The sequence below is a fragment of the Enhydra lutris genome, unplaced genomic scaffold (genome assembly GCF_002288905.1).
Source record: "Enhydra lutris kenyoni isolate GAN:26980312 unplaced genomic scaffold, ASM228890v2 scaffoldscaffold9, whole genome shotgun sequence".
NCBI classification, from domain to species: domain Eukaryota; kingdom Metazoa; phylum Chordata; class Mammalia; order Carnivora; family Mustelidae; genus Enhydra; species Enhydra lutris.
Window position 1 is genome coordinate 14790687 of NW_019154093.1, and position 57400 is coordinate 14848086.

At 46.6% G+C, this 57400-nt stretch overlaps 1 protein-coding gene and 1 pseudogene across 1 annotated transcript; one reads left to right on the forward strand and one right to left on the reverse strand.

The window, feature by feature from the left end:
* The first annotated feature begins 5810 nt into the window (after positions 1 to 5810).
* Positions 5811 to 45194, forward strand: LOC111143574 (chromosome unknown C1orf228 homolog). The gene is made up of 11 exons (XM_022497398.1): positions 5811 to 5872; positions 7342 to 7569; positions 13573 to 13641; positions 14366 to 14532; positions 15552 to 15748; positions 17873 to 17957; positions 43772 to 43894; positions 43983 to 44055; positions 44193 to 44322; positions 44401 to 44478; positions 44917 to 45194. The coding sequence occupies exons 2-11, from the start codon at positions 7364 to 7366 to the stop codon at positions 45163 to 45165; spliced, it is 1377 nt and encodes a 458-aa protein (XP_022353106.1). The 5' UTR covers positions 5811 to 5872; positions 7342 to 7363; the 3' UTR covers positions 45166 to 45194.
* Positions 45195 to 54005: 8811 nt separating this feature from the next.
* Positions 54006 to 54245, reverse strand: LOC111143673 (annotated as a pseudogene).
* Between the last annotated feature and the right edge of the window lie 3155 nt (positions 54246 to 57400).

The following is a 57400-nucleotide window of genomic DNA, read 5'->3' on the forward strand; positions in this document are numbered from 1 at the left end:
GGAGCCTGAAGAGAATACAGTGAGGGACAGAACCAAGAGAGAGTGAGGTCGGGAGAGAAATGTTCAGAGAGTCATCCACAATCCATCAGAGGCCAAGCAAGATGGTACTGCAAGTTAGCCACAGAATCTGACAACAAGAGGTTATGGGTGACATTTTGGAATACAAGGGAGAGCAGAATCACTGCTTTGGGTTTAATGGAGAAAACCTGCACTCTGGAGTTTTACACAGTCTGAGTGCAATTTCTGTTTTCACCCCTGTTTAGCTGTGAGACCTTCAATAAATGAGCAAACCTCCGTAAACCTTGGTTTTTACATCTGAAAACTGGGGATAATTATAACTACCTCCTCGGGAACTTAAGAAGATTAAAACAAATAATGTCCTTAAAATATATTCTATGTGACTAGCTCTTAGAAACACTAAAAAACATTAGTTTCTCCTGCCATCATTCCATCTCTCCTCCCTGCACCGTGAAAGACACATAATGTGTCCCCTTATATTTGGTAGTCAAAAAGAAGCTCAGATACAAAATTTACCCCAGCAACTCCCTCCTGAAATTGGGACATTTCTTTCCTTTTCCCACTGTTTTCTTCTTCTTAATTCTTTTTAAAATTATACTTACTGGTTGTTTGGGTTTTGGGGGGCATAGGTTTGTAATCTTCATCAAGTCTTATTTTGTGGATGAAAGACCTAAATGTGAGACAGGAATCCATCAAAATCCTAGAGGAGAACACAAACAGCAACCTCTTTGACTTCAGCCATAGCAACTTCCTGCTAGGCACGTCTCCAAAAGTATGGGAAACAAAGGCAAAATTGAATTATTGGGACTCCATCAAGATTAAAAAGCTTTTGCACAGCAAAGGAAACAGTTGACAAAACCAAAAGACAACTGACAGAATGGGAGAAGGTATTTGCAAATGTCTTATCAGATAAAGGGCTAGTATCCAAAATCTATAAAGCACTTATCAAGCTCAACACCCAAAGAACAAATAATCTGGTCAGGAAATGGGCAGAAGACATAAACAGACATTTCTTTTAAGAAGACATACAAATGGCCAACAGACACATGAAAAAGTGCTCAACATGACGTATCAGGGAAATATAAATCAAAACCACAGTGAGATACCCCTCACACTGGTCAGTCAGGAACAGCTAAAATTAACAAGTCAGGAAACAACAGATGTTGGTAAGGATGCGAAGAAAGGGGAACCTTCCTACACTGTTGGTGGGAATGCAAGCTGGTGCAGCCGCTCTGGAAAACAGTATGGAGGGTCCTCAAGAAGTTAAAAATAGGCCACCTTACAACCCAGCAATTGCATTACTAGGTATTTACCCCAAAGATATAAATGTAGTGATCCAAAGGGGCACCTGTACCCCAATGTCCATAGCAGCAATGTCCACAATACCTAAACTATGGAAAGAGCTCAGCTGTCCATTGACAGATGAATGGATGAAGAAGATGTGGTATATATATATACAGTGGAATACTATGCAGCCATCAAGAAATGAAATCTTGCCATTTGCAATGACGCGGATAGAACCTAGAAGGTATTATGCTAAGTGAAATAAGTCAATCAGAAAAAGACAATTATATGATTTCACTTATATAGAGAATTTAAAAAACAAAACAGAGGCACATAGGGGAAGAGAAGGAAAAATAAGACAAAACCAGAGAGGGAGACAAACCAGAAGAAACTTTCAACTGGTTTCAACAAACTGAGGGTTGCTGGAGGGGAGGGCAGTGGGGGGATGGGGCGGGCAATTGGGTACAGGCATTAAGGGCATGTGATAAATTGAGCACTGGATTTTTACGTATAACTGATAAATCACTGAACTCTGACTCTGAAACTAATAATAAAATATATGTTAATTAATTGAATTTAAATAAAATTTTTAAAAGTCTTATTTTGAAGAAAAGTTGAAATAAAAATAAAGAAGTGGCTGGAGACTCTTGACTAAACATAACTGTGGTCCTTATCTCCCCTCCCTCTCCAAACCTCCCTGACCTAACACTAAAGAAGTATAAAAAGGCAGGGCGCCTGGTGGCTCAGTTAGTTAAGCCTCTGACTTGGTTTCTGCTCAGGTCATGATCTCAGGGTCGTGAGATTGAGGCCCCCTTCAGGCTTAAGTTTGTCTCTCCATCTCTGCCCTCCCCCACCTCTAAAAAAATAAATAAAACCTTAAAAAAATAAACAAACATAGGGGCATGTGGGTAGCTCTGTCGGTTAATTGTCAGCCTTTGGCTGGGGTCATGATCCCAGGGTCCTGCTTCTCCCTCTCCTGTCTCCCTACTTATGTTCTCTCTCTCTCTCTCTCTAAAATAAATAAATCTCTTTTTTTTAAGATTTTATTTTTATTCATTTGACACAGAGAGAGAGAGATCACAAGTAGGCAGAGAGGCAGGTGGCGGGGGGAGAAGGCTTCCTGCTGAGCAGAGAGCCCGATGCGGGGCTCGATCCCAGGACCCTGAGATCATGACCTGAGCTGAAGGCAGAGGCTTAACCCACTGAGCCACCCAGGCACCCCTAAATAAATCTTTTTTTTTAAGATTTTATTTATTTATTTCACAGACAGAGATAAGCAGAGAGGCAGGCAGAGAGAGAGAGAAACAGGCTCCCTGCTGAGCAGAGAGCCCGATGTGGGGCTCGATCCCAGGACTCTGGGATCATGACCCGAGCCGAAGGCAGAGGATTTAACCCACTGAGCCACCCTGGCGCCCCTAAATAAATCTTTTTTAAAAAGAAATACAGAAAGGTATTAAGTCACAAAGTTCAGAGAAGGAGGCAACACCAGATAAAAGCTGGGCAAATATTTGAAAGGTAGAAGGCAAGTGGGAAGGCAAGTGGCTTGCCTTGAAACATGCTAAGAAATTACAAACTAAGTGCCCACAAGGGGAGATTACCAACGAGAAGCAAGTCAGTTCACCCATTTTAATCTCTATAAAGCTTAGTGCCTTGGAGACCCGAGTTAGCCCAGGTTAGACATGAGGTAAGGGGCTAAACACAGGGGGACTTGCTGAAGTCAGTATGCAGAGCCCTTTGTCCCCACCTCAAAAGCCACATGCCCACTCTAAACTCTCATGCTGCATAAGGAGGAAGGAAATTGAATTCTGGAGGCCTTCATACCCAGAGACCTCAGGCATAGTTTGAAAGGCAGGGATGAGAAATAGGAGAGAAAACTGAGTGATGGCAGGAAACCCTACGCCCTGTGTGGTGGCAGCCCTGCTCCTCCCCCACCTCCACTCCCAGGATGCCACATGCCAGGCATCTAGCACCCCCAACCCTCTCACCGCACCACACCCCTGGAAAGTAAAGAAGTCCTGAAAGACCCCCAGGAGGCAGGAAAAGCCCTCCACTGAGTGACATTTATGTATTCGTCAATGAAAAGACTAGTCATTGCCTGATAAAGAAATTTCCAAAACCCAAAGGACACAGCACCTGCTCGAAAGAGCCCACCAAGGGCCCAGAACACTAACTGAAAAAGACCTGCGGGCGCCTGGGTGGCTCAGTGGGTTAAGCCACTGCCTTCGACTAGGGTCATGGTCTCGGGGTCCTGGGATCGAGTCCCGCATCGGGCTCTCTGCTCAGTGGGGAGCCTGCTTCCCTCTCTCTCTCTCTCTCTCTCTCTCTCTCTCTCTGCCTGCCTCTCCGTCTCTTTGTGATCTCTCTCTGTCAAATAAATAAATTAAATCTTAAAAAAAAAAAAAAAAAAGACCTGCAACCAAACCTACCATCCCATCATTTCAGAAAAGTGTTCAAAAGCATCGAGAATGAAAAAACAAGCCACGGTCCATAGCACACGAATCAGAATGACGTCAGACTTCTCAACCAGCAACGCTGGGGAAGCTCAATCCAAGGGAAGTTTATTCCTCACATGGAATTATATACCCAATCAATATAACACAAGGTCAATATACTTCGAGACTTTCAAGGATACACACGAAAAGGTAATTTTCATTTCTTAGGAAACTACTGAGGAATGTGCTTCGACAAAACAAAGAGAGCGAACCAAAAAGGAGGAAGAGCTAGGTCCAGGAGTTGGGACAGTCAGCAGAGAAAACTGGCAAAAGGAAATCCCAGAACAACATTTGTGTGCCAGGTTTAGGAAAGCAACTGGTCCCGAACGGGGCAGAAAGACTGAGGTCTGTGGGAAAGACATCGCCAGGGAAAAGATGGAACTGATCAGTTAGGGGCTGAATGTTTGGAAAAACAGCTATGTGTTTGGAACATTTGGAAGAAAATCGCTCTAGGTACTCAGAAATCTACACAATTGAAAAAAGGTAAACCTCATCCAGGTAAAGCATTTACCTCATCCAGGTAAAGCGCAACTTGTAAGAGAAAGAAAATGTAATTGTAGTTTACAGCTTGAGTGAGCAGTGTTTGTCTACCCGGTCAATAATGTAAACACTAACTATTGATTTAACTATAAATTGTGGAAAACTATATTGTGAGGATAAGGGGAGAAAAAATGGAAGTGATCCTGGGATGAGAAACTAATTGCTTGGGGCGCCTGAGTGGCTCAGTGGGTTAAAGCCTCTGCCTTCGGCTCGGGTCATGATCCCAAGGACCTGGGATCGAGCCCCACGTCGGGCTCTCTGCTCGGCAGGGAGCCTGCTTCCTCCTCTCTCTCTCTGCCTGCCTCTCTGCCTGCTTGTGATCTCTCTCTCTCTCTGTCAAATAAATAAATAAAATCTTTAAAAAAAAAGAAAAAAGAAACTAATTGCTCAAGGGCTAGGGTAAGACATAAATACAGCCTAAAGCAGGTTAAGTAAAGTAAGGATAATCTGGAGCTGTCATAACAAAGCACGACAGACTTGGGGGTGGGGTGGCCTTAAACAACGGAAGCTGGTTATCTCAGGGTCTGGAGGTTCTGATCAAGGTGTCTGAGATCAAGGGATTGCAGGACTGGTTTCTTCTGAGGCGCCTCTCCTTAGCTTCCAGTCTGACTCCAGATCTCATGTTCATCCCTTGTACCACAAGATCCGAGTCTCCTCCAGGGCCCCAGCAGTGCCCCATCTCCCCATCTCCCACTGTACCTCACACAGTGCCACGTGACGGGCCTGTGCTGCATGTTCAGGGGCCTCACTGTGGCTTCTCAAGCTGCCATTTTGGTTTCCTTTCCCCATTAAGAAAAGGGTAGGGACGCCTGGGTGGCTCAGTGGTTAGGCTGCTGCCTTCAGCTCGGGTCGTGATCCCAGGATCCTGGGATCGAGTCCCACATCGGGCTCTTAGCTCAGCAGGGAGCCTGCTTCTCTCTCCACCTCTGCCTGCCACTCTGCCTGCTTGTGCCTTCTTTTTCTCTCTCTCTCTGACAAATAAATAAATAAAATATTAAAAAAAAAAAAAAAGAAAGAAAAGGATAAGATAGGGAAGATCCAAGGAAATGTCAGGGGCCATCATGGGGAGCGCCCAGCTGGACGTTTCCCACCCTCCATGTCCTAGAATTGCTGGGTGTGTCTCTGATAGCCTTCAAATTTTGATCCTAGAAAGAGCCCACCCATGGCAGCAGGGGGTGGAGGGTAGGGGACAGCTGGGTGGGCACAGGGTGCTTTCCTGCCTTATAAAGCTAATGGTGGTGTTTCAACTCCTCTTCCCTTGGGTCCAGAACAACCACTCATCCCTATTTTCTTGAGGATGGTTTGGCTGTTGAAGGTGGCCATGGCCTCTGAAAGTTATTCTCAGACTTAGGCAGTCATTCGCAGTGATTGATGTTTGATCCTAGGAGGGATTTTGGTCATTTTTGTGTTTAGGTTGATCCACAGTCTTTCACCTGGCTATTAAGGCTGACAGGATTTCGTGGCTGTCTCCATCCCCAAGGCTACGTGGACGCCCTTCCCAGGAGCACATACCCAGTGTCCTCTGGGGACTAGTGGAGGTTGGTGTGTATGTATGTCTGTCTCCGTGGGCCTCAGATTATTGCTTCCTAATAAAATTCTGATAGCTGGGCCCCATCAATATCTCAAATACATGTGAGGAAACGTTAATTTAGAATCAATTTTAGGATGTTTCAGACTGTAAAGTCCTTTTAACTAGATCTCTGGCAAAGATGTAGAAGCACTTTATGGGACTGTAAATTTCATGTTGAACAGTCTTCGTGAAATACACATCTCCCCTACACACAAGCTGTTCTCTCCATATCAATCATGGCCCCTGCAAGTAATGTTTCACAAATATTCTGTAAATCACAGAAAACCCCATGATAATGTGAAATATGACTTTCACTTGTCTGTTAGACAAAAGAATCACACATGCCTCTCTCCCATCAGCACTAACATTTGTTATGGATAATAACACTTTCAATCACAACTATTTTTGGAAAACGGGTTTATTTTAAACCTTCCCTCCCCCACTGAAAACACTCTCCCAAGGACACAGACTCCTACAAACCACAGCCCATTAATCCAACTATGGAATGGAAACTTTTTCTTCTTACTAACTTTTTTTTTAAAGTTGTTTTTAAGAGAGTTTGTATAAAAGCCCAAGGTACAAGGTTAAGGAGCATTTTCCTTAGCTGATTGGTATGAGAAGGGCCAGGTCTCTAAAGACCCCCAAATCTCTGGCCCTGGGTGAAGCAAGGGGTGAAAGGGACCCAGGTTTTTAGCAAACACCTTCATTTCAGCTGGTTCTTTAGTTGCTGGCATCCTCAGAGGATCCAAGGAGCTAAAACATTAGCTCTTAAAGGTGAAGTAGACATTTACCACCTTGATTTTTTTTTTAAAGATTTTATTTATTTGACAGAGAGAGAAATCACAAGTAGGCAGAGCAGAAGGCAGAGAGAGAGGGGGAAGCAGGCTTCCCGCTGAGCAGAGAGCCCAACGTGGGGCTCGATCCCAAGACCCTGAGATCATGACCTGAGCTGAAGGTAGAGGCTTAACCCGCTGAGCCACCCAGGCGCCCCTACCACCTTGATATTCTTTTTTTTTTTTTTAAAGATTTTGTTTATTTATTTGACAGAGAGAGATCACAAGTAGACAGAGAGGCAGGCAGAGAGAGAGAGAGAGAAGGAAGCAGGCTCCCTGCTGAGCAGAGAGCCCGATGCGGGACTCGATCCCAGGACCCCGAGATCACGACCTGAGCCGAAGGCAGCGGCTTAACCCACTGAGCCACCCAGGCGCCCCCACCTTGATATTCTTAACGCCATTACAACACAGCTAAATCCTCTCTGTTCAAGTAGGAAATGATCAGTTCTAGAGGTGTATTTTGAATGTCACAACATCTACGTTGGTGACAGAGGCTCACCCCACCTCCAGCCGATTGTTGGAAAAGCAAAACCCAGAGAGTAACCTGTGGGACTTGCACAGTTCTGAATATTAGGAGACCTGTCTGTTTTCCGTCCCTCTGTAGCCATCTTGAGGACTGACTGGCCATGACCTCTATAAAGGAGCAGGCAGCAATTAGCCGCCTCTTGAGTTTTCTACAGGACTGGGACAACGCTGGCAAAGTCGCAAGGAGTCACATCCTTGACAATTTCATCAAGACCAACCAAGGCAAGACCTCTCCTGAACTGGAGCAGGAGTTTTCCCAGGGAGCCAGCTTGTTCCTGGTTCGCCTGACGACCTGGCTGAGACTCATGTATCCTTTGCTGAACAGAAATAAGTTGGGCAATCGTCAAAGGAGACAAGGAATGAAGATTATTGGGACAGCTTTTCTCTTGATTCTCCCTAAAACTATAGATCAGGACATCTGGTGACCAAAGTAGCATCCACAAAGTCAAGCACTCCCTCCCTTCCTGTCTTCCTTCCCTATAGGTGTATCCTCATTTTCACCCCGCTCCCGTCAGATTTGATGCTGGTATTCCTTCTCTCTGGGGTTAATCCTCTCCCTGTCCTCAGGGTCTTTATTCTTTCTCTCTGATGGCCTTCCTTTTGCCTCCCTACCAGCTTTTTCACCGGCATTTACATACGCTCAAATCTCTTCCACCTTAAAAAAATTATATTAAATCCCCATCTCAACCACTATTCCACCTAGTTCCTGCCCTTCATGGTAAAGCTTCTTGAAAAGGTTATTGACTTTTCCTGTCTACGCTGCTTCACCTCCCTTTTCTCCTCCGCCCCCTGCAATCTGACTTCTGTCCCCTTCACTGATGCAGGTCTTGCCAAGGTTACTGCTGTTGTTCTAATTGCAAAACCCAGTGACTGCATCCTCAGTCATTCCACATGACCTCCCAGCAGCATTTGTCAACAATTACCACTTGTCAAAAAACTCTTTCCTGAAACTAACATAATGTTATATGTCAATTAAACTTCAATAAGAAGAAAAAAAAGAGAGAGAGAGAGAGAGAAAGAAAGAAAGAAAAGAAGGGGGGGAAAGCACATACAGATCATCACAAAAACAAAAAACTACCTACTCTTCCCTTGGTTTCTGTGAGACCAATTCCCTTGGTTTTCTCCTTTCTTTCGGTCCGTTCCTCTTTTGCTTCAGCCATCCCTGAAACGTGGATCTCCCTTGGGACTCCCCATCCACATCCCTCTCCCTCAGTGACCTAATCTATCGTGATGATGTCAGCACCACTCCAGGTTGAGGGCTCTCAGTTGTGTACCCCTACCCACATTTCTCTCTGGAATCTGAGTTCTATACCTATTCATCCAACAACCGTCTCCACTTCCACCCCACACAATGACTCTTATTTTCTGGCTTGGAAAACTGGGTGAATGGGGTGCCATTATGTGGGAAGAGAAAAGGAGTTGGGGTAGATAAGTCTGGCTTGGGACATGTTGTGTTGGAGGTGTCCATGCTCAGGGGTCCCAGAGAGAGATTGGGGTTGAAGACAGATTTGAAAATTTAGGTTATGCATACATTTCGGGATATTCCTGCTCTGTGTGCCTACAGCATTCCATGGATCATCTCAGATCCTTTTTTTCCCCCTAAGACTTTACTTTTTAATAATCTCTACACCCAGTGTGGGGCTTGAACTCACAACCCTGAGATCAAGAGTCACACGCTCCACTGACTAAGCCAGCCAGGTGCCCCTCAGATCCTTTTATTATATATTGTTCTCCTTGTCTGAACTTTCTCCTTTCCTCTAAGCCTACTCCTTATTTGACTAATTCTTACTCCATCATTCAGACCTCAGTCTAAACATCCCTTCCTCAGGAAGCCTTTTCTGAGACCTAAACTAACCTTGGTTCCCCTGTTACATATCCTTATGGAAGCCCCTCTGTCTTAATCACTATAACATTGTGTTTATACCTGCTTAATATTGGGGCACATGGGCAGCTCAGTCGATTAAGCGTCCGACTCTTAATTTCAGCTCAGATCATGATCTCAGGGTTCTAAAATTGAGCCCTGTGTCAGGTTCCATGCACTCAGCAGGAATCTGCTTGGGATTTTCTCTCTCCTTCTCCCTCTGCCCCTCCCCCCACCCCTGTGAGCTCTTGTGCATGCACGTGCTCTCTCTCAAATAAATAGCTCTTTTTTTTTCTTTTTTAAAGATTTTATTTATTTATTTGACAGACAGAGATCACAAGTAGGCAGAGAGGCAGGCAGAGACAGAGAGAGGAGGAAGCAGGCTCCCTGCAGAGCAGAGATCCCGATGTGGGGCTCGATCCCAGGACACCGGGATCATGACCCGAGCCGAAGGCAGAGGCTTTAACCCACTGAGCCACCCAGGCGCCCCAATAAATAGCTCTTTTAAAAAATATCTTGGGCACCTGGGTGGCACAGTTGGTTAAGTGCCTGAGTCTTGGTTTAGTCTCAGGTCATGATCTCAGGTTTGGGAGATGGAGTCCCACGTCTGGCTCCACACTCAGCACAGTCTGCTTAAAATTTCTCTCTCCCTCTTCCTCTCCCTCTGCCTCTCCCCTCACCTATCTCTCTCTTTCTCTCTCTATCTCTCTCTCTCTCACAAATAATAAATAAGTCTTTTTTAAAAATCTCTCTTCCCCACTGGATTAGGGGCTCTGTGAGGGCAGGAATCACTTCTGTTCTCTTCATCTCTACATTCCTAATTCCCAGGATCATGCCTAACACATAAGGGGTACGTACTACATGTTTGTTCAGTAAAGGAAGGAGTGAACCAGAACCTGCAGCTGGGCAGAACTAAAGGCTTCAGTAACCACAGCTCTGTTTTTCTCACAAAGTCATCAATAAAATTTCTAATCAGACTCAGGCCCAGAACAGGCCAAGGGGAATACCACTGATAATGTCTCTAGGTTGACCCAATGTCCTCAGACGTTAGTGTGCATAAAAGAGGTTTAAAGTTGCAGATCACCAGTCTGCCTCCCCACCCTCAGCCCACTGTTCTGATGTAGTAAATTGAGGGAGGCTCCCTGGCCTCTGTTTCTTTTTTTTTAAAAATATTTTATTTATTTATTTGACAGAGATCACAAGTAGGCAGAGAGGCAGGCAGAGAGAGAGAGAGAAGGAAGCAGGCTCCCTGCTGAGCAGAGAGCCCGATGCAGGGCTCGATCCCGGGACCCTGAGATCATGACCTGAGCGGAAAGCAGAGGCTTTAACCCACTGAGCCACCCAGGCGCCCCCTGGCCTCTGTTTCTAATACGCACTTTGACGGGGGACCCTGATCCTTACTTATGTCCATCTACTTCCTGAGGAGACAATCTCAGACAGGTGAATGACCTGTCCAGGTCTCAGATGAGTGAATGACCTGTCCAGGTCTCTCATGGTCCAAAGATGACACCTTGAGAAACATTAGCACCCATAATTTGGCTTCCACCTCACAACCTGTGACACTAACCTCCCCAAGGTTATCAGCAACCTCTTGGTCACCAGATCTAGACCACCCTCTGCCCTCCTCATCTTACTTGGCAGCATTCTCCATGTGACCTCAGGAGGAGGCAAGTGAGACAGGGTTGTACAAGTACAGGGTCAAATCCCATCTTCAGTCAGAACTTTAATATTTTATTCATCATGGATTTTTTTTTGTATTAATTTTGATTTTTTTTTAGTATTTTGATTTTTTTTTATATTGTGCTATGGATCATTATTTGATCACTGAATGGTTTGAGGCCCCTCCCCTCAAAATGTCACAACTGAAACACATGCCTCACTCACCTCCCCCTAGCCCCAGTCCTGCTTGACCACTGTCCTATGCTGTCCAGTCCCCAACCTTCTCCCATGGCCAGTTCTCAGTCTCTGTGGCAGGATCTTTCCTCCCCGCCCCTGAAGTGGTAGTGTCCTCTTCTTACTCAGTCGTTGCCCTCACCACCCTCGGCACTGTATCATCCTCCCCCATCTCCCAAGTGCCAGTAAGAACGCCCAGCGTTTACAAGACACTACGACATGCCTATTGAATGAATGAAAGAACCGTGCTTTCAGACAACTGTTTGTTCACGCCCTACACCTGACACCATGCATAATTCCCTAACTTTTTGTGACCTTGTCATAAACAGAGAAAAGAGACCAGCTGAAGTGATGTCGTGTGTTACGTGAGTGACCCCCACGCCTCCTCCTCAGCCTTCTAGTTATGGTGGATCTGGAAGGAAAACAAATCAACATAACATCATTATGTCTTGTAAAATTGACTACCACCTAATCTCACATTAGCCTCAAACCCCTTTTTTAACCTCAGTAAAAAAAAAACCTTAGTAAAACTAAGGATTTATTTATTATAATGACAAAAGTATTAGTTACCATTTATTGAGTCTTTTTATGCTCTAGGCACTGAGCTATGTGATGTACAAATCTCATCTCATTTGATCCTAACGCCAAGCCTAATAGGTGCTTGGCATTATCCCATTTTAGAAATAAGAGAGATGAGCTTTGGGGCTCCTGGGTGGCTCAGTCATTAGGCGTCTGCCTTCAGCTCAGGTCATGATCCCAGGGTTCTGGGATCGAGCCCCACATCCGGCGGGCAGGAAGCCTGCTTATCTGTCTCCCACTCCTCCTGCTTGTGTTCCCTCTCTCTATCTCTCTCTCTGCCAAAGAAATAAAGTCTTTTTAAAAAAAGAGAGAAAGAGAGACAAGCTTTGAAAGGTTGAGTAATTTCCTAGTGAATGGCAAAGATAAGGTCTGAAATGGGTCTGTCTGGCCCAAAGTCCATACACCATCCACTCTCCTTCACCACCTCCCTCCCCAGGGACAGGGCAGAGCCATAGTTCCACCTCCAACACCATCCTGGGAGATAATCTGCATAAATAGCCCCATACCCTCCATCTGTCTATATGCGGGAAGACCTGACAGGAAGAACTCAGACTCTGACCTAGATTGCTAGGTTCAAATCCCAGTTCCGTCAGTTAGCTTTGATACCTGGACAGGTCATTCGCCTGTCTGAAATTGTTTCCTCAGGAAGTAGACGGACATAGGACTAGCAGCTACCCCAGGGTGTGGTGAGGATTAAATGAGACAAGGCAAACAGAGTGTCCCTGTGCCAGGCACGCGCTAAATGCTTAGTACTAGTTAGCGTCTGCTGATACTGTGGCAAACTTCTGGAACTAATTGCTGGAAACAATGGACCAGAAACATGTGTAATGAGTGATTGTGAAAGCCAGACTAGCGTGGGACAGAGGAAGAAGAGGTGACAAAGTTGGTGAGCCTGGCTGGTGACTGAGGAAAAGAGGGAGAAGGCAGGGAGGCAGGAACGGGGGCTCGTGGGGAGCTGGGTAGAGGACAAGGTAGGAATACAGTGACTGCCCTGTGGTCTGATAACCTGGCCTCCAGCTGTCACGGCAACAGGCAGGGGAGCCTGGCTCCAGAGCAAACACTGTTTTTGCAGTAAAGAGCCTTTCCTAATGAGCCAATCTGTCTCCACTTCTATTGGCATCCTGGGAACCAGGGTGCAGCAGAGATAATTTGCCTCACGCGCCCTCCCCTCCAACAAAGCACCATTACCTCCAACCCATTACATTAGCCTTTATCAGTCTTGGAAGCTCTCAGTCATCCTCCATGAGCTGCAATAATTTCAGCTAATTTCTTAAGTGTTCTAAGAGCCTGTGATGTGTTATGAGCCTAGTAATTGTTGACTGGTTCCTTTTCTGTTGTGGGTTGATTTCATACCTTGTATCCGAGCTGATGCATGCTCTGGGTGCTTTATTACAATGAAGCTTTTTGCAAGGCTCACATTAAAAAATAACACTAAATACGGAAGTTGTTTTAAATCAGAGTTTAATTTTTCCACCATCTCCCGTTGTTCTTATTAGGAAGGCACGCAATCCTTCATAAAGATAGTGACCTCCAGTGTAAAGCTTTGAGCAAGTACAAAATTGAGAATTAATGATGAAGCCGATTATTTTTAGAGAAGTCTAAAAATGAGGCATAAAGTAATGAACTGTGCTGAGACCCAAGGGTGCAATGGTCATGGCATAGAGAGGCTTGGAAAATTGACTAGGCTTTCTCCACACACCTTTTATTCATCAGAGCCTCCTTGTTCTGGAGGGGGCCTGTCAGACCCCAGAAAAGCTTCCTGGGGAACCGGGAACAAGCCTGCTAGCACCACCCACCCCTGTGGCCCCCACTGCGTGTTTGTTGCCACTTCCCCTTCAACCTAGTGGCCCCTCTCGGATAAAGGGCACAATTCAACTGTTGGTCATCCTGGGCCATCGATGGTACCAGGAATCGACGCAGAATCTGGTTACGGTGTGGAAAACCACCCTGAGATTCACTCTTTAACTTGTCATACAGCTATATGACTGGCTCCTGTTTAGATAAGCTTCTGCAGTCTATTGGCATCTTCTTGTCAGCTGTGAGCAGGTGAGTTCTTCTTCTAGGGAGACTCTGGGGTCTCAGTTGCATATGGGGTTCATGGTGCCCTTGGCATTCACACTACATGGGACCACCACCTTCTACCAACATGAGTAGAAATCCATATTTTTAAGCTTGGCTAGACCCAGGGCCTCAAAAAATGTCATCAGTACTTGGTCTCTCCCTCTCTCTTTGTCTCCATTTCTCAGCTCTGTTCCCCTCTGTGTTCATAGGCCTCCATGTGCTATGGCCCTCAGAAGCTCCAGACATGCGTCCTTCCTGCTCAGCCACACTCAAAAGAGAGCATATCTTTGCCAGGGGTTCCCAAAAAAGTCCCAGGTGTTGAGCTTCATTGGACTGAGATCACATGGCTGGTCCCAGCCAATGACTGCCGCCAGAATGATGGCATAGCCTGTAACCCGCTCACCCAGCCAAAACCTCACAGCCCGTGTGAGTGGCAGAGGGGTGATTCCCCAAGAGATAGTTGAGATGCTATTTCAAGAAGAAGAGGAACAGATTCTGGAAAACCAAACACAAGAAACATCCAACGTGTTTAACTTTTGCACTTGCCACTGGAAGGAAGAACTTCCAATTATTGTGTCACTTTGCCCATGAACACTTCCTGGATAGGAGGGCAAAGTCTGTGAAGGAAGGACCTTGAGATCCCTTAGAAAGGTGAGTGCCAAGGAACATGACAAGTGTCTGATTTCTCCTCTTGTATTCCCCTGAACAGTAATCGGTACCTTATAGAATTTCTTGAAGTTGGAGGCGTCCTAACACTCTTGGAAATACTTGGGCTGGAGAAGATCAAAGAGGAGGACAAGAAGGAATCCATCAAGCTACTTCAGGTTATTGCAAACTATGGCAGGAAGTACAAGGAGCTCATCTGTGAAAGCTATGGTGGGTACTGTGTTATGATGGGGGTGGTGATGCCATGTCTTCCTGGGGACCTGGGTGAAATGGTGGTGGCACCCAGCACCACTCTCGGAAAAGGTTGCACGGAAGTACTTTGTACAGTGGAGTCAGTTAGCTCCTGTCCATGTCACCACCACGAGAGTCAGATTTATGATTTTCTTGATTCATCATTTGCTCCAATCTTTCCATGGTAGTTTTGGAAATACTTCTCCATTTTAAATATATCTTCTTTCATGTATCCATTCAATAAAGATTTATTAAGCCATTGCCTAAAATCCTTTGTGAAATTAAGTGAGTTATGAATAACTCTAGAAATGGAAATAAAATCATTGAATATGGGCACACACGTGCGCACACACACGTGTATGTATATAGTGCTGGGAATACAAAGATGAATAAAATACAATCCTTGTCCTCAAAGAGCTTACAGTGTGGTGAGAAGGGCAAATAACCCTGTAAATTTCCTATGTTCCATCAAGTGCTCTGATCAAGGGGGATGGAGAAGATGCCATCCCCCCACATACCCCTTTTTCAAAAGAACCTTTCATCGTGGTTCTCCTCTGTTTCCCCATGGCCTCTCTGGGCCTCAGTGTATATATCCATAAAATGGGACTAACATCTCCCTCTTAGTATAGGTTAACCTGGGATTAAACAAGGCAGCATTTGTCAGAACATTTTGTAAATCCCGCTGAATGTTGCACATGTGTTAGGATCACAAGCAATCCCAAAACCCATGTTTAATTGTGCCTTTTGCAGAGCCATTTTAAACTTTAGAACAGATTTTGACACGCTGACATGCCTGTGTCAAACCACAACCTCCGGTCACGGAACCACGAAGCAAACAAGACAGTGAGGCAACACGAGAACTGAGCCTTGATTCTGCTTCGCTTGAACGGGCCTGGTTCACCCATCTCCATCGTCCCCCGCCCATATTAGGTCACCTTGAGTGAGGATTGTATTCCTTATCCCCTTCTAACTGAGCCATTCCTCTCTTCTGTGCTCAGGCGTGAGATCCATAGCAGAATTCTTGGCAACGTCGAAATCCGAAGAGACCCAGGAAGAAGTGCAGGTTCTGTTGGATTCTTTGGTCCACGGAAATCCCAAGTACCAGAATCAAGTATACAAAGGTCTGATAGCTTTGCTGCCCTGTGCGTCACCTAAAGCTCAGCAGCTGTCCCTGCAGACTCTCAGAACTGCGCAGGTGGGTCCGGGCTGCACGCGCCCGTGGTTCTGATGCAACACACTAGCCTTAAAATTACCTGCCACCGTTGCCCTTCACGCAGGCATGAGAAACAGAGCTCAGCCTCCCACGGCGTGTCTGCTACTCAATCAGCGTCACTTCCAGAAGGCCAGGGCGGGGCAAAGAGTTCATGTCTCCCAGCAGAGTGATTTGTCCTGTTTACTTAAGGATCAGAAAGATATTGGCAGGCTTAAAAGTGGTGGAGACAAGCAACAAGGATGATGAAAAGACTGTAGAAAAGCTTACAGGAGTCCGTTTGGTAGGGAAGGAATCACAGTGCTTTTGCAGACCGCACGGGAGGGAGAGGCCAGATAGCCAGGGCTTGGGAAAGCTCCTTCTCTCTCTCCCTGGCTTCCTCTCAGTGCCATGGAATGTGAGTGGGATCTGATTTGGGACATGGTGGCCACAGGAAAACACCGTGCTAGTCAGGAGGGACAAGAGGCTCCAAGAGGGGTCTTAGGATCCATTAGCAAAAGCTCTCAAAACAGCTCCACGCTGGGTGGTGGTAGGGAGACAGGAGGGTAGAGGGATGGTGAGGCTTCCCCTGTGGCAGTGGGAACAGAGGCAACTGGGTCAGACAGACATTTTTGAGGCAGAGCGCCTGGGACAAAGGGCAACAAAAGAAAAGCTGTCAGACATGACAGCCCTCGAGAGAGAGCAGGAAGAACCCATCAGACTTGGGAGGAGTTAGGTTTCGACTCCATGAGCCTTGGTGGCTCCCCAGCGCCATCCAAGGAGCAGGCCCAGCCGGCTGCAGAAGATGTTAGTGGATCATTTGTGTAAGAAACAAAACAAAACAAAACAAAAATCCTGGGCTTCCCTCCCATAGATTCTGACCTTTGGTAATGACCTTTGGTAATTCAGGAGGCCTTTGGTGATGCTTTTTCTTTTAAAGCTCCCCAAGTAATTCTGAGTGCTAGCTCAGTTAAGGATTACTGTTAAGGACATCTGGTAGACACCCCACCCACCACACAGTAGAAAATAAAAGTCTGAAAAGAGACCCGAGAGAAGGATGGCATTTGGGTTTCCTGAGCGGAGATGGGATCACTGAAATGACAGAAGTGAGTAAGGTCAGCCAGGTAAAATGAACCAAGTGAGAGGAGAATCGCCAGCATTTACGAGACAGCTGAGCAAGATGGGCCAACAAAACAGCTGATTGTCACTGTTATTTCTGGTTTCCATTTATTAAGTGCCTCCTACCTGCCAGGCATTGTGCCAGGGGCTTACTTCCACGATCTCTTTTAGTCTTGACAATAGCTGATGGAGGCAGACACTTTAAAGATGGGGTAACTGAACCTTGAGGGGCATTCGGTGACTTACTCAAGGCCACACACGGAGGAAGAGGTATGTACTAAGCAGGCATTTAAATCCAACTCTTCCTAACTGCAGAGTTCTTAGTCTTTCCATAGGCCACTCTGCCTCTTTGGTAAAGAGCAATGTAAGCTGTTAAAAGGAAACAGAAAAAACCCAGGGCTGTGAAAGTGAAGGGAAAAGAGTTTCAACAAGGACAACATGACCAGCTGGGTCAAATACCATAGAAAGGCTAAGTGTAGGTAGAACAGAAAGATGGTCCCCACGTGAAAAGTCTGGGTGAATGTTGGTCCCATGGCAGGAGAAGTTAAGTTGCAGCAGCCTGTCAAAGGAGGCACGGAGGCTGAAGTGGCTTCCCCTGGGCTCCTGGGAGGCTTAGGAGTGGAGAGAGGAAAAGGGCAATAACAAGAGAAGATCAAGCCGAAGGACAATTGTGTGCAAAGTAGGTGGGCTTGAGGATGTTTCACGCCAATGGACAGGAACCGATGCACACATAGAGCCTGAAGAGGTAGAAAAGATGGGTTCCCCAATCAGGCGAGGTCCTGAGAGAGAGAAGATTTAGGATCCTGGAGGAGTTCAATTCTCCCTAGCCGGTATCCACCCTCCCCGCCCAGCAAGGGTGCCAGTTTGTGCCTCCTCCTCTAGCAGGTCGCCACCTTGGCCCAACTGACTCACCATTACCCTCCTTCTCCCCATTCGGCCAGCCTGCTCTTTATTTCTTCCAGGTGTACTAGATCTTAAGTAACCCCCTTGTGCTGTTGTCTGTCTCATCAGTCAATCATTGGAACCACCCACCCCAGCATCGTGGAGTGCGTCCTGAAGGTGCTGCGCACAATGCACCTGGAAGTCCAGTATGAAGGTAGGGGGGCCGCTGGGTCTGTTCCTACTCACATGGTACAGAAGCTGATCATGAGAACTAGACAGACTAGCTCTGAGCAGTTTTCTCTTAGTCACAAAGGACTTTGCTGGGTATCCTGGAGAGCCTTGGCAAATGGTAGATGCTGGTTCCATCTGATCGGCAAGTTATTTAGAAAACAACAGTCACTTTCTGTACTTCACATCAGCCACGTGGTAATTTAACATTTCCTGTGATCCACCGGGGTCCGGCGCTGGCTGGTTCCCAGTCTTTTTTTTTTTTTTTTTTAAGATTTTATTTATTAAAAAAAAAGATTTTATTTATTTTCATTTTTGCGAGAGAGAGAGAGACAGACAGCACAGGAGCAAGGGGGGGTGGGTGCAGAGAGAAAAGCAGACTCTCTGCTGAGCTGGGAGCCTGACTTGGGACCTGGTCCCACGCCCCTGGCTGGGATCATGACCTGAGCCAAAGGCAGATGCTTAACCGACTGAGCCACCCAGGCGCCCTCTGGTTCCGTGTCTTATGTGGTAATTCCCCACTAACCAGAAATCACCCAGAAGACTATTCTTCTGAGAAACTACACTGGAGGGATGCCAGGGTGGCTCATTCGGTTGAGGGTCTCACTTTGGCTCAGGTTACGATCCCAGAGTCCTGGGACTGAGCACCATATTGGGCTCTCCACTCAGCAGGGAGCCTGCTTCTCCCTCTCCCTCTGCCTGCTGTTCCCCCTGCTTGTGTACTCTCTCTCTGACAAATAAATAAAATCTTTAAAAAAAGAAACTAAACTGGACAGCGGTAGTATTAATACATTTGTGTGTATTCAGTCCTCCTCTGTGCCAGCTACTTTCTGTGCATCATTTCATTTAATTCCCAAAAGAACAACAAGAGTACAGAGCCTGGCATGTATTAGGTATTCAAATGCTCACAGGAATGAACAGTGAGCATCAAAGAACATCAAAGAACATAGATATTAAGTATGCTTCCCAAGGTTATGCAGCTAACCAGAGTCAAACCAGATCTGACTCCAAAGCATAGGTTTTTATTTTTTTTAATTAAAAAAATATATTTGTTTATTTATTTATTTATTTATTTATTGTGAGCAACAAAGCAAAGTTTATTGAGCAATAGTACAAAGCTCCCGAAAAGGGAGGGGACCCAAGAGGGTTGCCCTAATGTGAGCCTTTAAAAAAAAAAAAAAAGATTTATTTATGTATTTGAGAGAGAAGGAATGCATGCATGCCCATGGTGTGGGGGAGGGGCAGAGGGAGAGGGATAAAGAGTCTTTTTTTTTTTTTTTTTTTTTAAGATTTTATTTATTTATTTGACAGAGAGATCACAAGCAGGCAGAGAGAGAGGAGGAAGCAGGCAGAGAGAGAGGAGGAAGCAGGCTCCCCTAGAGAGCAGAGAGCCCGATGCGGGGCTCGATCCCAGGACTCTGAGATCACGACCTGAGCCGAAGGCAGCGGCTTAACCCACTGAGCCACCCAGGCGCCCCTTTTTTTTTTTTTTTAAGATTTTATTTATTTGTCAGGGACAGAGGGAGAGAGAGCGAGCGAGCACAGGCAGAGAGGCAGGCAGAGGCAGAGGGAGAAGCAGGCTCCCTGCCGAGCAAGGAGCCCGATGTGGGACTCGATCCCAGGACCCTGGGATCATGACCTGAGCCAAAGGCAGCCGCTCAACCAACTGAGCCACCCAGGCGTCCCGGGATAAAGAGTCTTAAGTGGACTCAATGCTGAGCATGGAGCCCAACATGGGGCTCAATCTCATGATCCTGAGATCAGGATCTCAGCCAAAACCAACTAGATGCTTAACCGACTGTGCCATCCAGGTGTCCCCAAAGTGTATGCTTTTTTTTTTTTAAAGATTATATTTATTTATTTGACAGAGAGAGATCACAAGTAGGCGGAGAAGCAGGCAGAGAGAGACGGCGGGGTGGGGGAAGCAGACTCCCTGCTGAGTGGGGAGCCTGATGCGGGGCTTGATCCCAGGACCCTGAGATCATGACCTGAGCTGAAGGCAGAGGCTTAACCCACTGAGCCACCCAGGTGCCCCTAAGCGTATGCTTTTAACATGAGCCCATGGCAGGCGTTCACAGGATGTTGTTTCCTTCCCTGTTCCTATAGTGGTTCAGAGAAGGAAGATTCTGTTTTCAACAGGAGGGAGCAAAGAAGGGTTTGCTGAGAAGGTAGTGTCTGAGCTGACCTTAGAGTACGGGAAGGATTTGGGAAAGTGGAAAGGAGCAGAAGAGGGCATTCTGGAAAGAGGAATGGTATAAACTAAAGGCCCAGACATACAGAAGTACAAGATATATCAGAGGAATGACAGGTAGATCATTTAGTGGAAGTTTGGTAGATGTCTTAGCCCAGGAAGACCTAGAAGAGTAGGCCAGGACCAGACTGAGGAGCACCTTGAATGCCAGATGGAGTTGTGGGCACCCTGTCCAGGAGGTTACCTGGGTGGCGGTATCCACACCAGATCAGAACCACAGGGAGACCCAAGCCTGGGAGCCAGTTGGAAGGCCTTGCGTGTTGTTCAGACAACAAAGTAAGAATGTCCCCATCTAGCCAAATACAGAGGCCCTGGGAAGAAGGAATGGACAGGATTGGGAAGTGCCTCGATGTGGAGAATGAGGCGGCCTATGGACAGGGGAATGGGCAGGGCTGAGGAGGCCGAGACACAGAGGTCCATGAAGCAGGAAGGTGTGGATATTAGTAAATATCAGGATTTCCATGTCCAAAATGGCAGGCGGGTACAGCCCCAGATCCGGGAAGCCTGGGAGGGGCAAGAGGAGCAGGCAGGTACCAGGGTTCAGGTGTGCATGTGAGATCCTGGGGAAGACCAGCCAAGGTCCAGAGGGGGACTTCAAATATCAATTGTTTTTCAGAGGCAGTGTTGAAATTGATGTCGGTCTGTTTTTCCTGCAGCAGCATTGCCATTTGTATAGTTTTTGGACCCCTGCAGGTGTGTTTGGGAAAGTGGACCTTGTGTGGTGAGAAGTAATGCTGTGTTAAAATATTACAAGCTGGGGTGCCTGGGTGGCTCAGTGGGTTAAAGCCTCTACCTTCAGCTCAGGTCATGATCCCGGAATCCCGGAATCCCGGAATCCCCCTGCATTGGGCTCTCTGCTCAGGAGGAAGCCTGCTTCTCCCTCTCTCTCTCTGCCTGCCTCTCTGCCTACTTGTGATCTCTGTCTGTCAAATAAATAAATAAATAATCTTAAAAAATAAATAAATAAATAAAAATTTTTAAAAATATATTACAAGCTGGAGGAGTGTCTCCTAGCCGGGGAGGGGTCAGCAGTGAAGGGTAGGGTAGTAGAGGGACCTGAGTAAAGGTTAGACCCAGCAGCAGAGAGCTGTCACTGCATTGGAGCTGGGGATGGAGTGCAGGTGGCGCAGTAGTGATCTGGCAGTGGACTCATGTTAGGAAACATAGTCAAACGGCCCAAGAAGACTGCTTGGTGGCACTGAGTCTCCCTCTCTGCCACCACCTCCATGGGGCTTACATGACCACTCCTACTCATCATCACTTCTTAGCTTATGCCTTTCTTCTCCAAGGCCATCCCTCACCTGCCTTCCAGCCCTGCCCAGATGCCAGCCCTCCTTCCTTTGTACCACCCTGCACCTCCTCTCTGGTGTCCCCCAGCCATGGAGCAGTGTTCTCCAGAATGCACAGCACAGTTTCAGGCAATTCTCTTTTTTCCTTTTTTTTTTTTTTTAAGATTTTATTTATTTATTTGAGAGACAGAGATCACAAGTAGGCAGAGAAGCAGGCAGAGAGAGAGGAGGAAGCAGGCTCCCCGACGAGCAGAGAGCCCGATGTGGGGCTCGATCCCAGGACCCTGGGATCATGACCTGAGCCGAAGGCAGAGGCTTTAACCCACTGAGCCACCCAGGCGCCCTTTCCTTTTTTTTTTTTTTTTAAGATTTTATTTATTTATTTAACAGAGAGAGACACAGCGAGAGAGGGAACACAAGCAGGGGGAGTGGGAGAGGGAGAAGCAGGCTTCCCACAGAGAGCCCAATGTGGGGCTCCATCCCAGGACCCTATGATCATGACCTGAGCCGAAGGCCGATGCTTAACGACTGAGCCACCCAGGCACCCCTCAGTACACTTCTTACTACTTCTGTCCTTATGTTTTCAGACCAGTCTCCGGCATAGGGTAGGTCCTTGTTGCATATTTGTTGAGGGAGAGAGGGAGGGAGTTCTGCCTATACACCCTGAACCCTGAAAGAGGCAGAGAAGCGTGACGCTTTCTCACTGCCTTTTTGGTTTGATGTCTCCTCCTGTGGTAACAGTGAAACTGTGAGCTCCAAGAGCATTTCGGATAGACCAGACTCATAACAGGTGCTCAAGAGCTGTCTGGTGAATGAAGGAATTTCGTTCGCTCTTTCACCAGGGACTTCAAAGTGTCTTGGTGCAACTGGGAAATAGAGCGTGTATATGTGCAGTTGTCCACTAGGGGGAGCTATTCCACAGGCTGGGCAGAGCGGAAGGACGCTCAGGGAGAGAACACCGGGTGGGCTCCCTCTGAAAATCCTCCCAAAGCAGGGGAGGGAAGATCTGACAGGTCTCAAATGTGGTTCTAACAGTGTCGACCAGACAGAGAGGATCAGAGAGGAATTTCTCTGAGTTGGAGGACACCAAATTGCAAAAACAAGCTAAAGTTCCCCCAGGGTGATGGCAACAATCATGGAAGAGAAGCCAGGGGTGGGTGGTAGAGCGTAACAGGTCAGGGTTGGTTTGTTTTTAAAAAAATATATTGATTGAACATCTGCAGTGTGCCAAGTACTATGCCAAGCACTGGGGCTGGGGGCGGGAGGGTTGCTTGTGTGTGTTTGTATTGAGAAGAAAAAGGAATAGTTCAGAAGGAGGAGGAGAAGGAGGCTGGGGGTAGTTGACATCACTCCCCAAAGAAGGCTGCAGAGAAGGTAGAATTCTCAGGGAGAGTCCAGTGACAAGGGGGTGGAGAGGCTTAGGAGGCAAAGTGACTCCTTCCCTTGCAGTGGGGGTCAGCGGTGCTGGAGCCAGGTGATGGCTTCACCTCTTTTTTCATTGAGAACTCCACCTCCCCACCTCCGAATCTGCCGACCTGCCTGGCCTATGGCCCATGTTCTCTGCCCGCTTTCCCATTTCAACTGAGTGTCCCTGCTCCTACCGCAGGCCCGCTTTCCTGCTTCTTATTCTCTGAAACACATTCATAAAACCCTCTCATAAACAGAGCCTCTCTTTCTCTCTAGAGGATCATCTCCAGTGACATGCAAATATGTTCTGTGTCTCCCATCTTAAAAAAAAAAAAAAAAAAAAGAGCCCCTCCTTGGGGGCTTTCATCTATGGATTAAAAGAGATTTAAGAGACCTGCCCCCCCAAATTAAATGATAGCATTTAAGGGTGCAAACTCCTCCTTGACCCCAAGTTCCCCTCCAGCTACTCATTTTTCCATTTTCTCCCTACCTGATCTCTCAGCTGCTTTTGACCCAACTGGCCCAAGGCAACTGGTTTTCTTCTCTGGGGCTCTGTGATACAACTTCCAGTTTTCCTCCCTCAAGCTGGGTCTGCCATGTTTGCTAGGCTCGCTTTGCTACTTTCTCCTGTTTCTCTACCTGACTGTTGGGTCAGCCTACTTCTCATCTCTTTACCCACACCTTCTGTCCACATGATTTTTGTCTAGTTCCCAGCTTTACACACCACATCTATGTTAAATATTCAGGTACCAGACTGTGTCTCTGGCCTAATCTTTCCCCCAAAATCTCCCCAGACATCTGAAATTTATAGGCAAAACAGAACTCTTAATTTTCTTCCCAAATCCTACCCTATCTCCTATTTTCAGTAAACGGGGCCACCGCCAACCCAACTGCTCCAGTAAAAAGTGTTGAACTAGTACCAAATGATCTACTTTCCCTCACCTGCCACCCTGTCCCACCCTTACTGAGTCCTCTCCGCGCTGTCCCTACTTACATCTCTCTGTCCCCACTGCCACCATGATCGCCCACGGCTAACCTCCCATCCTTTCTGCTAACTTCCGCTTCCATCCTGGCCTCCTATAAGCCACTCTTCCATTGCAGCCAGAACAATCTTTTCCAAAAAATAGCTTGCCCTTGTGCCTGCACAAAACTCTACACACCTGCCGTGACCAGCAAAGCTTCTGGAAGGCTTTTCCCCCAGACCTTGGATTGATGGACAATTTCTCAAACTTTAGCTCAGACATCACCTCACAGAGAGGCCTCTGACCACTCTCTCTAAAGTGTCCCCAGTCCCCTCCACTGCCCCCCCTCGGGCTCTCTCCAACACGCTCCATCACTGCACTTACCTCTTTCAGAAATTACCTTGTTCATTCATTTGCTAGTCTATTGTCTGTGCTCTACAGTAAGAAAGTCAGCCCCCTGAGACCTGAGACTTCATCATCTTTGTCTACTACTGGACCCCTGGTGCCCACACAGTACCGGCAAAAGCAGCCTCTTAGCTATTTGTCGAATGAATGAATGGAGATGAGTGAATCTTGTATATATCCAAGCTTATACGACAGTCATCATATTGGAATCAGAATTTGAAATACCTGGTTTGTTCGGCCCAGATGGCTAAGTGGAAGCTGTGTGTATCAAACGACCTTTTATTTCTTGAGAGTTCTTGAGGCCAAGGAAGAGAGTTTGGAAAGGGAGAAAAAAGGAAAGTTTCCTGGAGGAAGGTAAGAGACGGGAAGGCCACACGCACAGAGTGTGGATGCTCTGGTCACCTATCGCTTCTAACAAACTGCTCCAAATTTAGTGTCATAAAATGATCACTATTTTACTTTCACGTAGTATGTAGGTCAAGTGTTACAACAGGACACAGTAGAGATGGGTTATCTCAGCTCCCTATTATCGGGGACCCATCAGAAAGACAGCTGGGGACCACAGCTGGAACGAGAGGTTAGTCCTGATTTTTCCTTTCCCCTCAGGCTCTAGTATGGTCCCACGTGGCACCTTTTCTCTTCTGAAAGATTGGAAGAGAACTCTGTGCGCCACTTTTCCTGTTTTCCAGTCCTCAGTGCAGGGGATTCTGGCTGTCCATTCTTTGCCTGTTCACTTTGAAGTAGAAATAACCAGGCAAAGGGTACTGATGTCCACTAATTTCTCAGGGTTTTATCTTTTCCCCTAGAATTAAGACTTTAGAATTTCTTTTAATGATCATCCCATTTAACATTAGAGAGCCAAAATTAAAATTAAGAGAGGCCTTCTTCAAAGTGGTCCTGCCTGGAATTTATCTCCATTTATGATTTCTGTGAAGTGAAAAATGGCAGTTTCCTCCCAGGGAGGATTGCTATTCCAGGAACTGGTGGCAGGCAGGGACTTAATCATGACGAGCAGTCGAAAGCCACAGAAGGGATCGCTCACTGGTCTCCCTTCCTAGACAAGAGAAAGGTCAAAGTCATAGCGAGTTTTGCAGAAGAAATTAATGAGTTCTGTTGGGAATTTGAAATACATATGTGTGTGTAAATATATTGGTATCTTTTATAAATCAATTACCTTAGGATCATAAAAATTACTATGTATGACTTAATTAGAAACAGATCAATCATTGCAAATTAATTTGCCAAAGATATGCCTGCCAAAAATCAATTAGCCAAATGACCAATTTGCTGAGTGCCCAATTCACCAAATTACCAATTTACTGACCACACATTTCTTTTAAATATTTGTAAAGTATAGAGTATTGGTTGTATTAGTAGGACCTAAGAGAGCTGGGAGAAGCCAGGACTTCAGAGTTCCCTGGGCCTTCTCCCCTATCTGCCCTTTGTCGGCCCCTCCTTCTCTAGCCCTTGGTCTCCCTTTCTCTGTCCCACCTGTCCCCATCCCCTCTTCTCAAGAATGGGCTGGCTAGGCCATGCAGTAGGGTGATGTCCAGCAGCATCCCCCCACCGTGTCCCCCTTCCCTGACACAGCAGCTACAGAGCTTGGGCAGAGAAAGATGACAATTCCTCAAAATGCTGCTTTGAAGACAAAATGAAAGTCGTTATATTCCAACTTTGCAGTAATCTACAAAAGCTGTTAAACCAATCCATCTGTATTCATTATCCATTGCTATATAACAAATTACCTCAAAACTTAGTGGCTAAAAAAATAAACATTTTTTTAAAGATTTTTATTTATTTATTTGAGAGAGACTACAGAGGAAGAGGGAGAAGCAGGGAGCCTGCTGAGGGACTCGATGCCAGGACCCTGAGATAATGACCTGAGCTGAAGGTAGATGCTTAACCAACTGAGCCACCCAGGCACCCTCCAAAAGAAACATTTATTATCTCACACAGTTTTTGTGGGTCAGAAATCTGGGAACCTTAACTGAGTGGTTTTAGCTCCAGATATCTCACGGGGCTGAGGTCATCTGAAGGCGTGATGGGGCCTGGAGGACCCGCTTCCGAAGTAGCTCACTCACACACCTGGTGAGTTAGAGCTGGTTGTAGACAGGAAGCCTTGAGTCTTCACCATGTGGGCCCCTCCATGGGCTGCTTGACTGTCCTCACAACAGAGCAGCTGGCTTCTCCCAGAGTGAGTGATCTGAGAGAGGGCAAAAAGGAGGCCCCACTACTTCTTATTATCTAATCTCAGAAGTTGCACACTGTCACTTCTGTCTACCCTGTTCATTAGGGATGGGGGAGAAAATGGGCTCACCCCTTGAAAGAAAACAGATAAAATTTTTGTGGACATATCTTAAAACCACTGTACCATCTCAAAAAAAAATCACTGCACCATCTCATAAAAATTGCTAAGAAACGAACACGTAAGGATAAGAAACAAATTTATGATAAAATGGAAATGTTTGTGAATTTGCAAAAGTGGTCACTTGGGGAATAACATTTTTGTCTAATTGACCTAGAACCTAGGATTAATTTGATTGTGTTTTTGTGTAGTGTTTTGTGTAGTGAAATTTCAAGTGTGGTTTATCAGCCACAAAGTAGAACAGCAGCATTAATGACTGAGCAAACTGTACCACACTAACCTAGCGGAATCCTCTAGAAATGTTACTTCAGGGAAACAGTGCTCCCAAGTGACAGGACAGACATGGGCAAGTCTCTGAATGTGTGATATCTCTTCCCCTGCCCCTCAAAGACCTGGAGAGAGACTGACAATGGACAAGAATGTCATTGTTAATTTTTCTTAGGGTTCTGGGTTTTGTGAGGTTACATGGATTCCTAATACTAAGGAGTATGACCTACTTAGAAATTAGTCATGGACTTGGGGCACCTGGATGGCTCAGTCAGTGGAGCATCTGACTCTTGATTTGGGCTCGGGTTGTGATCTCAGGGTTGTGAAATGGAGCCCCACATCCGGCTCGACACTCAGTGGAGAGTCTGCTTGGGACTCTCTCTCTCCCTCTACCCTCTCCCCGCTTGTATGCTCTCTCTCTTTCTCAAATAAATAAATATTGTCTTTAAAAAAGAAATTAATCAGATTTGGTTTAGTTCCTTTTTTCCACATAAAGGCATTTTTCAAATTGTGGTGAGATTCACATAACAAAATTAACCAATTTAAAATGAACAATTCAGTGGTGTTGAGTATACCCACAGTGTTGGGTGAACCACCACCCCATCCAGCTCTGGAACATTTTCATCATCCCGTATACCATGTATTTGCTCCCTAGCCCTTCCCCTCAGACCCTAGAAACCACCAATCCTTATTCTGTCTCCATGGATTTACCTATTCTAAATAGGTAAATAGGAAAAATCCTATTCTGGATATTTCATACAAATGGAATCATGCAATATGGTACTGTTTGCATCTGGCTGCTTTCACTCCGCATCATGATTTCAAGCTTCATCCACATGGAAGTGTGTACCAGTACCTGCTTTCCTATGGCTGAATAATATTCCATCATGTGTATATCCCACAGATTGTCTATCCGGTCACCCACTGGTGGACATCTGGGCTGTCTCTCTCTCTGGCTATTGTGAATAGTGCTGCTATGAACATGCACGTATCTGTATTTGTTTGAGTGCGTGATTTCAATTCTTTGAGGTGTACACCTGGGAGTGGAATTGCCAGATCATAGAGTAATTCTGTCCAGCCTTTCAAGAAATTGTCAAACTGTTTTCCACAGCAGCTGCACCAGTTTCCATTCCCACCGGCAATATATGAGGTTCTAATTTCTCCACATCCTTGCCAACACTTGTCATTGTCCTTTTTTTTTATTTTAACAGCCATCCTAGCGCACAATGGAGTGGCAGTACCTCACTATGGCTTTGGTGCGCATTTTCCTAATGACTAAAGATATTGAACATCTTGTCAAGTGCCTCTTGGCCATTTATATTTCTTCCTTGGAGAAATACCTTCTCAAGTCTTAGACCCATTTTTAGAAATTGGCTTGTCTTTTCACTGTTGAGTTGTAAGAGTTCTTTGTATATTCTGGATACCAGAATGGTTTCTGTAGGTTGTCTTTTCACTTTGTTTTTTAGAGATTTTATTTATTTATTTATTTATTTATTTATTTATTTGACAGAGAGAGAGAGAAAGCACATACGCAGGGGGAGGGGCAGAGGGAGTAGCCGACTCCCCTGCTGAGTAGGGAGCCTGACACGGGTCTCCATTCCAGGACCCCAGGATCATGACTTGGGCCAAAGGCAGACGTTTAACCAACTGAGCCACCCAGGCATCCTTGTGTTTCACCTTTTTGATAATCTCCTGTGTTGGTTTATTTTTAAATGGTTTACATTTTTGTTCATTCATTTACTTATTCAAAAGAGCAGGCACTGAGCTGGGCACTGAATGTATAGTGACAAATGAAACGAAGTCCCTGTCCAGCTAGAGCTTTGACTCAGCAGTCATAATACCAGGAATGACAACTAGTCATCGCTACCAGTGACTGGTGAGGACTGTGTGCCGGGCACTGTTTTAAGCTCTGCAATCGTGTCACACAGTCCTCAGAACAATCCTGAGAGGTAGGTACTATTATCATCCCCAGTTTTCAGGTGAGGAAACTGAGGTACAGAGCAACTGAATAGCCCACCCAAAGTCTCAGAGACAGTAGGTGGGAAAGTTGTGGGCCACACCCAGGCAGGCTGACCCCTCCACCCAAGTCCTCACCACCACACTGTCTTGTCTCTCCAGTATTACAGAAACAAGACTTTTAACATTTTTACCACTTTTGAGAAACAGTCAAAAACCTGAGGATGGACAATATTATTATTACCATAAAACATAATTATGTTTTCTTAGCCACAAAGCCAAAAAATTCATGCCCTTCTCAGGGTCATGCAAATACCATAAGATCTCATTTAAAAAAAAATTTTTTTTATTTGACAGAGATAACAAGTAGGCAGAGAGGCAGGCACGGAGAGGGGAAGGGAAGCAGGTTCCCTGCTGAGCAGAGAGCCCCCCAGGGTCCTGAGCCAAAGGCAGAGGCTTTAACCCACTGAGCCACCCAGGCGCCCCAAAATCTCATTTTTAAAACTACACCTTTTGCGCCATAGAACCTTGTGCCTTTACTTTCCTCTTCTGAGCTAACCCATATCAGGAGGTATGTGGCTGTGTAAGAGGCCACCTCTCCCTGTGACTTCATGTGATTTCTGGCTGTGTAAGAGGCCACTTCTCCATGTGACTTCATTGAACAACAGTCACAAGACTCTGATGTCAAAGGAGAGTTTCAAATAAAAGTCTGCTGAATATTCTTAAAATATATGTTATTTCCCCAAAATCATATACTTCAACTACCACACTTTATTCACTGTTCCTAAGTTTTATTTACAGTCTGCCGTAGTTGTTTGTTTTTAAATAGGAAGTCATTGGAGAGCACTCCTTTCTTTTTTTTAAAGATTTTATTTATTTGACAGAGAGAGATCACAAGTAGGCAGAGAGACAGACAGGGGGCGGGGGGAGCAGGCTCCCTGATGAGCAGAGAGCCCGATGCAGGGCTTGATCCCAGGACCCCGAAATCATGACCTCAGCGGAAGGCACAGGCCTTAACCCACTGAGCCACCCAGGCGCCCAGGGAGCACTCCTTTCTAATGGCCCAGTTTGCCCGGCCCTCAGAACCTCCGTGTCCGCCCTAGCCTGGCCTGGCACCCTCTCCCCTCAGGAGCCCGGGGTGGTGGTCGGTGCTTCCCTCAGAGGCCCGCACACAGCGGGGTTGGACTCAGGGAGCCTGGCGTGGAAGAGAAGATTCCCATGGAAGATGCTACATTCTTTTTTTTTTTTTTTTTTAAGATTTTATTTATTTACTTGACAGACAGAGATCACAAATAGGCAGAGAGGCAGGTGAGGTTGGGGTGGGGGCGGGAGCAAGCCAGGACCCCGAGATCATGACTTGAGCTGAAAGCAGAGGCTCAACCCGCTGAGCCACCCAGGCGCCCTACACTACAGTCATTCTTAATTGAGCAGTACATACACTACTAGAGCACATAACATTCATTCCTTTATCAACTGGCTTTTTTCAAAGAAATAGTGTATAAAATATGCTTTTTTTGTGTTTCAACAGTGGGCTTTGAACAGGCTGTGATGAAAGAGGTAAGGAGATGTACACGATTCAGAGATAGAATGCAGTTGGTCAGGAAGCTCCTTGACACTGGTCTCTTCTTTTTTTTTTTTTTTTTTTATTTATTTGACACAGAGAGAGAGACATCACAAGTAGGCAGAGAGGCAGGCAGAGGTGGAGGGGGAAGCAGGCTCCCCGCAGAGCGGAGAGCCCAATGTGGGGCTAGATCCCAGGACCCTGAGATCAGGACCTGAGCCGAAGGCAGAGGCTTAACCCACTGAGCCACCCAGGCGCCCCGACACTGGTCTCTTCTTGTAATAGCAACTCGCCAAATGTATTCTCACTCCTGCCCGCCCGGAAAGGAGGCAAACCTGTGCATGGACGCTCCCTGAAGCACACTTCTCACATGTGGCCAGCAGGTGGCAGTCGCGTGGAAGTGAAGACCGAGAACTGGGACTCGGGTTTCCCAAGGCTCTAGGAACAAAAAATTATAAAACAAACTTCCTCCGTGCTGAGTGCCTTAGAAATAGTCGCATGCTGGGGTGCCTGGATGGCACAGTTAGTTAAGCGAACGATTTTTGGTCTTGGCGCAGGTGATGAGATCAGGGTGGTGAGATCAAGCCCAGTCCCCAGCCCCAAGTGGGCTTAAGACTCTACCTCAACCCCTGCCCACCCCCCCCCCCGACCAAAATAAATCTCAGAAAGGAAAGGAGGGTGGAAGGAGAGAAGGAGAGAAGGAAGGGAGGAAGGGAGGGAGGAAGGGGGGAGGAGGGAGGGAGGGAAATAGTCGCATGCCATCACCACAGTTCCCAGGTGCAACGCGATTTCTAAGTTTCCGTCTGTCCAAAGAATACTGAGCTGCGACCCTATCTCCTATTCACTGTGATTCCCAGGGCAAGTCATTTGTTCAGGGTTTCTTCAGCTCTCAGACAGTGTTAGGGTACGGAACCGACCACCCCTCAATTAGACAGAGAACACTCTCGATAATGCAAGTCACACAGCGAGGTTTATTTCCAGGTAGCTGGGGTCCAAGTATCCGCCCGGCGCAGCGGGTTTCAACAAGGACCCTGAGCACTCAAAGCCAAGGGTTTATATAGCATTTTCAAGGCACTTCTTCATAGCTACATACATATCTTGCGCCCCACTTTGACAGTTTAACTTTGTTTAAACTTTTGCCACCCCGGTTTCACCCTGGAGCCATCCTGGCGGTTAAATGAGATTTAGGTTTAGAAGAAATTTAACTTTATTTACATTTCCTTCTGCCTCAGCCTCCTTCAGTTTTATGGTGCGACCTTAGACCTTGAGGAACTGACCCATTTGTCTCTGGAAATTGGGCCATTGAAGAGATGGCCTTTTTGTTGTAAATCACCAGGACATTTGCAAACCAAGGGAGATTCCGGTCTAGCAGGATTGTGATCTCTGCAAGTTAACTATTTGTTTTTCTTTAACATTTGGTCCCTGTGGCACCACCACCTAACCGCCCTGGTGGTATATGATTAAGTTGTTTTTTCAGGTTTTAGCTACTTTCTCTTGTCTCAAGTCACGTACGCCCTGCGGGCTGCTTAGGGAAACTCAGTAAAAATGGCTTCCCGGCCTTCAGGATGGCCATTCTTATGCTAACCCACTCTTACAGTGCAAGGTGCCAGCTTTTGCTTTGCCAAGATGGCTGTACTTATGTCAGGGCTAGACTCGAGGTGGGTACAGCCTTGTTTTTCTTGGCCTCCACACCTGGAGCTGGTGTCCAGGACTTGTTTTTAAGTCCCCTGGGGGAAGGGAAGCAGGGACAGTTTAAGGGTTAAACAACAAAGTTATTGTTTAACTTCAATGGAAGCCTCTGGCTAAAATAGAAATATAAAATAGGTCCTTACAACAGGTGATCAAGGAACTTTCTTCCCAGGCTGACAGGCTGTGGGTTCTGTGGTTCCTCTTTGGATTGGAGGATTCCCTTCTTCTGCACTGAAGTTTCCATGAGTGTCAGTGGGCCACCCTTTGCCTCTGTTTTGTCTACTGCTGTTCCAGTCAGCACAAAGCACTGTAGCTGACACGGACGACCAGTTCGTCAAATGAAAGCGTGGGCCGGTGGAGCTGCTTCTCAGCCTCCCCTCAGGGCATGACCTCTCCGTGGCTCTCACCCTCCTGATCACACTCTGCCCTGAATACTCGGGTCTCTTCCTTCCCCAACCCAGAACTCTCCTAGTTTCCCCCTCTCTCTCTGGAAACTGCTGCTCAGTCCTTTGTACATTCCCGTCCCTCCACCAGCCCCTTACGTGCAGGTTCTTTTTCTCTCAGGATTCAATCCCAGGTCCCCTGCTCTTCTCTTTCCGTTCTGTGGTACCTCATCTACTCCCACGGTTTTAGGGACCACCGACAGTGACAGAAACACGAGTGGCTGGCCTTTATAAGGTGTCCACTCCACATTAGGTACGCCTCCAGCTCTCTACTCGGTAATCCTCACAACAAGCTGACAAAGTAGGCACAATTGTTATTCCCATTTTGTGGCCTATGGGCAGAGCAGTTGAGTGACCTCTGTCCAGCTCACACTGCTCTCCTGAGCTCCATCTCGTTGTTTCCATTTGCCTTCTGATCATCTCGCCTCGGATGTGACAGACCATGTTCAGAACTGGACGCCTGAGATTCCAGCTCCAAGGTCCCAATCCCAGTGAAAAGCACCCAGTGCTTGGAAATGTAGGTCATTGTCATCTCTTCCTGCTTCCCGCCTCCAACCAACTTCTACCAAGACCAGTCAACTCTAACTCCTTAATATCGTCCAGATCTCCCTATAGTTCATTCTGTCTCCACTGCTGTAACTTATGTCTCTATATTTCTCACCTCTAAACCAATCTCCATCTCTCTAGCATGGTGCCCACGCTGTCTATCCTCCTCGTCCTCCAACGGAGCTGAGGCAGCGGAGCTTAGAAGTGAAGAGTACAAGCTTTGGAATCCAACAAGTTGTTCTACTTTTTAGCTGATTGGCCTTGGGCAAAATACTCAACGTTTTTGAGTCAGTTTCCTCTGAAATGAAAGACAGAGGGGCGCCTGGGTGGCTCAGTCAGTTGAGCATCTGACTGTTCATTTCAGCTGAGGTCATGATCTCAGGGTCGTGGGATCAAGCCCCGCATCAGGCTCCATGCTCAGTGCAGAGTCTGCTTGGGATTCTCTCTCTCCCTCTGCCCCTCCCCCTGCTCACCTGTGTGCATGTGCGTGCTCTCTCTAAATAATTTTTTTAAATGTTTGAAATAAAAGACAAGAAAAAACACCTGCCCTATAGGGTGGTTGGCACGTGCCAAGTCCTCAGAAGCCAGTCTGTCTCCTCAGGCTTAGCTCTCACTCTGTGACCCAACCCCCCATGTCCCAGCCAGACCTCCCTGCTTGCCTGGCCATAAGGTGGGATGCACTTGCCACATTCTTCATTCCTGTCCCTCCCTTCTCGTCCATGGCTTTGTCAGCTCATGTGTCACCATCTCCAAGAGAGCCTTCTCCAGAGTCTCTATCCCCCAGTTCCTCAACTTACCCTCACACCAACCTGACTTCCTTTCTGTTCTCATGGCTCTTACAATACAACAGCATACATACCAGTTTCCTTACTCGTATCTGCCATTAAACTGTGTCATCCCTGAGGACAGGGTTTGTGTCTTCGTCATCCTCATAGCCCTAGCACAGGGGTCTGGCACATGGAAGATGGTGAGTGAGTATTTTGCTAGATAAATGAATGAATCGGGGCACCTGGGTGGCTCAGTGGGTTAATCCTCTGCCTTCAGCTCAGGTCATGATCTCAGGGTCCTAGGATCGAGCCCCACATGGGGTTTCCTGATCCTCAGGGAGCCTGCTTCTCCCTCTGCCTGCCACTCTCCCTGCTTGTGTTCTCTCCCTCTCTCTCTCTTTCAAAACAAATAAATAAAATCTTTTAAAAAAATAAGATAAATAAACCAATGAATTAATCAGTGACTGATCCAATTTAGGACAGTTGGGTGTTGTCAGCAACACAGGCTTTTGGCAAAGCTGCCAAAGACAGTAATCCCCTTTGCTTTCTGAATGGCTCTGCTATGCTTCCGACCTAGACCAGTGGGTAAAGAGTTGTAATTGGCGGGCAGAGACTAGCCCTTTCACTTTGGGGGTAAACATAGACAGCTGTGAATTTTAAAACTCAACCAAAAATGATTCAGTGGGGGCGCCTGGGTAGCTCAGTGGGTTAAAGCCTCTGCCTTCGGCTCAGGTCATGATCGCAGGGTCCTGGGATCGAGCCCCACATCAGGCTCTCTGCTCAGCAGAGCACCTGCTTCCTCCTCTCTCTTCTGCCTGCCTCTCTGCCTACTTGTGATCTCAGTCTGTCAAATAAATAAAATATTTTTTTAAAAAATAGAAACTTTTTCACCATTAAAAAAAAAATGATTCAGTGAATAAATCTTCATTTTTCTGAGAAGTTTCAATGTTGCAGATATACCAGCAATGAAGGCTTAAGCATTTAGGATAAAGTGAGTAAGCAAAAGCAGATATTTGCCTCCTGGAGAACTTGGTCTTACGTGGGCAGAGAATACCATGTGTGGTCAGAGAAATTTCATAAAAATATTTTCACTCATTCTTTCCACCCTGAGTATTTTGAGTCATTTCTTGCTGCAGGAGAACTCTCTTAAGCATAGGCAAGTGTTTTTCCCGGGTGTCCCGGCAGTCAGGTACTGCCAGCTTGTGGCCTGGAAGGGCCCAACTCCTAAGGTGAGGCAAGGTGTGCTGCGGCAGCCTGGGCCCAGCAGAGTTGGGCATGAGGGTGTGCTGACCACGCAGATCCGAAACCCCACTAATTCAAAAAGAAGGAAGAAAGTTTCACAACCAAACAGTAAGAGAACAGGGTGAGAAAGACTTGGGGGTTTCATGCACCAGGCTAGCATCCCAGGCTACAGTTTGTTCCAAGTGGGAGAATGTTTGGGGAAAGCCAGGGAGGGTCATGAGCTGGTCCCTCTCCCTCTGTGATTCCAAGTTAGAACCCCATCTGTTCAAGCGGAGGCTGAAGTTGGGGGGTGCCACTGGGATTGGGAGGGCTCTCCTGGAAGACCTGGAAGGAAAAGAAAGCCCAGCAGCAAGCAGTAGCTGAACATCCTAGGAAGTGTTTCTTCATGAAGCAGCGGTTTCTGAATCAGGTTGCTCCAGAGAGAAAAGGGGCTGCCGTACAAGGCTCGTCCCTGGAATACTAAACACCAGGAGGGGTTGCGGGGATGTCCTTAAGAGCCCTTCTGCCAGAGAGTAAATCTTTGATTCTGTGATTGGGAAAAACAGGCAGAGAAAAGACTGGCTTCGTGCGGGGCTTCAGGACAGGGCCTCTGTGTGCTCTGTGGCTCTGCAGTGTGGCTGGATGGGACGCTCCCCCCACCCCCACCCCGACCCAGAACTTGAGACAAGGGCAGTCTGAGGGAGGCCTGACTCACCAGCCCAAATTGGTTCTCCTTCCTGCCAAAGAGCACTCTGAGTCCTGGAGAGAAGTCAGCCCCCCTCCTTCTGGGAGTGTTGGCCGCTGGCCACGCTCAGCACCAGGCAGGAGAAGAGTGTATGGAGTCTGAGACCCAGGATGGGGCTGCTGGCTGCCTCTCCAGCCTCTGCCTCCAGGTGAACAGGCCACTCACTGAGCTGCTGGGGACTGTCGGTGACAGTCTTCCGACAAGACCAGAAGTCACCAGCACATGTCTGTGGTTAGGCACCATAGGCATGTTTGTAGTTAAGTTAGTAAAGCTTGCAAGGGCTGCACACAGCCTGTAGACACCCGTTCCATGCGCTCTGCAGATCTGTGCGCTCCTGTCACTGGCCCCTGGTCCCCTGCGCCTCGTCCCCCACTGCGCAGGAGGGGCTGCAGTCCCTTCACCTTTCCGTGCGCCTGCCTTCTCTGCCGCGAGTACTCAGGCGTGTGGCTCAGTTCTAGGCTGACGAGGAAGCATAAGGTCCTGGCTTCCAAGTGTTCTCTCAGAGTTGGCCATGGCGGGGCTGGAAGGATGGCCTTGCGCCATCTCCAGCCTGTGAAGGGGCAGGGCCAGGCACAGTTCCCAGGCTCAGGGCAGACGAGGGCCGCAGCGGGCCGTGCAGAGCCTCTCCTGAGGTCATCTCCCACCAGGCTGGCAGTTTCCACGGTCTTGGGCTGCCATCACCTCAATAGTCTCTAGCGCGCGGGAATGCGGAATCCAGCCAATTCTCTTCAACTTTTATGGACTGGACTGGTTTGAGGCTCGGGGGAGGCAGAGGCGCCTCAGATATGTTTACTGGTGTTCACAGTAGTGGAGAGGCTATTACTGGATGACAGCAGGACTCCATGGTGAGCAAATGGCCAGAGATACAGGACACCTACTCCTCAGTGGTCCAGAGTGGAGGCAGAGGGAGAACAGGCCAGACAAAGCTACTTGAAATCTAGTTGCTGAGGTGAGTCTAGAAGAATAGGTAACAATAGGCAGGTGAAGAAGACTCTTTTTTCTGATAATGGTAGGCTAGGAAATTTGGATATTGAGTCGCTTTTAGTCACAACACTTCTGATACCAAATGCGGGGAGGGGATTTCCACACCAAGCAATTGTCCAATTCTCCACAGACATCAGTCAGGTACCCTACAATTCAATTCAATTCTGACACTAACTACCCAGAGTTAGCCTCAGACTCCACAGGTTTGGAGACAGTTTGAGACTCCACGGCACCTCAAGACTGCCCTTACTTCAAATGCCAGTCACAAGTATTAGGTCCCCATGTTATTCATCCTTCTGTCCAACTTGGCTACAAAGCCAGGGGATTCATGCAAGCCTTCCTCCCTTTCAAGTTCAGTCATTTGCTGGAACAACTCACAGAACTCAGGAAAGCATTTTGCTTAATATTAACAGTTTAGTAGTAGAAGGGATACAGCTCAGGAGCAGGAAAACGGAAGATATGTATAGGGCAAGGTGTGGGTTGGGGGACTGCTCTAGGCACACCACCCTCCCACACTGCAGTGCATTCACCCATCCAGAATTCTCTAGACCTATCATTTCAGGGTTTTTATGGAGGTTTCACTAGGTAGGCATGGTTATTGGTGATTGATGAGCAAATCATTGGGTATTGGTGATTAATTCACTCTCCAGGCCCTCTCCCCTCCCTAGAGGTCAGGAGATTGAGCTAAATGTTCCAATCTTGTAATCATGCCTTGGTCTTTCTACTGATCAGCCCCCAGGCTCCCAGTCAGTTATTTCATTTAACATATAAAGAGTCCTAGTTATTTCATTTAACATATAAAGGACACTTCACATTCTGGAGATTCCAAGGGTTTTTCCGAATGTGTACTAAGAGCCAGGGGCAAAAATCAAGTATCTATTCACCATCATACCATAAATATCTAAAAGGAAATTTGTAATCTTCTTAATAATAAAGAGCAGGGGTGCCTGGCTGGCTCAGTCAGCAAAGCATGTGACTCGATCTCAGGGTTGAGAGTTCAAGCCCCACATTGGGCATGGAGCCTACAAAAAAACCATACAGTAAGCAATTACCAGACCAAAACCTAGGGGAAGGTGAGAACCCAGAATCATAAGTCCAGCACTCAAACCTGAGGCCACTTTCTGATCCTGAAGAAACTAAGCAGTATCAAATGGCAGGAAAGAAGGTACCCAGGGCCTGCCCCAGGTGGGAGGTGTGATTCCTCAAGCATAAATACATTAATCTGGGACCCGGGAAGACAAAGCCCTCAAGATAAGGATGAGCCAGAAGTAAGCTGGTTCTCAAATGACCTTGCATGGACTGAACAACCAACTGTGTGGTCCAGGAAACCTCAAGTTTTGAACTTGGACAAAAATGGTTCAGAATAGTTAGTGCCCAGGTAGCCAATAGAAAGGGAAATGCTCTTTGGAAGAAATATCTTCATCCTAGCTCTGAAGTTTTTTCCGGCAATTAATTTTGCAAATATAAGGCCAACCCAGGGACTCCTGGATGGTTCAGTCAAGCATCTGCATTTGGCTCAGGTCATGATTCCAGGGTCTTGGGATTGAGTCCCACATTGGGCTCCTTGCTCAGCTGGGAGCCTGCTTCTCCTTCTACCCCTCCCCCTGCTCATGCTTGCTTTCTCTCTCTCTCTTTCTCTCTCTCTCAGATAAATAAAATCTTTTAAAAAATACAACAGCTAAAAGTTATTACTCAATGTACACATTTAACAGTAGAGTAGACACAGATGAAGAGAAAATTAGTAACCTGGGAGAGAGGAAGAAAAGTAAGGATAAGAGTGAGAATATCTAATAGAGGCAAAGAGAAAAAAAAAAAAAAAAAGAATAGGCAGCACCATTAAGAAGACAATGATGGACAATTGTCAAGAACTGATGAAAGACACCAACCCACAAAAAAGTCTAAAAAAGTTAAATCAAAATAAATCTACACAAAATGACTCAAGTATGTACTATCTCCAAGAAATTCACTTCAAATAAAAGAATATAGGCAGACTGAAAGTAAAAAGATAGAAAAAGATATTTCATGAAAGTACTAATGAAAGGAAAATAGGAGTATCTCTGTTAATATCAGACAAAATAGGGATGCCTGGGTGGCTCAGTCAGTTAAGCGTCTGACTTTGGCTCAGGTCATGATCCTAGTGTTCTGGGATCCAGCCCCACCTCAGGCTCCCTGCTCAGTGGGGAGCCTACTTCTCCCTCTCCCTCTGTAGCTCCCCTTGCTTGTGCTGTCTCTCTCTCACTCTCTCTCAAATAAAATCTTTAAACAATAATAAAAGAAAAAGAAATAAAAGGAAAATGAGTAAGTATATTAGAACTCAACATCATCAACCAGTAGGATATAATAGACATTTATAGAACACAACTCTAGGGGTGCCTGGGTGGCTCAGTTGGTTAACCATCTGCCTTCAGCTCAGGTCATGGTCCCGGGGTCCTAGAATCGAGCCCTGTGTTGGGCTCTCTGCTCAGCGGGGCGCCTGCTTCTCCCCCTGCGTGATACTCTGCCTGCTTGTGCTCTTTCTCTGTCAAATAAATAAATAAAATCTTAAAAAAAAAAAAAAAAAAAAGCACTCGGGGCACCTGGGTGGCTCAGTGGGTTAAGCCTCTGCCTTCGGCTCAGGTCATGATTCCAGGGTCCTGGGATCGAGCCCCACATCGGGCTCTCTGCTCCTCAGGGAACCTGCTTCCTCCTCTCTCTCTGCCTACTTGTGATCTCTGTCAAACAAATAAATAAAATCTAAAAAAAAAGCACAGATCAATATCCATCATCAATATAGATGCAAAAATCCTCAACAAAAGATTAGCAAGTAGGGGGCGCCTGGGTGGCTCAGTTGTTAAGCATCTGCCTTCGGCTCAGGTCATAATCCCAGGGTCCTGGGATCCAGCCCTGCATCTAGCCCCCTGCTCGGCGGGAAGCCTGCTTCTCCCTCTCCCACTCCCCCTACTTGTGTTCCCTCTCTTGCTGTGTCTCTCTGTCAAATAAATAAATCTTTTAAAAAAAGATTAGCAATTAGGATTCAGCAATATGTAAAAAGAATCACACACCATGACCAATTGGAGTTTTTTCCAGGAATGCAAGGTTGGTTCAATATTCAAAAAAAATCAATCAATTTAATCTACCAAATTAACAGGCTAAAAAAGAAAACTTACATTATTACATAATCAGTGCAGAAAATGCATTTGACAAAGTCAGCACCTGTTGATGATAAAAACCCTCAGGAAAATAGAACTAGAAAACTTCCCCAACGTGATTAAAAAAAAAAAAAAATCTACCAAAAATCTACACCTAACTTTATACTTAATAATGAAACATTGAACACTTTGCCCCTAAGTTCAGGAACAAACCAAGAATGTCTACTGAAGGATTACTACTAGCAAAAGAAAAACGATCCTAGTAGACAATTCTCTACAGGTTTGTCATATTTCTGTGTGTCTTTTAAGTAAAATACCGACTGCTCTTTGTCCCAGACTATCTTTTCAAGGATATTGATGAGCAAACAGTTTTGGAAAATAAATATATTTCCCCCTTTAGAGCAAAAGGCAGGCATGCTTACTGACTGTAACATTTAGGTTCTCTGAGATAAGTGTTTCTCATTGTAGTGCACACCACTATACAAGCAGGCATCCATGTGTGTTACCCCCAGAGGACTTGAGGGCAAAAGAATTTGATCCAGAAGAGAAAAGTCACATAATCAATATGAAGAATATAAAAAAAGACACCACTAAAAATGCTACACACATTAAAATGATAAAAAGATATCATGAACTTATTTCAATGTTTGAAAATGTAGATGAAAACTGCTAGAAATTATAACCTACCAAAACGGACTTCTGAAGAAAGAGAAAACATAAATAGTCCTCTAACCATTAAAAAAAAAAATCAGCATTTTGAAAAAGATTTTATTTATTTGACAGAGAGAGACACAGAGAGAGAGGGAACATAAGCAAGGGAAGTGGGAGAGGGAGAAGCAGGTTTTCCACTGAGCTGGGAGCCAGATGAAGGGCTCAATCCCAGGACCCCAGGATCATGACCTGAGCTGAAGGCAGCTGCCCAACGGGCTGAGCCACCCAGGTGCCCTGAATCAGTATTTCTTTTCTAAAATCAGCTTTAGAGAATTCTATCAGACATTCAAGATAAAATTCTTGTCTTACAGAAACTCTTGTCAAGATTAGAAAAAGAGAATACAAACCCCAACTCATTTTCTAAGGTTAGCCTAATCTTTTTTAAGGTTAGCCTAATCTTAATATAAAAATCCATCAATGATAGCATGCAAAAGAGAAACTATACACCAATCTTACTCATGAAGATAGCTGCAAAAACTCTACACAAAATATTAGCAAATTGAATCTAGCAGCATATGCCAGGGATAATATGTCATCTAGAAATGCACATATAGGGGCGCCTGGGTGGCTCAGTCTGTTAAAGCCTCTGCCTTCAGCTCAGGTCATGATCTCAGGGTCCTGGGATGGAGCCCCGCATCGGGCTCTCTGCTCAGCGGGGAGCCTGCTTCCTCCTCTGTGCCTGCCTCTCTGCCTACTTGTGATCTGTCAAATAAATAAATAAAATCTTAAAAAAAAATGCACATATATCATCTTAATAGGAAATAAGTCTAAAAATTTAATGTCTGTCCAATAAGAGATATCTACAAAAAACTGTGACAAATGCCATACCTAACAGATGAAACATTGGAAACTTCTCCTTTGAGCTCAGAAATGAGGCAAACTTGCAAACACTCCTCTCCCCAGAAATCTTTAGTAAAAGGGGACACATTTAATTTGAAGAGATACCAGAGTGTACTTAGCTTATGTTTGCCACTTTTTCTGTAATTAACTAGTTCTCCAAGACTGGTGTCTGTTCCTGTGCTGCGGTGCTACTGCTAGGAAAATTTGTGAAAGGGATTTTTGGAAAAGACATATGTTGGTCCAAGAAAACAAGGAAATGTGCAGTTTTTAACAGAAATGTAGTAGGGAGGATGGCACCCATGGGTATGCAAATGAGCCCGCTGGGTGAGATGGTAGGGTTTGGCCAGTAGCGCAGGGTCACAGCTGACCCACCCACTGCCCCGAGTGGGAGGGGTCCAAAACATTTTTTTAAGGGGCCGTGGGTGGCTTAGCTGGTTAAGTATGGGATTCTCTGTTTCACCCCAAATCACGATCTTTTGAGTTGTAGGACCCACCTGCCTTACGTTCCTAGATCTCTGAGAAGGCTGCTTGAAAGATACTCCTGCTCACTCTGATTCCTCTTAACTCATGCGTGCGCTCTAAGCAAGTCTTTTATTCTCTTAACTCGTGCGTGCGCTCTAAACAAGTCTTCTAGAACAATACTTACAGACTTGGGGGGGGGGGGGAAGAAGACAGCATATTTTAAAATGTTGCTCAACTCTAGGAAGCCTTGGAGCCCCAAAAAGCAGTGTTGCTTAACTTTTAAGTTAAAGTTTTTACTACTTCTTTATCAAGACAAGAACCTATTTTTGACACAAACAGTTGGCCTTACCTAAGTAAGGCCTCCAAAAATTGCACTATCAATTCTCTAATGTTTCATTCCGCAAACACTCTTGACGTTTATGCCAAAAAGCCAATTAAAGCAGAAAAGAAACACTGTATGGAAAAATCTGCGCCCATCCTCACGGATACTGGCTGATCCCCCTATGCTTGCGGTGCCTTTACACCTACCAGCAAACGCTTTTCTTCCATGGCAGAGAATTATCTCAAGCATATCCTTACTGGGCAAAACTTTCCTGACAGGGACATAAAAGGTTAATTTTCACTATTCGAAGAGATATTAGTGGTAATAGTTCCCATGTGTCTATTATGAGTCCTGGTATGTAAATGAGCTAGTCAGGGAACTACGCTTCCCGACGTCTTAGCTCCCCCTAGCTCCCCCTCGCTCCCCCCCGCTCCCCCCCGCTCCCCCTAGCTCCCCCTAGCTCCCCCTAGCGTAGAGAGGACCCCGCACCTGACTACCCAGCTGGGCAACAGCATGTTTTGTCTTTTCTGTCTTCCATGTAGCAAGCATGTGAGATTAAAATAACACTTATCCCAGTGTCCCATCACTTGACCAACTTCCCCTGCCCTCTTCCAGCTCTGTCTTTGTGATTTCCTCTTGACAAAACTATTCCTGGAGCAAAAGGCGTTTAGAGCAGCCTTGCCCAAAGACTGGGGTAATGCTGAAATGAATAAATGGCTGCAAAGTATCTATAGGAAAACCCCCCTCCATTAACTCTAGTTCCTTCCTCCTTCCTAAACAAGTGTTTCCTTTATGCTCCCACATCCTTCCTGGCCATAGTATCTTAACTGAAGTGCTTTATCTCTATGCCTCGTTTCCTGGGACCTATAATGGGTTAACGAGACGGTGTCATTGCAAAGCAAAGCTCTTTTGGTTATGGTGAGCTTCAATGGGATGCTGTGTGGAAAGCCTAGGGAAAGAAGGGATCCATATATGGTTTGTCAGAAACTACTGCAGTCTACCCGGCTTCAACCCTTCTCACTCTCTGCCACACATCCTCCACCCACTTGCTCTGTCTCCCTCACTCCTGGGTCTTGTCCCATCCTTTCTCCCCTTGAAGACCTAGCCCCTCCCACCTCCGTGACACCTCAGTGGGGCCTCCAGCTCTGACAGCCTCTTAGTCTCCTTGATGGGTAGGCTCACCGTCCAACCTTTCTTCCTCCCTCTGTAGCTAGTTCTGTGAAGGGAGAGTGAGGGGAATGAGGCTCGACCCCCTCCTCCTCCTCTTAGCCCCAGATCCAGCAGGACTGTGGTGTTGCCTCCCCAGCTTCTCCCACACACATCTTGCATGGTGCTGGCCAGTAAAAGGTGCTAGGAAAAGTGCAGGAAGGGGATGGGGGTAAAAGGAAGCAACTTGGTTCAAGGGGGTCTTTGCTTGCTTGGTGGGGGTGGGGGCGGTTTGGAGCGTCAGGCCTCCCCAGGTTCTCTGCCCTTCAACAGCCATCGAGCTGATCAAGGACCTGGTCAACTACGACGTGTGCCAGACGCTGCTCAAGGGCCTGGTGGAGCTGCTGATACCGTCCGTCAAGGAGACCAGAAAACTGCAGCCCAAGATCCTCAACGGTAGGGAGTCGCTCAGATTGAGGCTGGGGGGCTGGGGGTGGGGGGTGGGATGCAGGTCCTCCCGCCTCACGGCCGCCCCCTCCGCCAGACTCCTTGGTTCCCCAGCTCACCGCCCACCTGCCGGTGTTCTTGCAGCAGGCCGCGGCGGCCAAGGCCATCGGGTAAGCGGGCAGGGGGAATGGGGATGGGGGTGGAATGCGGCAAGCCAGCTGGCGGGGCCCGCGGGGCCCGGAGGGGCTCGGGCCGCCCGGCGCCGGAGGGTCCCAAGGGCTCGCCGCCGCCCGAATTCCCGGCCCAGGGTCCTGGCGCGCAGCAACACGAGCATCGCGGAGGAGATGCTGCACCTGCGCGTGGTGCACAGCCTGTTAGCCGCCATGGGCAACTCGGACCACTGCAACAGCCAGCGGCAGGCCAGCCTCACGCTGGAGGTGAGCGGCTGGACGGCGGGTGGGTGGGCCCCAGGCGAGGGCACCGCAGTCACCTCGCCGCCCCGCCCGCCGTCGCAGTACTTCGTGCAGATGTTCCCGGTGGTGGAGGAGCACGTCCGCCGGTCCATGGGAGAGGAGCTCTACCAGCTCTTCCTTGTAAGCGTCCCCACCCCCAAGGGTCGGGGCCCCACGGGAAGGTGCCGCCTCCACAGCGTCCCTCCCCCGGGCCACACCCCCTACGCCCGCTGCGCCCGGGGGCCCGCCGCTGGAGGGACCTCCCGGGCTTGGGCTCCTCCCCACCTCCCGGCGTGGTTCCGTTCCCTTCCCGGCCCTTCGGGTCAGCCCCAGAGCCTGCCGCAAGCCTCCGCCCCGCGCCCACTTCCAAGTCCAGACTGACGTGGGACCCCAGCAGGTGCCCCTTGCTCCTGTCCTCAGAGCAATGCCGAGGACTTGTACATGAAAATAGATAGCATTCAGGCGGACATCTTGGCGGCCAACAAAGTCAATGTTTCCAAAGGTGAGTGGGGGAGGGAGGGGACCTGGAGCAGAGGTGCAGCGGACACCCAGACTCAGGCTCGCCTCTCTTGCTTCCAGTATTACACCAAAGTGGCGTCCCCCGCAGCAACACTACCTTTTATCTTGAAGCTCATGACAAGGATCAGCTGGATTACATCTCATACTTCCAGAAGGAGGATATGGAGGGAAAGGAGTAACGGAGCCTCTGAGGCAATCCAGAAAGGTCCGGGCTGTGTTTCAGGAAGCCTGGGAGAAGGATCCTGGGGTCACGCTCACGGTGACCCCACTGGCCCTAGGTGGGAGGCTGAGGGTTGGGCCTGCCTGTAGGGGAGAGGGAGAGCTGCCTGCTGGCAGGAATTCAATAAATAGTCTTGCTATCTGTCTGTTCTCTCTGTAGCGGGGAGGGCAAATTAAATAAGAGCTTTGTTGGGCCGGGGTGCCTCTGCTCATCCAGCTTGCCCGGATGGAAGGAACATCAACGTTCTGGAAGATTTAAGGACATAGCCTGAGGAGAGACCCTCACCTCTGCTTCCTACTGGCCGTCCCCTGCACACTCACCTGCTTGTTCTCCGGTTACTTCCTCCTTCTCTTTTGCGGATTCATCCTCTCAACCCAGCTTCTTTCAAACTGGAGTGACCTTGAGGCTCTTTATTTTTTCACCCTGTTGATCTCATCCAGTCCCTAGACTTTAAATGCCATTTATATGCCATTGACTCCCACATGTCCATTTCCAGTTAAATCTTTCCACCTCTTTGTGTCCAAAACTGGACTCCTGATCTGTGCCACCCTCCCCAGCTCGACTGATGGCAACTCATTTCTTTCTGCCACTCAGAACAAAATAGCATTCTCCTTAATGTTTCTCTTCAACATCTGCATCCCGTTCTGTTGATTTTACCTTCCAAATATATCCAGAATCCAACCAAATCTCACTACTCTGTTGCTAATATCCTAATCTGAGCCACCGTTGTTTTTCCTGCTTTGTTTTTCCACCATTGTTTAAACTTCCCTAGAGGCCTTTCTACCCCATTCTCTTTTCAATACAGCAGCCAAATATATAAAATATATATATATTTGAGAGCAAGAGAGCACAAGCAAGGGGATGGGGCAGGGGGAAAGGGAGAAATGGGCTCCAGGCTGAGCAGGGAGCCCTATGTGGGGCGATCATGACTTGAGTGGAAGGCAGACACTTAACCAACTAGCCACCCAGGCGCTCCCCAAGGTAGTCCTTTTAAACTTAGATTCTGTTACTGCTGAAAACCTTGCAGGGATCTCCATTTCAAGAACAGTAAACCTAAATCCCTTCCTGTGGCCTGCAGAGAGGGCCATAGGCAGTCTAGTCTCCCATGATCTCTGAACTGTCTCCTAATTTTCTCTTCCTCCTTCACTGGATAGTATAGCTATATGGTTCTTAGAACCTATAGTTCTTGTCACCTCAGCTATATAGCTACATGGTGAACTCCCTCAACTTGCAACTCTATATAAAAGTCACTGTCTCTTGGGACGCCTGGGTGGCTCAGTTGGTTGAGCAGCTGCCTTCAGCTCAGGTCATGATCCCAGCGTCCTGGGATCGAGTCCCACATCGGGCTCCTTGCTCAGCAAGGGAGCCTGCTTCTCCCTCTGCCTCTGCCTGCCATTCTGTCTGCCTGTGCTTGCTCTCTCTCCCTCTCTCTCTCTCTGACAAATAAATAAATAAAATCTTTAAAAAAAAAAAAAAAAAAAAAGTCACCGTCTCAGTGAGGGCTGCTAATACTACCACGGCATATACTCTGGTCCCCAAGCCCCTTATGCTGCTATTTTTTTTTTCCCACAACACTTAGTACTTTGCATATGGTCTCTCTCTCCACCTGTATGTAAGCTCAACTAAGGGGTATTTTTGTTCTTTACTAATACATTCCAAACACTGAGAACAATGCTTGGCATGCCCGTGTTAATGACCGAGGTAATTGTGAGGAAATTGTCGTCAAATCAGAGGAAACGAAGTCAGATAGCAGTAATTCTGCAGGTGGCCACAAGAGGGCATCATCGGTCCCTGATAATGTTAAATCTAAGACAGCCCAGACTTTCCCTCAAACTGACTGACTGAGCTTTGAGAGAAGTTAACAAAATATATAGTTAAGCTTTCATAAAAGTAAGTGGTTTTTCTGGTTTTTTTTAATAATTTTTTTTTAATTTTATTTATTTGACAGAGATCACAAGTAGGCAGAGAGAGGAGGAAGCAGGCTCCCTGCGGAGCAGAAAACCGGATGCGGATGCGGGCTCCATCCCAGGACCCTGAGATCATGACCTGAGCCGAACGCAGAGGCTTAACCTACTGAGCCACCCAGGCGCCCCTGGTTTTTCTGTTTTAAAGAAGTGTTTCTTGGGGCACCTGGGTGGCTCAGTGGGTTAAAGCCTCTGCTTTCGGCTCAGGTCATGATCCCAGGGTCCTGGGGTCGAGCCCCACACCAGGCTCTCTGCTCAGCAAGGAGCCTGCTTCCCCCTCTCTCTCTCTGCCTGCCTCTCTGACTACTTGTGATCTCTCTCTGTCAAATAAATAAATAAAATAAAATAAAATAAAAAAAGAAGTGTTTCTTTGTAGTCTTCAGATGGCCTTTGTTTGTAGAATGATGATAAAAAGTTACCCTAGAAATTTTTTGGAAATTTGAATAATCGGGAAATCCAAAAATCTGGAAGCCACTGTTCTAAGGTGACCATAGTTTAATAAAAACAATGGAGGGGTGCCTGGGTGGCTCAGTCGTTAAGCGTCTGCCTTCGGCTCAGGTCATGATCCCAGAGTCCTGGGATTGAGCCCGGCATTGGGCTCCCTGCTCTGCAAGGAGCCTGCTTCCCCCTCTCCCACTCTCCCTGCTTGCATTCCCTCTCTTGCTGTTTCTCTCTGTCAAATAAATAAAATCTTAAAAAAAAAAAAAAAAGGAACTTTTAAAATTGAATCAAGTATAATATATATATGTAAATCATACACATTACATGGGATTTATTAATACATATTTCCCCCACTGTTTACAAGTTCAAAGCTACAAAGAGTTGAAAGAAAAATACAGTGAATAGGGCTCCTGGGTGGCTCAGATGGTTGGGTGTCTGCCTTCGGCTTGGGTCATAATCTAAAGGTCGTGGGATGGAGCCCTGCATTAGGCTCCCTGCTCCTTGGAGAGACTGCTTCTGCCTCTGCCTTTGCCTCTCTCTGTCTCTGTCTCTCATGAATAGAAAAATAAAAATTTTTTTTGAAAATGCAGTGAATACCTGTATACCTGTCACTCATGGACATATTTACATTCTCTCTCTGTTTACTGAACCACTGGAAAATTTCAGTTATTGAGGCACATGGCTGGCTCAGTCGATAGAGCATGCAGCTCTTGATCTCATGGTCCTGAGTTCAAGCTGCACATTCAGAGTAGAGATTACTTTTTATTTTTTATTTTTTAAAAGATTTTATTTATTTATTTGACAGACAGAGATCACAAGTAGGCAGAGAGGCAGGCAGAGAGAGAGAGAGAGAGAGAGAGAGAGAGAGAGAGAGGAGGAAGCAGGCTCCCTGCAGAGCAGAGAGCCCGATGTGGGGCTGGATCCCAGGACCCTGGGATCATGACCCGAGCCGAAGGCAGAGGCTTTAACCCACTGAGCCACCCAGGCACCCCTAGAGATTACTTTTTAAAAACCAAGCTTTGGGGGCACCTGGGTGGCTCAGTGGGTTAAAGCCTTTGCCTTCGGCTCGGGTCATGATCCCAGGGTCCTGTGATCGAGCCCCATATCCAGCTCTCTGCTCAGTGGGGAGCCTGCTTCCTCCTCTCTGTCTGCCTGCCTCTCTGCCTCCTTGTGATCTGTCAAATAAATAAATATTTATAAAAAAATAAAAACCAGGGGCGCCTGGGTGGCTCAGTGGGTTAAGCCTCTGCCTTCGGCTCAGGTCATGGTCTCAGGGTCCTGGGATCGAGCCCCACATCGGGCTCTCTGCTCAGCAGAGAGCCTGCTTCCCTTCCTCTCTCTCTCTGCCCGCCTCTCTGCCTACTTGTGATCTCTGTCTGTCAAATAACTAAATAAAATCTTTAAAAAAATAAATTAAAAAAAAAAAACCCAAGCTTCAGATATCATGACATGTCACCACTAAATACTTAACATTATGTTTTTACTAAGAATAAGGACATTCTCCTACATAATTACAGTATCATTATTTTGGTGGTCTGAGTAACGGTCCCCAAATACGTCCACATCCTATGCCTGGAACCTGTGAATATGTTACTTCACATGGTAAAAAGAATTTTGTGGTTGTGATTAAAGTAAGGGTCTTGAGATGGGGAGATTATTCTGAATTAGCCAGGTGGACCAGAGATAATCACAAGAGTCCTTTTAATAATTACAGAGGGAGGCAGGAGGATCCAGAGTTAGAACAGGAGATGACAGGACAGAAGCAAAAGAGAGTGATGTGAAGGCGTCACATACAGGCAGCTTCTAGAAACTGAATGAGGCAAGGAAACAGTCTCCTCTGAAGTCTCTAGAAGGAAGGCAACACCTTCATTTTAGACTGCTGACCTACAGAACTGTAAAGAGAAAAGTTTGTGTTATATCACCAAGTTTGTAGTTACTTGTTAGAACAGCAACCAGAAAACCTATACAATTACAAATATCTGAAATAGAGTGCATATGAAAATTTCCACAACTGTCCCCAAAATGTACCTTCTGTTTGCTTTCTCTTTTTTAAAAATTTATTTTGGGGGCACCTGGATGGCTCAGTCTTTTTTTATTTTTTATTTTATTTTTTTTAAGATTTTATTTATTTATTTGACAGAGAGAGAGAGAGATCACAAGTAGGCAGAGAGGCAGGCAGAGAGAGGAGGAAGCAGGCTCACTGCTGAGCAGAGAGCCCAATGCAGGGCTGGATCCCAGGACCCTGAGATCATGACCTGAGCGGAAGGCAGAGGCCTAACCCACTGAGCCACCCAGGCGCCCCCTCAGTCTTTTTTTATTTATTTTATTATTTTTTTTTTTATTTGACAGAGAGAGAGAGAGATCACAAGTAGGCAGAGAGGCAGGCAGAGATAGAGGAAGGGAAGCAGGCTCCCTGCTGAGCAGATAGCCGGATGTGGGGCTCGATCCCAGGACTCCGGGATCATGACCTGAGCTGAAGGCAGAGGCTTTAACCCACTGAGCCACCCAGGCGCCCCTCTTTTTTTAAATAAAAAAATAAATTTATTTAGATTTATTTTAGAGAGTGTGCATGAGTGGGGGAGGGGCTGAGAGAGGCAGAGAAGCAGACGCCCCCTGAACGCATAGCTGGATGGGGGGACTCCATCCCAAGATGCTGAGATCAAGACCCAAACAGAAGCCAAGAATAGGAGACTTAACCCACTGAGCTACCCGGGTGCCCCCGACCTTGAACTTTAAAAGTTTTATTGGGGGGACGTCTGGGTGGCTCAGTGGGTTAAAGCCTCTGTCTTCGGCTCAGATCGTGATCCCAGGATCCTGGGATCGAGCCCTGCATCAGGCGGGGAGCCTGCTTCCTCCTCTCTCTGCCTGCTTCTCTGACTACTTGTGATCTCTGTCAAATAAATAAAATCTTTTTTTATTGGGGGATGGGGGGTACACCTGGGTGGCTCAGTGGGTTAAGGTCTCTGCCTGCGGCTCAGGTCATAATCCCAGAGTCCCGGGATCAAGCCCTGAATCGGGCTCCCTGCTGACGGGGAGCCTGCTTCCCCCGCCTTATCCCTGCCTGCCTCTCTGCCTACTTGTGATCTCTGTCAAATAAATCTTTAAAAGAAAAAAAAGAAGTGTTAATTCAGGGGGACCCAGGTGGCTCGGTTGGGTGTCTGCCTTCCTCTCAGATCAGGATCCCACCGTCGGATGAGGAGGCCCCAACATGGGGCTCCTTTCTCAGTGGGGGAGCCTGCTTCTTCTCCCTGCAGCTGCTCCCCTGTTTTTGCTGTCAAATTTCTTAAAGGAAAAACCTGAAGTTAAAAAAGTTTTGTTCAAAACCTCAGCAAAAACGACTAAGAGATATTCCGTTAGTAGAAAACACGTACTGTGTGACTGCTGCACACCCACTTGGTGCAAAACACAGAAACCAACGCAAGTTAATATTTGTTAACCTCCCACCTATGCGAACCGTAAATTTAAAAAGTGCAGCTTTTTTCTTTTTTTTTTCTTTGAAGATTTTATTTATTTACTTGAAACAGAGATCAAAAGTAGACAGAAAGGCAGACATAGAGAGAAAGTAGAAAGCAGACTCCCCGCTAAGCAGAGAGCCCGATGCGGGTCTCGATCCCAATACCCTGAGATCATAACCTAAGCTGAAAGCAAAGACCCAAACCACTAAGCCACCCAGGAGCTCCAAATAGTGCAACTCTTTATTGGGAGTATTATCAACAACAACAACAATAACACACCGAACAAATATTTCAAAGCCAAGTCTGACTTTTTACACACATAAGTAAGCCCTGCATACGCAAGGCCTCAAAAAATTGGGTAAACACTCAGAATTGTTCCTCTCCACGGAAATCTTTAGTAAAAGGCGAAAGATTTATACGATCTGAAGAGAAACCAGAGTATGCTCTCTAGATCTCTCACACAGCCCTCGGGTGACTGTCACTCCTAGAACAGCAATGGTAATTACTTATCCAAAAGAGCCACGGACATCTGCCTTTATCTCAGTCAATTCTGTGATAGCAGTCTGATTTCTGGAGGGGGGGAAAAAAGTCGAAAGAAAAAGAAAAATCTAGCCGTTTTAAAATAAGAAATACCATGTGTGCAGGGCATTGTGGGTATGTAAATGACGCTTAGTTACCACTCTCCGGTTGCCGGAAATGCCTTAGTTCGTTTTCCTGCTAGGCCTAGAGCCACCACCTGGGTGGGGGCAGGGCAGAAGCCAGATTTGCAGGGAAGTAAGACGCCCGATTTAGTCTCATTTTATTTTTTTTGTTTTCATTTTGTTTTATAATTGACACTCCAAGGTAAAATTTATCTTGAATTAAAAATTAAATTTGACCTTTTTTAAGTCTTGAAAATAATTGTTTTCATCCATTCATTCAACAAAAATGTCTTGAACACTGTGTCAAACCCTGTGCTGGGCCTTAGGAATGTATGGTGAGCACGGATTACAGAATGTTCAGTGACACATGGGCCAAGCGTGGAAGAATTCATCAAAGCAGGATGGTGAGCGCATTCAGGGCAGCACCATAAGCAGTCTGAGCCGGGATAGTGAAAAGGCAAGTGGCTAAGGACCAAGGACCTGATTTTTTTTTTTTTTTTTAATTTATTTGACAGACAGAGATCACAAGTAGGCAGAGAGGCAGGCAGAGAGAGAGGAGAGGAAGCAGGCTCCCTGCTGAGCAGAGAGCCCGATGCGGGGCTCGATCCCAGGACCCTGGGATCATGACCTGAGCCGAAGGCAGAGACTTTAACCCACTGAGCCACCCAGGCGCCCCCAGGGACCTGATTTTGATGGGCCTTCAATGCCAAGCAAAGACCTTCGACTCACCTTGAGGGCCGTGAGCAGCAACTGAAACTCTTTAAAGGACAACGTGATCAGATTAGTGGTTTGAAGCAGCATCAGCATCACCTGTGTTATTGGTGTTATGAGTTGAATTGTGTCTTCCCAAATTCATTTGTTGAAGTCTTTACTCCCGGTATCTCAGAGTGTGACTATTTGGAAATAGGGTCATTCCAGGTGTGATTAGTTGAGGCTTCCAGAACTGTGTAGACATTTCTGTGGTTTAAGCCACCCAGTCTGGGGTGCTTTGTTATGGAACTCTAGAAAATACACCTGGGTACTTGCTAGATATGCAAATTATCAGGCCCCACCCCCAGGCCTACGGAATCAGAAAAGCGGGGGAGGGGGGGCGGGGGAGAGCAGGGGAAGAATCTAAGCGTCTGGGTGAACAATTCTCGCGTGATTCTGCTGCGGGCTATATTGCGAACCACACTGAACACCCACCACTCCGGCTCAAGTTTGAACACCCACTCAGTTTGGAGAGTATAGCCAGCAAGAAAGCCTGAGAGAAATAAATGATGGCCCAGACTGCCCTAGGAAGGAAGGCAAGGGGAGGAGAGGCAAGCCACTCAGATCCCTGGAGCACAGTGGCAGGGGCGGCTGGGTGGCTCGGTCTGTTAGGCGTCTGCCTTCCGTTCAGGTCTGGATCCCAGAGTCGTGGGATCCAGCCCCACACTGGGCTTCTTGCTCAGCAGTGAGTCTGTTTCTCCCTCTCCTTCTGCCCCTCCCCCTGCTCGCTCGCTCTCTCTCAAATAAGTAAAAATCTAAAACACGCACACAGTGGTCTACGTGTGCAATTAATTAGGAAGGCTGGGGGGAAACCAGGAGCGTGCACCAAAACGAAACCAAGGGCGGAAAGACGTTTCAGGAAAAGAGTCTTCCCTTCTGTCCCATACGGGAGATGGGGCGGCAAGGTCCACAGGCTTCCCCAGCCGGGCAGTTGCCGGCGACCTAGCCAGAGGGGTTTCCAGGGAGCTGGGAGCTGGCGGGTGAGCGGAGGTCAGGAAGCAGGCGGGCGGCGCAGACAGCTCTAGGGACAACGCTGGCCCTGAAAAATCAAGAGACCAGGAAACGGGTTCTGGAAAGGCGGGAAATCTGCTCGGCGGGGAGCCTGCTTCCCCCTCTCTCTGTCTGCCTACTTGTGACCTCTCTGTCAAATAAATAAAATCTTTAAAAAAAAAAAAAAAAAGTGACATGTTTCAGAATGCCTGGGTGGCTCAGTCCGTTAAGCGTCTGCCTTCAACTGAGGTCATGATCCCGGGATCTGGGGATCCAGACCCATATCAGGCTCCTTGCTCATTTGAGTCTGCTTCTCCCTCTGCCTGGGGCTTCTCCCGCTTGTGCTCTCTTGCTCTCTCTCTCTCTCTCTGGCAAATAAATAAAAAAAAATCTTAGAATTTTTTTTTAAAAAGTGACATGTTTCTTTTGTGCTAATATGACTCCTCTGAATGACCTAACTAGATTAACTGGTCACTAGTAATTTGGTTACCAGGCAAATTGAGCCCACAAGAAAGGAAGCCAATATTTAAATTACCAGGTTATTGTCTGACCCATTTAGATTTATTTTCAACATAAGCATATAAACTCAATGCGAGATGCCTAACTAAAGCAAGCACCAGCAAAAAAAACCAAGATAGTTTTTCTTCTTCTAAGGTTTAGGCTTTGCCCAGAATTCCTTATACATGAACTAGCCCATACCTAGGGTCATTGCTCCTACAACAAAGCCTTGGGCTGCCATATGCACATGGATCAGGTGAACAGACATTTTAGTATTTCTCCCACTCTTCAGTTTATGTAAAACATATACAACAATTGTTGCAAACCCCACCATTCCAATGGGAACGAACGGTGCCTCTCTAGCTTTTCGGATAAGTTTAGATCCCTGATCTTCATCATACGAAGGAGAAACATCTGTGCCAGTTGACATAGTGGAGGAAGAATCCTCCTACCATGACAGGACTTAGGCTCTAACTCATCATGTGACTCTTGATCTCGGGGTTGTGAGTTCAAGCCCAACATTGCACAGAGAGATTACTTAAAAAAGAAAAGATAAATACCAATGAATATGGAAAAACATATGTACAAGTGATTATTTTTAATAATGCAGTATTATTTTTTAGAAGATTTATTTATTTATTTGACGGGTGAGTGGAAGGGCAGAAGGTCTAGAGAGAACCCTGAAGCAGACCTCCCAGTGAGCACGGAGCCGGATGTGGCACTTGATCCCAGGATCCCAAGAGTTCATGATCTGAGCTGAAAGGAAGTCAGCTGCTTAATGGACTGAGCCACCCAGGCACCCCAGATGCAGTATTATTTGTAAAAGCAAAATGCTGCTAAATAATTAAAATTCCTACCTACAGGGACTGTTTATAGTTTATCTGCACAGCGGAGTAGTATGAAGCCCCCACCCCCAAAAATAAGGAGATCTCTAAAGACTGATATTGAACAATTTCCAGGATACATTATTGGGTGATTCAGGTAAGGTGAGGTGTATCTTTTGTTACGGGAAATAAACTAGGGGCCCCTGGGTGGCTGAGTCAGTTAAGTGCCTGCCTTCAGCTCAGGTCATGATCTCCAGGTCCTGGGATCAAGCCCCATGGCTCCCTGCTCAGCAGGAAGTCTCCTTCCTTCTCTCTCTCTCCCTCTGCCCCCTCCTCCCTGCTTGTTCTCTCTCTCTGTCTCTCAAATAAATAAAATCTTTTCCATTTTTTTATTTTAAAAAAATTTTTTTTAATAAAATCTTTTTTTTTTTTTTTTAATGGGGGTGCACCTGGGTGGCTCAGTTGTTAAGTGGCTGCCTTCAGCTCAGGTCACAATCCCAGGGTCCTGGGATCGAGGCCTACATCGGGCTCCCTGCTCAGCGGGGCGCCTGCTTCTCCCTCTGCTGCTCCCCTGCTTGTGTTCCCTCTCTCTCTCTGTCTCTCTCTGTCAAATAAATAAATAAAATCTTAAAAAAAAAAAAAGGGAAATAAGCTATGTGTTTGTTTGTCATTATTATAATTATTATTTCCAAACAGAATCACGGATTAAACCAGAAACTAATGAACACAGGGTAAGAGGGAATGAGGTGGAAAGGATGAGGACCAGAGTGACTTCTCTGAGTTTATATATTTTTATGGTTTCAGTAGGCAGCTAAAAGACTACATTTCCCAGCCTCCCTGGATCCCTATAATCACCATGTGACTAAGTTCAAGTTAAAGTAGAGGTGGAAATATTATAAGTAGATGTAAATAAAAGTATCCTAAGTCTCTGGAAAGTATTTCTGAGACTATGGGGGGGGGTATGTGGTACGGTGAGCACTGCCTGATGAATCACAGACCTGTACCCCTGAAACAAACAATACATTATAGGTTAAAAAAAAAAGTATTTCTGAGACTTTGAACAGGATGGAGTAACTCTTCCTTTACCTTTCTTTTACCTGCTTCCTGAGCAGGGGGCTGGGGGGTGGACGATGGCTGTAATGTCAGCAAACATCTTCCTGTGAGAATTGGGGTAAGGAGACCTGATTTGTATCATTTGACCATTTTTGTGGGTGTAAATATTCCCACCATACCTGATTTCGAGATACCATCTCGATGTCACTAAAGATGGAGTTGAGAAGAGATACACACATGAAGTGGTCAGCCCCAGCCATAAGCAGGTGGGTCATACATCGATGGCCATGTGCAGCCACAAGGCCAATAATTCGGTAAGGGATACACAAGATAAAAAGATGTAAAATGTGGGCCCCTGGGTGGCTCAGTCAATTAAGTGTCTACCTTCAGTTTAGGTTGTGATCCGAGAGTCCTGGGATGGAGTCCTACATTGGGTTCCCTGCTTGGTGGGGAGTCTGCTTCTCCCTCTGCCTCTGCCTCCTCTCTCTGTCTCTCATGAGTAAAATAAAATCTTTTTTTTAAAAGATGTAAAAAGTGACATCAAAAATGTAAAATGTGGTAGGTCGGGGAGAGTAATAATGCTGAACTTTACAGTGGGATCAAACAAGTTATCAACTTATAACATTTTTCTAGAGAGAAGTTATTGTATGTAAGCCTCTTTTTTTTTAATACAAGGGAACAAATCCACTTTACTTTTTTTAAAATATTTTATTTATCAGGGCGCCTGGGTGGCTCAGTGGGTTAAAAGCCTCTGCCTTCGGCTCAGGTCATGATCTCAGGGTCCTGGGATCGAGCCCCGCATCGGGCGGAGCCTGTTTCCTCCTCTCTCTCTCTCTCTGCCTGCCTCTCTGCCTGCTTGTGATTTCTCTGTGTGTCAAATAAATAAAATCTTAAAAATATATATATATATATATATAATTTTTTTATTTAACAGACAGAGAGATCACAAGCAGGCAGAGAGGCAGGCAGAGAGAGAGGGGGAAGCAGGCTCCCCACTGAGCAGAGAGTCTGATGCGGGGCTCGGTTCCAGGACCCCGAGATCATGACCTGAGCCGAAGGCAGAGGCTTAACCCACTGAGTCATCCGGGTGTCCTACTTTTCTTTTTTTTAAGATTTTATTTATTTATTTATTTATTTATTTATTTATTTATTTATTTGAGAGAGAGAGAGAGCATGACAGGAGAGAGATCAGTTGGAGAAGCAGACTCCCTGCCGAGCAGAGAGCCCAATGTGGGACTCGATCCTGGGACTCCAGGATCTGACCTGAGCTGAAGGCAGTCGCTTAATTGATTGAGCCACCCAGGCACCCCCACACTTTATTTCGATAATAAACTTTTCAATAAGTTTGAATCCTTGAGGGGTAAAGCATCCCATGGATTCTGTGTCCAATGACCACAGCCAGAAGATTGCTTTGGAATTTGGCATGAATCATGCCACTGTTTCCATGGGCCCAATTGTCCTTTCCCCAGATTACTCAGGTTTTGTTTTGTTTGCCACAAGGAGTCACTATGTCATTCTTTGCTTTGTACATATAAGCGTATCTCTTGCCTAGAGAGCATTCAGTTTAATCTCTAGCACAAACTCCTTCAATTTTCAGAGCTGTGTTCTCCCTCTGTGCCAGAGACCTGCTTGTTGGCAGCAAAAATGGCCCTGAACCACAGCCTTCCAGATATTTGTCATTTTAGAAATCCTGTCCACAGGGGCTCCT

Coding starts and splice junctions, on each gene's coding strand:
- LOC111143574 (XM_022497398.1), top strand. CDS start 7,364: ATGACCTCTATAAAGGAGCAGGCAGCAATTAGCCGCCTCTTGAGTTTT. Junction 17,958..43,771: donor CCTGGAAGTCCAGTATGAAG/GTAGGGGGGCCG, acceptor GCCCTTCAACAG/CCATCGAGCTGATCAAGGAC. Junction 43,895..43,982: donor GCAGCCCAAGATCCTCAACG/GTAGGGAGTCGC, acceptor CCCCTCCGCCAG/ACTCCTTGGTTCCCCAGCTC.